General features: G+C 34.6%; 2 protein-coding genes, 1 long non-coding RNA gene and 1 other non-coding gene across 4 annotated transcripts; 3 read left to right on the plus strand and 1 right to left on the minus strand.

Moving 5' to 3' along the window:
* Nucleotides 1–27,478: 27,478 nt before the first annotated feature.
* Nucleotides 27,479–29,237, plus strand: LOC116112597 (zinc finger BED domain-containing protein RICESLEEPER 2-like). Its single transcript, XM_031398715.1, has 3 exons — nucleotides 27,479–27,679; nucleotides 27,785–29,104; nucleotides 29,199–29,237. Exons 1-3 carry the CDS (start codon nucleotides 27,479–27,481, stop codon nucleotides 29,235–29,237), a joined length of 1,560 nt encoding a protein of 519 aa, XP_031254575.1.
* Nucleotides 29,238–43,934: 14,697 nt separating this feature from the next.
* Nucleotides 43,935–44,041, plus strand: LOC116112616. Its single transcript, XR_004125276.1, has one exon. It is a non-coding gene; the product is annotated as a small nucleolar RNA R71 (small nucleolar RNA).
* A 13,110-nt stretch (nucleotides 44,042–57,151) lies between these two features.
* On the plus strand, nucleotides 57,152–59,440 carry LOC116112605 (growth-regulating factor 3-like). Its single transcript, XM_031398721.1, has 4 exons — nucleotides 57,152–57,525; nucleotides 57,617–57,808; nucleotides 57,989–58,328; nucleotides 58,971–59,440. Exons 1-4 carry the CDS (start codon nucleotides 57,318–57,320, stop codon nucleotides 59,398–59,400), a joined length of 1,170 nt encoding a protein of 389 aa, XP_031254581.1. The 5' UTR covers nucleotides 57,152–57,317; the 3' UTR covers nucleotides 59,401–59,440.
* Nucleotides 59,441–59,491: 51 nt separating this feature from the next.
* On the minus strand, nucleotides 59,492–60,168 carry LOC116112606. The gene is made up of 2 exons (XR_004125272.1): nucleotides 60,092–60,168; nucleotides 59,492–59,903 (listed from the first exon to the last, which is right to left on the minus strand). It is a non-coding gene; the product is annotated as an uncharacterized LOC116112606 (long non-coding RNA).
* Between the last annotated feature and the right edge of the window lie 11,921 nt (nucleotides 60,169–72,089).

Genomic DNA, 72,089 nt, shown 5'->3' on the forward strand with positions numbered 1-72,089 from the left:
AATGAAATAATTTGACCAAGAGCCAAAAACATTTCTCGTTTGAGCTGAGTTTTTATGGGTCGATTCAACAAATTCTATTTAGTCTGTCATCATAAACAATGAATAGTGATTGTTTGGCTGTTGGAAAACGGAAATTTTGATCTAGGATAATTAAATAGATTCATGTTTTCTTAAAATATCTACTTTTTGTCCTATGTTTATGAGAGTAATGATGTTAGAATCATAAATATAATAATTTTGTAAACGAGTTCAATCTTACAATATTTGGTGCCACTGCTATTTATAAATGCAACATGAAAAAACATAGCATTTTTTTTAATATTGTATTTAGATGTCTGTTTTGGCAATTAGTATTATTTATAAGTTAATTTCACAAAAGCATCTCAGTCATTTTCTTTGCCTTCCCCATCTCCATATAATTAGCCAAAACAAACAAAAGGAGCCAATCCAATTGAAAATCAAGTATTTTTGTCAATAAATAGAAGGATGCATTGTCATTATCTTGATGAGTTGCCCCAAATGAATGAATTTAAATGTGAACAGTCACTCATTTTACAGCTGTTTGATTCTATTTCTAACTTTCATTCACTGTTTATTTCTTTTGACAACCTGTTTCTGTGCTGGTAATGCTTGGCAACAACACCATAAAAGAGAATAAAAATAAACAATAAAAATATGAGTAACACTATATCAACAATAACCCTCTCTCACAACTCTGACGTAACAGTTCGCAATTGGTCAGTTTATAATTAATTAATGAGACCCGTACGAGACCTATGTGGGATCCGTTATGAACTAACCAATTATAAACTGTCTGTCACATCAGGATTGTTAATGTAATACTATTATAAAAATATATGCCGAATTGAATTTAGACCAAGGCCTGGCCGGCCACAAATAACGTGCACACTGAGAAGTCTCAAGTAAGACCAGGTCCATTTGACCTTATTGATTAAGGCCATGGAGTATCAATTAGTTTATTAATTTCTATGACTAATAGTACCATAGAATTTGAATGACTTGCCGCTTAAATAGAAAAAAACTTGAATAAAGTTATTACAAACGCATGTCAATTGTTCCTCATTAATTTCTGAAACCATATTAGTGGGACACATAGGGAATACCCATTTTCTATATTACTTTATGTACAAATTAATATAGTACAGGTATTATTTAAGTTCCATTTATACTCTTTGGAGGCTTCCAAATTTATTAAAAAATTAAATTCTAATTTATTTTAAAATTATCATTCTTCTAAGAGTGATTCTATTGGCCCCCTATAATTTATTTTAATAAACCCCACCTCTAAAGTTTGTAAGAGATTATAGATATTGATTTTCCTTTTTGGTATTTTTAATATACAAAATATTTTTGAAATCTAGAAGCTTAAACCCATGATCCCCGTCGCCCCACACTTATATATTTAGTTCTCAAATTCTTCCTCTAAACATGCTTAATTAATCACCATTCCCCTTTCCAACCAAACATCTTTTATATCTTAATTAATTTATTGAATCATGAAGATAAGATATTAAAAAAAAAAAAAAAAAAAAAAAAATTGGAGTATCACAACCAGAAAAAAATAATGTCATTCTTTTCTCTTCTCATATATTAATCTTTCATGGTTGTCAATTTAAAAGAACTCGATTTGATGACTGGGCCGGGCAACCATAAAAATATAGCCCAATAATCTGCCATATTGATACAAGTCTCCTAAAGAGAAGTAAGTGAACCAAAAATGGCCTATTTTGAGGTTGAGCAGAAATGGGCTGGGTTTGTGGGTAGCTAAACAATGAGCCCGTTCAGGCCCTTGGCAAGGACGAGTACAGCGACCAACTTCTTATTAGTTTTGTATCTTACTTTGACTAAGTGATTAATAAATCTACCCTCAATTCTAAACTACATCTCAAAGAATTATTTTTTAATAATCATAAAAAATAAAAAATATCCCAGTAAAATTAACAAAAAAAGGAAAAAAAAAAGATAGTTTATTTTGAAAAATCCATAATTTATTTATTCAAAAGTAATATAAATATTACAATGACATGTTTATAAAAGAAAAAATATAAATAAAATAAAAGAGATGAAAAATTAGATATTCGAGAGGAACCCAATTAGGCAAATAAATTAAGAAAATAACAAAAACTGAAGAACAAAGTTTTTTTTTTTTTTTTTTTGCCCGTTTTGTTAAATTTTACCATCAAAGGGCAGTTTCCAAATAAAATAGGTCTACAAAGAAATTTTTAAATTAAATACGATGTACTTAATTGTTGTGAGTAAAATGACCTAACCCTAACCAATAAAGTCCAACACAAAAACCCATGATAAATAGAAGAGTAACGATATTTTCCCAATGAAGGTTTGACCCAAAGACACTTCCCACTTGAAAAGTTTCAAACACCATTTTTTCTATAATAAAGCATCTCTTGGTGAAGTCTTGCCTAACAATGGTAAAGCTATGAAAAAGTATGATACTCTTTACTATTGAGTTTCAATTTTATAAAATTGCTTATTAAAAAAAAAAAATCCTAAATCTTTTTCTTTAAAATCCTAATTCACTAATTCTTTCTACAAAAACATCTCTCTCACCCACCGCGTAGGGCATCTCTAACCCACGCTATCTTGATGTAAAGAGGCCAAAATAGCATAAATGTTGCTCCAATGTAGCGCTATTCGCTGCACCAAATTGGCGTGGTACTATTCATTTAGTAAAAAAAAAAAATTTTGTATTTGAATTTAAGTTAATATGATTATTATTTATATAATAAGTTCTTAATAATGATATAATTCAAAAAATGATGAAAAATTAAAAACAAACTTTATTCAATGCAAATATTAAACTACAATAACTCAAAATAAAATTAACACTAATTTAAAAACACTAAAATTAAAAAAATACAACATAAACTAAAATAACAAATTAGTATCTGGTAGATTAGTTTCGGATCCTGTAAGATCATCAAATATTGAAAAAACAGACGCTCACGATGCTCTTCGAAATGCATTAATTGATCATTGTGGGAAGAACATACTAATTTAGCAAATTAAGTTACTATATATGGATTTTACTTTTGTTTGTTGTTTTTTTTTTTTTTTTTTTTGGTATCATTTTATATTATATGTAATGTTTTTTTTTAATATTAAATGTAATGTTTATTTGATTAAATAAATGCTTAATTTTATTAAATTAGTATAATTTTCAAAGTGATTATTATTTAATAAAAATATCATTCCTAATATTTAATTAATGTATAAAAAATAATGAGTGAAATAGATTAATTATTGGTTATTACAATTAAAAAAAAAAGAGACAATATTCTAAGGAATATTCTTTTTAGTGTAATATTTGGTGCAGTGGGTTGGACATCAATAGTGTTTTACACCAAAAATCACACCAATTTGGTGTAAAACTTGCACCAGTTTGGTGCAATGGGTTGGAGATGGTCTAACTGACGCCACCACACCCTCATGTTCATGGCAAGCCAATAGCAAGGCCACCAACGACACCAAAATTGCTCATGACCCTAGTTGTCAGTGCTGGCAGCCTTGCTCTAGAAGCCGGTCAGACAGCCAAGGCGTGGTTTGGCCGTGCGTGGCCAGGCCAGATCTAGTCTAGAAACGCACATGGTTAGGCCATCTTTGCAAGAGACAACTTGACCTTCGAATCGCATACGTCCTTTGCCTCTTTCTCCTTCACATCTGTTTGTTCGTTGCCAAGATAAAGGGTTTATTTTTGTATTTATTTTCATGGATTTTATGGGTTTGTTTTTGTATCTTTTTGTCTATTGTTTTGTTTATTATGAATTTATGTTCATGGAGTTGAGGTGGAGGAAAAAAATTGTTTTTGTTTTTGTATTATATTGATTAAAAACCCTAATTTTTTTTTTTCAAATTTTGAATAAATAATGAATTATGTCTATAATTATTCAAAGAAATGTGAATATGTATGGAAGCTAGTGTTAATGATTTATCTTAACACTATTTTACCCTTAACTAAAAAGAAGATGGGGGCTAATGACGAAAAATGTGGGGGCTAAAACTCATTTCTCTATTGAAAATAAGTCAAACTGGTGGTTTCGGCCGCCTAAGGCCCAAGCTCGAGAAGTTAGGGAAGGACGCTTGAAACCATTTATATAGGATAACTAAATGTTTGAACAACATCTTCCCACCTGAAGTTTGCCCTAATCACAATTTACTGCCCAAAAAGTTTGAACATGACAATTACCCACTTTCCGTGAAGATCTATTAGTAAAATTTGTTAAATGACACTGTAAAGAAAAAAGTACCCTTAACTATTTCAACAACCCGAGCTCGCGAGTATTGGGAAGCTCGAACTCAACTCAACTTGGTACACAACCGCTTGAGCTCTAGTCGAGCCCGAGCTACACGCGCCTAACACCCTTACTCTTCACAATTTCATTCGAATTCATGGAAGAGTTGATCAAGAGTTCAAGCTATATAATGATGACAAAGATTTACTCCTGCCATCTGAAGAAAGAGAGAATGTCAAGGAAGAGGCTGATGAAGAGTGTTACACAGACTTAGCACAAGAACATAATATGGATGAGGAACGGGATCATATTGCAATACTTCTTATTCATTGATAGAAACTATATTTGCCTTTGATATAATTTTATTACGAGCAAATGATTAGATATATTTTATTTCGTTATCATTTCTAGTTTTTAATTTATTATGTAAGTTCCAAACATTATTAAAATGAAATTATTTAAATTACAATTACAATTAGAATTTTTTTTTTTTTTTTTTTAATTTCATGTTATATATATTATTAAAATGAAATAACATTTTGTTTGTGTATGATATAAATTAAATATATCATATACCTTTTGGTAATTTTCATGAAATAAGTGTTTTTCTGAGAATACAACCAAATGATCAACTAGCTGAAAATAGCTTTTATGATTAACAACCAACAACTTATTAGTAAAAGCTCTACTTTCATAAACTCTTTTGGGAGAAGCCCAACCATATGGAAATGGGGACATGCCTTGTCGCTTTTCTTCCAAGCGTCTAAGAATTGTTGATATGTTTAGTATTTGGCTTTGTGACGTATTCTGCAAGGTTCTATGACATCTAGGGCGTTGAAAATCTTTTCTTGCATCTCTTGAAATTGACACCATTAAAGGTCTCAATTTTTGATACACCGGGCAATAACTTAGCGACAAAGCAGTTTCCTTTGTGTTTAGGATATTGGTCTTTCGATTGTAGTCCAGAAATTGCAATGGAAAGAAAATATGGTGAAGAAACCCTTAGCCCAAAGGAACAAAAAAGTGTTTTGTTTTTCTCTGGTGGAAAAACAAATCAGAAAGGAAAATTTTAATGGCTATTTAATAACCAACATGAGCTCTTTGTGGTTCTCAATATTTTTTATTAATGAATAAATTTGCTCCCAAGACCTCAATTTATAGGCGTACAATACATAGAATCGTTGTCTTTCATAATCGGTCAACAATTGGAATAAAATTGATCGTACGCTGATTTGATCAATCACGATCTCATAATGCACCCTCTCTTCCATTTAACTCGTTCACACGACAGACCAACAACGAAGAAGACCGTGTTGTTTATTTCAAATTGAATTTTAATTTGTTGATACAAAAATCTGCATCAAGTAGGGTGATCTGATCAACCTTCACGGGATCAGAACTGGTGTGTGCGTGATTACGGATAACCAGCGATGAACATGTGATGAATGTAAAAAAAGTAAATGAAAAAGTGACTTTTAAAGTGGTTTACTGGGATAAACTCTTGAGTTTATGTCCATTGTTCTTGTATTTGCTGTGAGAGCTTATAATATGAGTTCTATAAGAATTTTCTAACCCCTTTTCATCATTTGAAGGGATTTATAAACAATGTTTATACAAAGGAAAGAGCAAAAATAAAGGGATTACAATTGATTTGAAATGCAACTCTAATATTCTCGCGATTGGGTGTTGTGATTGCGCAAAGATTGCTGTTAATCTGATTCCTCCTGAGATATTTAGGATTTGGAGTTATCTGGGAATTGGTTGAACAATCGTACAGATTGTTCCCGACTAGCTTGTATTGGGTCGAGCTAGAGCTCGACGTGCTTATGTTGGGTAAGACAATCGTTGGAGTCAAGCTGGCTCCGAATCAAGCTACATCCTTGCGGTAGCCCAAGCTTGGTGGAAAAATCACACACAACATCTGCCCCTTAGTGTTTGATGCTCGTTTCGGGCTTCGAAGACTATTGCTTGATTTGATATCAAGCACGACATTATCAGTAGATCACCAGATACAGGTTCGATCGAGCTCCAAGGGTCGACCTCATGCCCGGTCTACGTACTTCACACTTGGATCTTTCATTTTCTATGATACCTGATAAACTTAGAATATGAAAAGTTACGATAGTTATTTAAATTCCATGCAGTCATGTTGTATTAAATGCGACAGCCTTCAGCAGTCACGTTTCATCGTGCATGGGCGACTACAACTTTCCACGCGTGGAGTCTAGCGACATGCAGCGACGGTTATCATTATAGCAATCTGACTGTTTGTTGCCCCTTGTGGATGGATGACACGTGGCCACATCCAAGGGTTGAGATTGCTTGACGAATGAAAGGTCGAGATTCACTATAGATCGATAGTTACGATTGAGCCCCACCCTTTCGTCTCCTATGCAGGCCATTATAAAAGCTAGCAAAGTCGTCAGAAACTCATTCAACTTATAAAAACTCTCTAACGTCTTTGTTCACTCTGTTGCCGCTTCATTATCATCATGGTGCTCTTTCCAGCGAGTTCTTCCACTTCTCTTATTCCGATAAGGCTTCTTTTCCCTCTCTTTATTTGTTTTTATGATTTTCGTGACCAAGGGTGGCCATTGTTGTGGCCACATTGAATTTTATAAGGCTTTAGTACGGTTTCTTTGTGTGTCTCCTATGGTCTTAGGTTTAAGGAGGGTTTATCGTGGTGGTCGTTGGAACCCTGGGTAGGTCACGTGCATTCGTCATGTGGCACGAGCTATCTTGGGTGCCTGAACTGAAATCAGGTGTGGATTGTCGCCGAGTTTTTTGAGCTCTAACACATGTTCGCTTCTGTTTCAGATACCCATCAGCGAGCTATAATTATGTCTTCTTCCAGTAGTCACACGATTGATCCCATGTTTGACTTTCCAGTGGGCTCGGCAGTCCTTAGGGGGTATAATCCCTGAGGTCTCTGAGGAAATCTTCGGGTAAAGCTCGGATCCCAACGTGGCAGGCTCGTTCGATCGCACCTCGTGTAGCTGGCTCATTGCAAGCGGTCTTTAGTTCATAGACTGCGGAGGGAACCACATCCTCGATAAACGTCAAGGACTTGAAGCGCATAAGAGAGGTTTATGTGTCGCAACTCAGTTTAATGGTTCCTAGGGATTCTTCTCGGAAGAATCTCCACCCAGGTGGGTGGCGACCTCTGAGACCTTCCTGAGATGTGGGGTATCTATTCCCCCTTATTATTTTATTGACAGCATTTTGAGACGGTTCGATATCATTCCTCTCTAGCTATCAACGAACTCATATATCATAATCATAGTTCTGAATATAGCATATGTGATTGCCGATTTGGGCAAGCCATCCGTCGAGAAACTCGTCAATCTGTATAGACTAAACAAAGGGCAAGACCAGACGTACTACCTTTCCAAGGCGAGGAAGGTACGTTTCAAAGTGTTGGTCGACGTCCCAAAGAAGGTCCAGCATTAGGACTCAATTTTTCTTTTATAAGGCCCAGGAGACCGGCGTTTTCGCTTCAAAAGCGAGTAAGACTTCGAACTTCCAGTGCCCGCGAAGGTCACTTTCAACCTTTATGTTTAAACTAACTGAGTTGCTTTGCTTTGCAGTTAACGTCAAACAAAACTATCTCCCATTTGCGAGCTTGGAGAGACTCCAGTGATTCAGCGACCCTCCCGTCAGAAAACATAACGTCAACAAGATCATCACGCTTTCTCACTTGAAAAGCATACAGCTTCTGTCGGGTTGACGCCAAGTTTCTCACCATTCTTGAAAAAGGTTAAGTTATCGTTTGCTCGTGCTTTTTTCTCCCACACGAATAGGTCGCTCACTGTTTGCTTCTCTTTCTTCTTGCAAAAATGTGGGTTGAGAAACCAAAGGGCCTTAAGAAGAAGGCGGCAGCTTTGGCGGTTGCCAAGAAGACATCGGCTACTTTGGCGACGAAGCAGCCTGCTTATATTGCTGACATGAAACGCGGTACGGGCGAGTTTGGGGAAGGCCTAAGTGCGAAGAAGCCCGCGACTACCTCGAAGGCAGTTGGTGGGAAAAGTGCACCCAAGCCCCAAAAGGGGCTAGTAAAGAAAACACTCGACCTGACCGGAGGCTCGGGGAAACCGAAGGCACCCGAGCATCACAACAGCTCGGGTAAGAAGAAATAGGTCGAGCCTCTTGGGGGCTCTTGTAAGCAAAAGGTTGTCGAGCAGCAGGTTGGCTCGGGCAAGGAGGTCACCATGTAGGTTGGCGGCCTAAAGAAATCAGTAGCCAAGGATTCAACCAAGAAAAAGTTCGCTCCTATGGGCGAGGCTGGCGCTGTTAGGGGGAGTAAGTCTAGCTCGTCCTAGCCGGGAGAGAAGAAAATGGATGAAGCAGCTCAAGCTACGGTTGATGCACTGATCAATCAACTTCTAGACCATATCAGCATTGGGGCCGTAGTGGCCAAGGATGGCATCACCCCGCAAACATTCGCAAGCGTTAGATTACCCCCACTCGGATGTTAGCCTTGGTGTGTAGTTATGCGGCGAAGGTACCATTAATTCGTTTCTCTTTTATTTTATTTGCATGCTATCATTACTTCTTGCTGACTTTCCATGTTATCTTTTTTAGGCTACCATGGCGAGTAGGCTTCTCTACAATGAGTGTTATCCCACCTTGGAATGCACTCATAAAGGGTGGCAACTGGCAGAGATAGTGAAACAGGACACTCTAGCCAGGGCCAAGGTCCTGGAGAAGGAGAAGGAAACCAAACAGGCTGAGCTCAAATAGCTCAGGGAGGAAATGGTAACCTTTGGGGTCAAAGAAAGAAATTCCTTAACAAGCTTCAAGCGAATGAGGTTGCGTAAGCTAAGGCTGAAGCCGAAGCAACCGAGGCTGTGAAGAATTTGGCACAGCAGCAAGGTGCCAATAACAAGCTAAATTTTGAGCTTTCCTCAACACAAAAAGTTGCCTCGGATTGGGAGGCCAAGTTCAAACAGACTTTGATCGACCTTGCTCAGGAGGCAGAAGGTCGACGAAAAGCTGAAGTTGAGGCCAAGCACTCAGGCTTCAAATTGAGGAGCTGAATGAGGCCATAGCTGCTCGAGCTTGGTAGACGTTAGTCTTCTTCGTACAAGCATTGTGGGAAGCCCACCCTTCAATCGACTTCTCTTTCCTTTTGCGAGCTTACTAGAAAGAGGTCGATAAGATGAAGATCGAGGCTCAGGGAATGGCCTATGTGTACTCAGAGACTCCGTGGATGACGTTGAAAGCCAAGAAGTGGTCGAGGTAGGTGAAAAGAATATTGAGCTCAAGCAAGAAGTTGAGGATACAACTCCCCTAGCTACACTTCCCCCAGGCGAGGCTCCCAACCTTGAAGAGACCGCTGCCATTCCTTCCGTTGAGGAACCGTCTTTTCCACTTGGCAGCAAGCTCCCTAGACTGGCCGAAGATGATCCCCCTGCTCCTCTGGCTACCTGAAAGATCAGTACATATTTTTCTTTTCCCTTTTTTTTGGTTAGATTGTAATTGGACTCATTTATGAATAAAAGATATTTTAGTATATCCTCATTGAACAAAATTTTTTATAATCCTATAGAGTTATTTCACTCTCCTAACTAGACTATAAAAAATCCGAATTTGCTCAAAGTTATGCGTAGCTCACTTCTTGAAGAGCTTTTTTGAATGTATGCAAGGAAATCTTATGCGACAAATAACTCTGATTTCGGATCATTGCCTATTTCGAGTTTTGGTCGTCGACATAAAGCCGATTTCGTTCGACGCGTTTTTCTTGAATTCTTTTTTTTTTTTTTTTTTAAAGTTTAACTTCGTCGATTCGAGTATTCTACTCTTATAGGGTCGAATTTTGGCGTGGCTTATCGAGATAAACTGCCCTTTTTCGGACTCTTGACTTTGAGTTCTTTGATCGCGTAGGTCGCGATTTTTTGAAGTAATGAATAATGAGTGTTAGACAAGTAAAAATAACAATGATGATCAAAGAAATATTTTTAATAATACCTTTTTTATTGATAAAGTTTTTTTTTTTTTTTTTTTTTTTTTTTCTGTGAACGACCTTACAATGAATGATGAAAAGAAAGACGTGGGCAGAACCCAAACTGCTTATTGGTAATACCTTTGCAAATGCTCGACGTTCCAGGCCTGTAGTATTACGTTGCCATTAAGGCGTTCCAGGTGGAAGGTTCTTGGCGCGACCTTTTCGAAGATCCTGAAAGAACCTTCCCACTTAGGCCTAAGTGCCCCCGAGTTCGAGTTTTGGGTACCCTGGACGATCTTCTTGAGAACTAGGTCACCCACTTCAAAGTCACTATTTTTTACTTTAGTGTTGAAGTATAGTTTGGCTCGCTGCTGATATGAGGCGAGCCTTAACTGAGATTTGACCCAATGCTTTTCAATTAGGTTTAGCTTCAGACGGAGAAGGTCTTTATTTATTTTTTCATTGAAAATTTCCCTTCGAAACGAACTAATCCCTACTTCAACCAAGGCCATTACTTCGCACCCGTATGAGAGAGAGAACGGGGTTTCTCCTGTCAAGCTCTTGGTCGTTGTTCTGTAAGACCATAAGGCCTCAAGCAATTCTTTGGCCCATCTTCCTTTCAAAGCGTCGAGCATCTTTTTAATGGTGTGCTTGATGACTTTGTTTACAGCATCTACTTGACCGTTGGCTTGAGGCTGATAAACGGCGGCGAAGCTCTTCTTGATGCTGAGCTATTCGCTAAAAGATCTGAAGTCTTCACTGTCGAACTATTTTCTATTGTCGGTTATTATAGTGTGGGGGATTCCAAACCGACAAATGATTTTTTGTAGACAAAATCCTTTAGCTTATTCGACATGATGGTAGCCAAGGGCTCAGCCTCTACCCATTTGGTGAAGTAGCCAACGACAACCACTGAAAACTTAATGCCCCCTTTTCCTTGAGGTAAGGGACCGATCAGGTTGATGCCCCAGATCATAAATGGCCAGGGGCTTGTTAGAGTAGTCAATTCTTGAGGTGGAGCTCACGGAGTATCTGCAAACCTCTAGCATCTATAACATCTGCACACATAGTCTGCTGCATCGTCGAAAAATATTGGCCATTAATACCCCTAGCGAAACGCTTTGTATGTTAGAGATCTGCCTCCTGCATGGTTCCCGCAAATTTCCTCATGGATCTCCCTCAGAACATAATCTGCGTCCTCACAGTCGATATATCACAGCAGCGGTACATTGAATTCGCATTTGTACAATTTATCATTGATGAGCGTGTATCGGCCTGCCTTTGCATGGAGTGTTCTAGCTTCAGTTCTCTCCTCTAACAGTGTACCATCCCTTAGATAGGCAGCGATTGCGTCCATCTAGCTGTATCTCCTACTCGTTGCTAAGACTAGTTCTTATGGAGTGAAGATGCTTGGTATCAAGAGGAATTTAACTGGAATGGAATTAGCATTCTCTTGCTTCATTGCGAAGGCTAAGCGGGCCAAAGCACCAGCTATCGAGTTCTTCTCCCTTGGGATCTGGAGAATTGTGAAGGATCTAAATTGCATGAGCTCGACTTCCACCAGCTGAAGGTAGGACAACATCCTATCTTTTTTCGTCTAGTATTCCTCAGGAATTTGTGGACTACGAGCTATGAATCACTACAAATTTTAATGGACTCTACCCCTATTTCCTTGGCGAGGCAGATCCCTACAAGCAACGCCTCGTACTCAATCTTGTTGTTAGAGGCAACGAACCCAAATCTTACTGCGGCTCTGATCGGGTTTCCCTCTAGAGTTTCAAGCAAAACCCCTGCTCCTGCCCCTTTCTCATTTGAGGAGCCATCCATATACAGAGTCCATTGCCATAGGTCATTGAGCTTTGGTTTCTGTTGCCTTACTTCTCCTGAGGTATTTGCCCCTGGCGGGCTTAGTTCACGTTCTGGATGATAAGAGAATTCTGATATGAAATCTGCCAAGGCTTGGTCTTTAATTGTTGTTCTTGGGATGTACTTGATATTGTACTGACTCATTTCCATTGTCTACTAGATCAACCTACCCGATGTCTCAAGCTTTTGCATTATTTTCTTTAGGAGAAAGTTGGTCAACACATGAATAGAGTGCACCTGGAAATAAGGCCGCAACTTCCTGGCAGCGATGACAAGGACGAAGGCAAGCTTCTCAATTTCAGGGTATCTTGTCTCCGCAGTGAGCAGCCTCTTGCTCACATAGTATACCGGCCATTACACTCCTCCCTCTTTGTGTACCAATGTCGCACTAACAGCAAACTTTGACATTGATAAGTATAATAGCAATGGCTTGCCTTGGACAAGCTTTAACAACAAAAGAGGTTGTCCCAGATGTTTCTTCAGCTCCTCTGTCCACTTGAAACATTTCCTCCCCTTCAAGGTCTCAAAGAATGGTAAGCATTTTTTTGTGGCTCGGGAAACAAACCCACTGAGTGCGGCCACACGCCCTGTGAAGCTTTGTACCTGCCTTATGCTAGCTAGGCTTTTCATATCGAGCAAAGCTTGAATCTTCCCTGGGTTGGCTTCGAAACCCCGTTGGTTTACGAGGAAGCCCAAAAATTTCCCTGAGCTCACTCTGAAAGCACATTTTAAGGGATTGAGCTTCATTCGATATCTTCTGAGGATGTCAAATATTTCCCCTAGATGCTTAATGTGACTTTCGACGACCTTTGATTTAATGAGCATGTCGTCAATGTATACCTCCATAGTCTTGCTGATTTGGTTGGCGAACATCTTGTTCACCAAGCACTGGTAGGTAGCCCTAGCATTCTTGAGGCCAAATAACATAACCCTATAACAATAAATTCCACAGTCAGTAATAAAGGAGGTATGCTCTTCATCAGGCTGGTACATCTGGATTTAGTTATATCCCGAGTACGCATCCATGAAGCTAAGTAGTGCATTTTCGGCTATCGTATCTACAAGTTGGTCGATCCGTGGTAGCGGAAAGATGACTTTTGGACATGCTTTATTTAGATCCGTGAAGTCAACACAAGTCCACCACTTGATGTTCGACTTCTTAACCAGGATTACGTTGGCCAGCCAATCTTGGTACTTCACTTCCCTGATGAAGTTGATGTTCAGGAGTTTGTCAACTTCATTCTTGAGCGCTCTACATCCATTGACCTTTTTTTCTGCCTTATCGGCCGAGCTTTCGAGTCAATGTTCAGCCTGTGACACATTACCTCGGGGCTGATCTCTACCATATCAACATGCACCTATGCAAAAGGATCAAGGTTTTTCTTGAAAAACCCTACTAAGTAGTCGGCCATGTCTTTGCTCAGGCTGCTACCGACTTTTAATACGTGAGTTGGATCTTTCTCGCTGACACATATTTCTCATAGTTCTTCCATCAGCCCTGTTGCGGGCTCTGCCCTATGGATGCGAGGATCAATGGTATCCTTGAGAGGCCTGGGATTTGGCTCAAATTCTGTGATAACCATTATCCTCGGGAGCGCCATTTTTGTGCTATATGTATGGCGCAGTTGTAATATTCTTGAGATTCCTTTCTGTAGCTCTTGATCGTCATGACTCCCCCGAGAGTCGAAAACCTAATTGCTTGGTAGTACACTGATGTGGTTGGGCAGTCTACCACTAGGAATTCGGCCATCACCATCCTAATCTTAGGCTTTGCCCCCAGAGTCATGGGGAGGTCGATCATCCCCTTGGGAACCAAGCTGTCCTTGGTAAATCCATAGAGCAGTAAAGGGCACGCCCTTATGTCTCTCTCTATGAACCTCATTCCTCAGAAAACTCCCAAGATACTGATGTTCGCTACACTCCCATTATCGACCATTACCCTCAGTACTCTGGCATTGCCAATTCTTACAGCGAGTATGATCACATCATGATTATGGTGAGGGGATTCTTCGCTTTCATTGACTATGAAACCCTACCACCTCGCTCTCTTGTTTGGGCCACTTCGATGACTTATATTCACATCTCATTATCCGGGGGATCGAATTTGTTCTAGCCTCACTAGCATATTGTTCGCGGGCGTGCCTTGAGTAGTTCACTATGTCGGGCCCCCTATAGATCATACCTACTAGGACCTCATTGTTGGCGTTTATCGAGGCTCGTTGGACCTAGTTCTAGACCTGATTGTTTTGCTCGTTAGCACATTCGCGAGCTGGTGCCTCCTTGATGAATTCCTTTAGGTGACCCCTTCGTATCAGGTCTTCGATGACATCTTTAAAGCCCGACACTCATTGGTGTTATGCCCAATGTCCTAGTGATATCGACAATATTTTGCGAATCTCTTTTGCTTGGAGACCCTCTCATCCTTTTTGGAGCGGGTAATCATTTTGCCTCACGAGAGACTTCATAGATGTGAGCTATGTCTTGCATGAGGGGGGTATATTTTACATACCGCGGGAAAGGTTGTCTGTTCCCTCGGCTATCAATTCTCTGTCTTTTTGGGACCTGTTGCAGTCCCTATCATTACAGTCTTGGCCCCCATGCTTATCTGATAGGTGATCTTGTCACTTGTCTGGGGCTACTCGGGTCGATCTTCTAGCCAATGCTACCAGTGAGCTTTCCACTCACTGGTATTTTGCAGCCATTTGATAAACTCATCCAGGCTTACGTGGTCTTCATTTTGGAGCTCTTTCAACAACTCCATGTTTGGCCTAATGCCAGCAATTAGCAAAGTTTGGATTAACTCTTCAAGTGCATCTACGACCTTTGCTTGCTCGTTTTGAAATCTCATTAAATACGAGGTTAGGGTTTCGTCTCTCTCTTGACGAATATTGCTCAAGTAGTTGAGTGGCATTGCAAATTATCTCCTCGCCTGGAGTTGCTGTAAGTACAACAAAGAGAACTGTTGCCAAGAACTGATGGAGTTCGCCTTGAGTCTTTTGTACCACCTCTTGGCATCTCTTACCAATGTGACCGCGAAGTAGCAGCATTTCGCTAGGTCACAGACCTGGTGTAACTCAATTAGGTCATTGAAATTGTCGAGGTGGTCTTTAGGGTCTCCTCTCCCATTGAACTTACTTTCTGATGTCCTGAATCCTTGTAGAAGTGGGGCCTGACGAACCTCCTATATGAAGGGGGAACTCACTATTTCTTCCACTACGCCGTTCTGGCAGGCCCTTAGATCATCAAGCATTTTTTGTACGCGATCCAGGTCTTCATTGCGGTTGCCCTGGCTGGTTCTGTTCAACCTTACTTTGAGTGAATGTGTTCTCAAGTATGTTGCTTGTGAAGCCCCTCAATTGTGCACATTGATACGCGAAGTTGAGTCATGATGGTTAGGTTGATAAGTGCTATCATGCTTATCAGTGCGTTGCTCGCGACGTCGGTTATAACCGAAACGTCGGTCATTGCAAGACTGACGCACATGGCTTGTCTCGCGAGCTTGTGAGGATCAAGCTTACTTTGGGCATGGGTTAAGACCGGTATGCTGACACTAGGGATATCGTCAAGCATCTTGGGGGTGGCCATTGCCTTCACCTTCACCTTCACCTAGTGGTTGTTTCCCTAGCCGCCTCCCGAGGTTAGTTGGCCCACAGGACTCATGCTCGTGGGCCGAGTGTCGGGGGTGTCGGTTGCCTCTTGGTGCCGATGAAATAGATTGGACACCTTTCGAATTCATACTTGTTGGGGTGGCATTGGTGAATCGTGGCTAGTCTAGATTCTTGGTGGTTGGTTGCTGATTTCTCAGCTCAGCCACGTTCTACTACACCACCTATGCAACCATAGTTCTAATCATTTCCACCAGCTGGTCGTTCTCGCGGTTTGATGTTCTTGCCCCCTAGTTATTCACGGCATGTTGGGATGGCGGCAATTGTGACCGACACCCAATGGCATCTTGTTGCACCTCCTGGTAGGTGGCTTCCATGTCGTCGTGGTTTCTGGTGATGGTTTTTGACCTTGTACGTACCATCATGGGCTTGAGTGGTTAGATTGCTGGGATTGTTTGCCGAAATTTTCTGAGATGTTGGCAGAGCCCTTTTTCTAGCGCCAAAAAGTTGATACAAAAATCTGCACCAACTAAGGTGACCTGATCAACCTTGATGAGATCAGAACTGGTGTGTGCGTGATTACAAATAACCAACGTGTTAGTGGTTGGTCTCTAGAAGGCAACGGAAAAAATCAAAAATTAAAACGGAAATCAATCACCTTTTACGCCAAGATCCAAGTATAGATCAAATTGCTTACATGTTAATGAACATAAAATATGTACAGTATAAATTAATCCAATCAAAGGATCAGGAGTACGTTACTAACATTTGGAGGCTCCTTCAATATCTCTGATTTGATCTCACTCCCGATTCAGAGTAGAATCGCACTCACGTCGTCCACATGAAGATAATCCGTAGAACCTACTGTTGTTTTGCTAGAACAACAAGGAGGCTTCAAGAATCAAAAGAAGAGAAAGAATTTTTCTCTTCACTAATATCAAAAACGTGAGAGAAGAAAGGAGGGTGGCTAGGGCTTTTCTACTATTCAATGAATGAATAAATTTTTGTATTATGTTTTAATTAATTTTCACTTATATAGTGTCACTTAATTAAAACCCTCATCCCAATAGGAATAGCCATGGATTCTCAAGTTAATCTATCCTTGAAACCTAGCACACCCTTTGTAGTATTTTAATTTTAATTAATTATTATTATTATTATTAAAATCAATTAATAATATATTAACATTTAATTATTAATAATAATCCATTTAAACACATGCGCACATATATTTAAATATAATCTCACTAATCTTAATTTTAATATTAAAATTAAATACAGGCAACAACCTCAATAAATTTAATTGCACTGTGAGATTACCAAAATAATCTTTCGTCCTAAAATACGAAAATAACCCTTTCACAAAAACCATTCTTAAATTATCATCTAAGTGTGTGACCCATAGGTTCCTTATCATATTGGCAACGAGTAGTATTGGAATTAACACCAATTAATCGTCTCACTATCACAAACCAAGATTGGCCCCTAGCAAGGCATCATGGCCACCCAATAGATTCGGATTTAGCGACACAGCTACTTATCAATGATATAGTTACCGTGCAATCAAATCCTTTCATCATCCGTTATCTCATCGAGGCTAAGGTACAAAAATAGTGTCAACCTCAGTTATCCTTGATATCTTTGTATTCAGTTACTAGACAATAACCGAATAAATAAATTGGATTGAGCAACAACTCAATCCCACTGTGGCCACAAATTTAGTGTCATTGTCATTTACCGAATTGCGCAGTGAAATAACTTCTCCCGTACCTGGGATCTATGAATCCTTTGTCAATCTACCATAGTCTTGATACACTTCTCGATGCAACCAATCACTATCGTATTGATAGCTCTGAATAGAACTATGTTGGGCTAGTGTCAAACTATATCAATCGGTGCACAAGGCGCTCCGGTAATCTCAAGTCTAAGGATCACATGCACCACCATTTGTTAAATGATTTTTTCCATAGATACTGGGGTTACCATCCATATGGAATCCTCTGGTGGGTTTGTCTAGTGAACTTGCCTACAACAAGCACCCATGCGTTGCACTAGGTTGTCGATAAACAACCTTGACAAATGCGTCAGTCACTACCTTTCGATAGGGTTGTTAAATGCTATGATAGTCTTACCGTATTATCTGTGTCCTTGATCAGAATAATACTAGGGATATGGATATTTCTAGAATGGCCACCATATGTGATCATAGGGTTCTCACTATCAAAATTTGAAACACTTGATACACTCGTCACGGTTCTACCATCCTAAGGACATATATCATTGCATATAACTATGATTTACACGATATAGAAGAATATGTCTTTTATTGATAAATAAAGATTTATTATAGAGTCAATTTTACAATAATTGATTGGCTCTAGGGCAACTACTCTAACAATCTCCCACTTGCACTATAGCCAATTATTCATGTATTTAATACCAAATGACCTCAAGTGTTTTTCATGATTATGCTGTGACAGAGGCTTCGTTAGTGGATCGAGTATGCACTTTATTGATCTATACATCTTTCCTCTCAACCATTTCTCTGATGAGATGAAAACATATGAGTATATGTCTGGACTTTTGGTGAGACTGTGGTTTTTTTGCTTGAGCAATTGCTCCATTGTTGTCACAATAGACATCTATCGGATCAACAATTATGGAAACCACACCAAGTTAGGTGACGAACTTCTTAATCCAGACTACCTCCTTGGCCGCATCGGATAATGCAATATACTCAGCCTCCATTGTAGAGTCCCCTATAGTGCTTTGCTTGGAGCTCTTCCAGCTCACTACACCCCCATTGAGACAAAATACAAACCCTGATTGCGATCGATAATCATCTTTATCTGTTTGGAAACTAGCATCATTGTATCCTCTTACAGTGAGCTCATCTTCCCCTCCATAAACCAAGAACATGTCATTAGTCCTCTTCAGGTACTTAAGGATGTTCTTGATAGCTATCTAGTTACACTCACCTGATCCGATTGATATCTAATACAAGTGTTTAACGCACATGAGACACCAATCCGAGTACATAACATGGCATAGATGATGGATCCAATTGCTGATGCATATGAGATCCTCTTCATTCTATCTCTCTCATCATGTGTTTTAGGACACATATCCTTAAAAAGATAGACACCAGGTGACATCGAAAGAAATCCCTTCTTTGATTCTTCTATACTGAATCTCTTCAGTATCTTGTCAATGTATGTACTCTGACTTAGGCCAAGCAACCTACATGATCTATCTCGGTAGATCTTTGTTCCGAGGATGTAGGTTGCTTCTCCTAAGTCTTTCATGGAGAAGCACTTGGATAACCAAGTCTTTACCGACTGCAAGTTTAGTATATCATTTCCGATCAGAAGTATATCGTCAACATACAACACTAGGAATGCTACTGTGCTCCCACTCACTTTCTTATAAACACAAGGCTCATCTTCCTTCTTTATAAAACCGAATTCTTTTACGGCTTCATCAAAACGAATGATCTAGCTCCTTGAAGCTTGATTGAGTCCATAAATGGATCTCTGCAACTTGCAAACCTTCTCAGCTTGCTCATTAAGAACGAAACTATCAGGTTGTGTCATATGCACATCCTCTTCAAGGTTTTCGTTAAGGAAAGCCGTTTTGACATCTATTTTCCAAATCTCATAATTATGATATGCAGCAATCGCAAGCATAATCCAGATGGATTTAATCATGGCAACCGGCGAAAAGGTTTCCTCATAGTCAATACCATGAATTTGCTTGAAACCTTTGGCAACTAGTCGTGCTTTATAAGTGTACACCTTGCCATCCATGTTAGTCTTCTTCTTGAAGACCCATTTACACCATATGGGTTTTACCCTTTAGGTGGTTTCACTAGAGACCAAACTATTTGGTTCTGGTACATGGAGTCAATCTCAGATTTCATGGCTTCAAGCCATTTAACGGAATCTGGATTCGATATAGCATCTTTGTAGGTTCTGGGTTCATCGTCTTGGTGGACAAGTGCATCACCATGTTGAGTAACAAGATAACTGTATCTCTCAGGCTCATGGCGCACTCTCCCAGATCTACATAGCTCATATGCTACTTGAGGTGGTTCACTTTGATCCACAAGTTGTGGAGTAATCTCCTCCTGATGTTCAACCATTGCTTGTGGCACATCTTTCTATCCTTCGTCTAGTATATCTTGTTGCTCTAGAACTTCATCGAGTTCTACTTTTCTCCCACTAGTACTTCTTAGAAAAAATTTCTTTTCTAGGAAGACACCAATACGAGCAACAAAAATTTTGCGCTTTTCTGGATGGTAGAAAAAGTATCCTTTGGTCTCTTTAGGATACCCCACAAATATAAATTTGTAGGATTTTGGGCCAGCTTGTTCGAAGTCAATTTCTTGACATAAGATTCGCAACCCCAAATCCTTAGATAAGACAAATTGGGCTTTCGCCCATTCCATAGTTCAAATGGAGTCTTGTCTACAGACTTTGACGTCACACGGTTCAAAATCTGAGTTGCAGTCTCTAGGGCATAACCCCAGAATGATGCAAGTAAATCACTAAAACTCATCATAGACCTAACCATGTCAAGTAAGGTCATATTCCTCCTTTCAGACACTCCATTGTGTTGGGGTGTATACGAAGGGGTGAGTTGTGATACTGTCCCACATTCCTTTAGGTATTTAGAAAGCCCCGAGCTTAAGTATTCACCTCCTCGATCCGACCGAAGAGCTTTAATACTTTTGCCTAACATATTTTGTACTTCATTCTTGAATTCTTTGAACTTATCAAAGACTTCATATTTATGTCTCATGAGGTAGACATAACCATATCTACTGAAATCATCAGTAAATGTGATGAAATAGGAATATCCACCTCTGGCTTCAACTGTTAGTGGACCACATACAGCACTATGGATGATGCCTAACAATTCAATAGCCCTTTCACTTTGTCCTGTGAAAGGTGACTTGGTCATCTTACCTAAAAGGCATGACTCAAATACCTCAAATGACTGGATGTCAAAAGGGTCCAAAACTCCATCCCTTTGAAGTTTTACAATGCAGGTCTAATTAACATGACCCAATCTATAATGCCAGAGGTATGTATGGTTTTGTTCGCTATGTGTAAAGGTTCTAAGTTTCAACGTTGAGAATATCCTTATTGTTCAAATCAAGAACATAAAATCTGTTATATAACCTTACAATTCCAAATAGAATACCATTCAAACTAAAAGACAACAATCCATTAGAAATCTTAAAACGATATCCTATATTATCCAAAGCAAATACTGAAATAATGTTTCTAGAAATCGCAGGTACAAAATAACAGTCTTTGAGTTCTAATAATAAGCCTGAAGGCAAAGACAAACAATAAGTCCTTACAGCTAATGTAGCCACATGTGCTCCATTTCCAACTCGTAGGTCCACTTCTCCCTTAGTGAGCAATCTACTCTGCCTTAGTCCCTGCACATCAGTACAAATGTGAGTACCACATCCTGTGTCAATGACCCAAGATGTTGAAGGAGAGAAGTTAATTAATCTTAATCATAAACATACCTGAAGTCGAAGCATCTGACTTCTTCTTGTTTGCGAGGAAAGCCTTGCAATGCTTCCTCCAGTGGAGAGGCTTGCCACAACAGAAGCAGACTACCTTCCCACCTTTCCCAACGCCACCCGCAGGCTTGAGAGTATCCTATCCTTTAGGCTTAGGCTTGGGATTGGCCTTGGCCTTTCCCTTGCCTTTACCCTTTCCTTTACTAGCAGCTACCAATAAAACAGGCTTGGACTTCTTCAAATCTAGCTCTACAGTCCTTAGCATGTTCAAAAGCTCTGACAAAGTTTTCACCATAATGTTCATATTGAAGTTCATTATGAACGGTGCATAAGATTCAGGCAAGGATTGCAAAATTAAATCCACTTGTAATTCTGCATCCAACTCAAACCCCGAAGTCTTAAGCCTATCCATGTGCTTGATCATTTTGAGCACATGAAGGCCAACTTGGGCTCCCTTGGTCAGGGCACTTCCAAACAATGCTTTTGACACCTTGTACCTCTCATGTCGAGCATTCCCTTCATAAAGCTCCTTGAGGTGTAGAATAATGGTAGCATCGTCCATATTCTCATGCTGCTTTTGCAACACTAGTGTCATCGATGCTAAAATCAAGCATTAAACGCCATCAGCATCATCAAGGAACTTTTGATAAGTATCCTTTACTTCCTGAGTGACATCAGGATCAGGCTCAGCCATGTATGGCTTATAAAGGATATACAATTTCTTTTCGGACTTAAGCATAATCCAAAGATTACGATACCAGTCCGAGAAATTGGATCCATCCAATCTGTTTTCTTTCTTGATTATCGGTCGCAGGTTCATAATGCTCATTTTTAAGTGAATCTATAATTTAGAAAAGTAAAGTCAGTATAATGTTTATTATTTCTTAATATGCTCTTTTATTAAAAACACTCTCACTATTTTCCTCAAGCCAATAGCCCTCACTATTAACTCGGGAAAACCCATTGGCTTTCCTAGTGGACTGAGATCCTATTTGGCCCATTTCGAACCTTCGATGTGGCGAACAAGCCAAAATAGGTTGATTAGGTAGGCCAACAAACTTAATCCACACCAGTTGATAGCTCCCACTACCAACCTCAAATGTTAAGTAAGCCAACAAGCCAATCACACAATCCAACGGCCTAGCCATTGTCCTCAAGTGTGGTTCCCAGTATCAATAGAGTGGACACTACATGTCGCCACGTACACTCAACATGTGTACTTCTCTACTATGCATATGACGTGTTTATCAGCCTTCACTGTGGCAAATAAGCAAAACTATCATTTTAAGTCAACCCATCACCATTAAGGAAAACTCCAATGAATTTTAACCTCTCACTGGTAGAAGTGTACCCTTCGCCATGGCGAACAAGGTTCTGACCAACAGTGGTTCGATTAAAACCATGGTGATGGAAGGCATACGTGACTTAATATATCTTATTTGAGAGTTTTTATTTAATGCCCCGGCGAAGTTCATGCACACATGATCGCTGCGGAGAAGTTTTTTTTTGTTGCGGCGACCGTGAACTTCCAGAAAACACAAATCGTTCTAGAGAGTTTTATGTCACGGCAAAGTTTTATTTTGCCGCGGCTAGGTCTACTTTTTCAGAATTTCGCCGCAGCGAAGGTTTATTTCATCGCGGCCAGATTAATTTTTTGCATCTCGCTGCGGCGAAGCATTATTTTGCTGCGGCTTCTACCGCAAAATAGTAAATCAGGCACAGTAACGTCTTTTGCAATTTTTCATATAATGACACGGATCCAAATCAAATCTAATGCTTAAACATTCGACCAGCATACCAACCAACCAATACACATTCAATCAACACATTATTTAAACAATTGATCAATTAAGATATTCAACATACAGAATTTTTCCAAATTTAAAAAAACACTTCAAATCATGCAATAACATGTTATCAAACAAATATACATGTTATCACACATCAATTAAACAATATAATCTAATCCCCGAGGCTCTGATACCACTGTAAGTAATTGATCTACCATACGCAGCGAAAAACAAAAATTCAATCGGTAAATCAATTACCTTTCTTTGCCCAGATCTGAGTATAGATTATACCGTTTACATGTTTATAAACAAAATCTGTATAAAGTAAATCCATTCAAGGATTAGAATACTTACGTACGTTTGGAGGCTCCTTTGAATATCTCTGATTTCGGACATGAATACTGTTCACGGTTCCTGTTTACCGTACTATTCACGATACTGTTTACGGTTCCTGTTTACCATCTACTGTTCATGGTACTGTTTACTATTACTGTTCATGGTTACTTGTTCACGGTCTACTATCACGGTTACTGTTCATGACTACTGTTTAGGGTCACTATTCACAGTCTACTGTTCACGTGATTTTTCGTCAATCGATCCAAAGTAGGAGCGCACTCACAGAAGTCCACACGAAGATATTCCGAAGAACCCTTGATTATTTTGCTAAAACAATCAAGGGCTTCAAGAATCAAGAAAGAAGAACAAGAAAAGTTCGCGAACGTTAGTTGTTCGTTCGATTACTGTTCGATAATGTTCGCGAACATTTGTTCGCGAACAGTTCGATAATATGTTCGTTCGATTATGTTCGCGAACAATCGTTCGATTGTTCGTTCGTTTATGTTCGAAAAATATGTTATGCATTATTATAATTAAATTTTGTTTTTCATTTTTATATTATGTTTGATTTAGTTTGGATGAATTTTTTTTAATCAATAATAAAATATTATGGTACTTTTGTTTTTCTTATATATATAATATGTTTGGATTTTTTTCAAAATGTCATCAATAATTAAATATATAAGTATATAGCATTTTAATTAAAAAGTAATAAATTTGTTTTTCTTATATATATAATATGTTTGGATTTTTTTCAAAATGTCATCAATAATTAAATATATAAGTATATAGCATTTTAATTAAAAAGTAATAAATTTGTTTTTCTTATATATATAATATGTTTGGATTTTTTTTTCCAAATGTTATCAATAATTAAATATATAAGTATATAGCATTTTAATTAAAAAGTAATAAATTATTATGATACATAGCATGACAAATTTAATAACATAATAGATTGTACAATCAAGTGATATATAATATAGTAAATCCAATAACATAATAGTTTCATATTTTTTTAAATGTAATCAATAATTAAATATTATAAGATAGCATTTCAATTAATAAATAATAAATATAGTATGGTAAATTGATAAACATAACATATTGTATAATTAAGTGATGTATAGTATAACAAATTTAATAATATAATAGCTTAATTAAACCTAAATTAATCACACATTTGTATTGATCATTTATTACAATAAATCCTCATATCACTATGAATTTATAGGCGTTGATACAAAATATATATATATAGACAGTAATGATAATATAACAAATTAATCACATATATGTATTGATCATATATTACAATAGACTTTTATTCCACTATAAATTTTTGGGTATTGATACAAAATATATATGTAAACATTTAAAACATTTATGATAATTTATGTAATGATAATAAATATATGATAACCTATAATTTCGATAATTTCATAACATATTTAATAAATTTAACCTATGTTAATATATGTATGATAATAATTTTGTATATATATAATTACACATTATATATAACAAATTAATCACACATATGTATTGATCATATATTATAATAGACCCTCATTTCACTATAAATTTATGGGTGTTAATATAAAATATATATGTAAACATTTAAAACATTTACGATAATTTATTTAATGACAATAAATATATGATAACCTATGATTTTGGTAATTTTATAGCATATTAAACATATTTAATTTATGATTAATATATGTATGATAATAATTTTGTACATACACAATTATACATTTTATATATATATATGCTTAGAGGTTTGATTCCTATTTGGATAAGTCCTATACGAAGATAATTATAACTCTTTTTGTATTTTTTAACCATTTCTTTAGATAATAATTGAGTTATTTGAGTAGAATTGTTTATCTTAAGAGTTTTTTCTTCTGTTTTAATAATGTATTTTAATTTGTTTAAAGGGTTAACTCTATTAAGCCTTGATAATTTTCCTTCTTTGTAAACATCAGATACATAAATTTTGGGAATGTTCCATTTATCAAAATGTTTTTGTAAATCTTGAGGTCTTATGACCTGTTTATCTTTTTGTGTACAAGCATGACTTGTTTTAATTATGTTGTCATTTTGATTTATACAAATCTCTTCTTGATGAACAATCTATTCATCTCTAATATTAGAACTGGAAGTAGACATTAATCTAGAAAAGTTTTCCATTTTGTGAATCACTTATTTCTTTCCCTATAGTGGTTGATCTAAGGGACTTACAACGGTTAGATCCTACAGCCCTACACAACCCAAAAAGACTCGGTACTCAAAATAATTAATAAACAAAATTTTAACAATCCTAAATCACTGCCTCCTCCCTGGCTCTGAATCTCTAATACCAGAGGGAACAATCATATATATATATATATATATTTTTTTTTTTTTTTTTTTTTTATTTTTTTTGAAAATCCAAAGTTCAAAGTTGAAACCCACTTTTTCCCAGCCCAAATTTTCAAAATCCAAAGTCTAATCTAAACCCACAATTTCCTAGCCCAAATTTTTAAAAATCCAAAGTCCAAATCCACATTTTTCCTTACCCGGCCCAAAGTCCAAAATCCAAATCCCTAATTCACCTTTTTCCTTTCCCTAATTCTGATTTGCGATAGCCTCAAGACTCAAGACTCAAGACTCAAGGGTCAAGAGTCAAGCCCTCACTCAGACACTCACAATCCCACATCACAGATTCGCAGTTCACACTTCAGTCTTCACAGCTCAAATTTTTTCTGCAGTTTTCTGCTTGGTCAACGACAACCCCAGTGCCTCAACAGTCAACACTCAGCAGTTCGGCTCTTGAGAAAAGTCCATATTCAAAGAAGCTGCAGTTTTAATTTTCTCGTAAGTTATTTTTCTGTTTTCTGTTTTCATGAATCGCTGTTTGGCTCTTGGGGAAAGTCCATATTCGTTTAATTTTGCTCATTTTACTCTGGGACAAACAGATCCATATATTTTTCAAATAACATATTTGTCTGAAAATTTTCATACAGCTTTTTGCTAATATTTGTTTGAAAAGCTTTATTGGGCTAATAAAAGAAGCAAAAAACCATGTAAATATGCTAGATTGCAAGTTTCTAGTGCTAAGAGCCTAAGACCTCCCCTCTAAGCCTAGGCAAAACCTGCTCGTATTTTTCAATAATAGCTAACCTGCAGTTGACATAACATGAGTGTTTCCAAATATGTCTATTGTTTTCTTTCAATATGAGTTACAAACGACTCAAGTATAATAGTTGTATAAGCAATTACAGATTTTCCTTATTTTCATCGTTGATATTAATTTTGTTTCTATGAGTTGTAGACTAATTAAAGTTAAAAGAAAACCCCTTTTATAGTTTCTGTTGCAATACCAACAAACCTACTACAAATAATTTATGTTGCTAAACTGTAACATAGGGAGTTCCTTTTACAGATGCTAGATATACCTGCATGTTCAAACATAAAATAATCACATCAAAATTCCAAAACAGGATTGTTAAACAAAAAGGAGATTCAGAGGCAAAAGAAATCAACGCAACACTGTGGCATCTAGATCAAGCCGAGAAGGCCGAAAGAAGGGTGTTTTGCTTGTGCATTTTCAACATCCATTGCTTCTGGAAGGTATTAAATTTTATTTCGAAATCATTTTACAATTCTTGTGTTATCATCAGCTTCAGTGTTGTAAATCATTTCAATTTGTGAATTCTTTCTCTCATGATATAAATATCAGTGAAATAATTGAAGACTTCGAAGCCCCAACCACAAGGGAATCAAATACAATTAGTTCTACCTTGGTTACTCAAGCAACAAGTCAAGAACAAGAGGAGACCCAAGGGGGTGATGTTAACGCATTTGGAAGGAAGAAGAGGGCAAAGACATCGACGGTGCGGAATGATTTCAAAGAGGTGTTACAACTGCCCGACAGAAAGCTAAAGACATAATGCATTCATTGTAAGATAATCTATGTGCTACCGAAAACGAGGCCCACTACTCAACTTAAACGACATTCAGAGGAATGTCTTAGGAAAAGGCTTAATGAAAGGCAAGATAGTGGTGGACAACAATTTTTCCAGCCAAGTTCAAGTTGTGGTGAGTCACAACCCCCTGTTCTTTGGGATGGCAAATTTGATATGGCGAGGATGAGGGAAAGAGCTGCGCAATGGGTCATGATGCATGAGCATCCTTTTACCATTGTGGAGGAAGAAGGTTTCAATCTAATGCAAAAAAGCGGGATGCCTGAGTGGGAAAAAATATCGCGCACAACAAATAAAAAAGATTGTGTGTCTGTGTTTGAGATTGAGAAGAAGAAGTTAATGAATGTTTTGAAGAATGTCAACAAGATAAGCTTGACGATGGATTTGTGGAAGTCAAGCAACTAGAATATAGAATATATGGTTATAACTAGACATTTTATTGATGGTAACTGGAGGTTGCAGAAAAGGGTATTGAGCTTTGTACATATTGATCCTCCTCACACGGGTGTTCAAATTGCTGATTCGGTGTATAAATGTCTAAAGGAATGGGGTATTGAAAACAAGGAGTTCACTATCTCTGTCGATAATGCTTCTAGTAATGATGTAGAAATCAAAACATTAAGAGAGAATTTTTCAGTAACCAGGCGGTTGGTTTGTGGAGGGAAGCTATTCCATGTGCGTTGTTGTGCACATATCTTGAATCTTTTGGTTCAAGATGGCCTTTCTAAGATTAAGGATATTGTTAAAAAAATCCATGACAGTGTGTGGTACATCAAGCAATCGGAGAGCAGGGTCCAAATTTTCTCACAGATTGTGCAACAACTACAGTTGCCTAGTCGAAAGTTGATTTTAGATTGTAAAACAAGATGGAATTCGACGTATGAGATGATGGTAATTGCACTACAATTTAAAAATGTGTTTCCGAGATTCAAAGACAGGGACTCTGGGTTTATTTATTCTCCTAGTGATGAGGATTGGGAGAAAGTTCAGAAGGTATGTGATATTTTGGGAGTTTTTAGTACGGTGACCAATTTAATCTCTGGGAGTGATTACCCTACTTCTAATATATTTTTAAATGAGGTTTTTCGGATCAAAAAAATGCTTGATAAAAAGGCAATAGATGAAAATGAATTTATTCGAGTTATGGTGAAAAAGATGAAGGAGAAGTTTGATAAATATTGGGGTGAATGTAATTTGTTGATGTCGATTGCCGCTGTCTTGGATCTGAGATATAAAATGAGGGTGATTGAAGTTTCTTTCCCTAGACTGTATCCCGAGTCTGAAGCACGAGCAAATATCACCAAACTACGGGATGCATTGTATGAGTTGTACAAGGAATATGTAGAGGAATTCCACTCTTCCAACAATGAAGAAAATGTTGGAATGAGCATGTCTACTCAGATGAATGTAGGAACCGAAGCTCATACTTATGGGGAATTTGATTTAGAGCATTATCTTATTGAGGATGAAGATATTCATTCAGAAAAGTCAGAGCTGGATTGTTATTTGGAGGAGTCACGTTATGTTTGTCAACCAGGTACAAACACATTTGATGCACTAGTGTGGTGGAGGGCGAACATCATGAAGCATAAGATTTTATCTAGGATGACTCGTGATATACTAGTCATTCCTATAACCACGGTGGCTTCGGAGGCGACTTTTAATGCTGGTGGCAGAGTTATTGACCCTTATCGATCATCATTGTCTCCGACAACTGTAGAAGTGCTACTTTGTGGTGGAGATTGGTGTCGCAATCTCCATGGAATAAAGAAAAAGAGCAAAGTAAGATTTATGTTTTTAAGTTATATAAGTATTTAATTATTTTAATGGTTTGATATTTATTCTAACTTAATTTTTTTTTCTTTTTGTATTTTAGACAGAGGAGAAATTGGAGATTGATCTTTCCATCAATTGAATCAAGTATATTGATATATGATTATGTTTTTAAGTGTAGCCATATTTAAAATCAGTCTATTATTACTAATGATTTTCAATTTTTTTTCTTTGTAGGTTCACACTATATACTATATCGTGGCATGTTCACTCCTTGGAATCCTTTTGGTTGTGCTGTAATGTCTATGCAAATTGCAAATTTCTTTTGTTTGTGCAATGTTTGTTCAAATGCCAAATTATTAGAACATGTTTGGATGGATCATTTGAAGCCATAACATTGGCCTTTTAGTGGTTACTGTGATAGTTTTCCTCAACATTGCGCACGCACCTATTACAGAAACTGATAGTGGTTCCTTTTAATCATGGAAACATAATCCAATTTGTTATGCTTTACTTTCCAAGAGTAAATTATGCACACTTTGTGAAACTTATTTTTGTATTGGCTTCTAAATGTTCTGCGGTGTTCAATTGCTTCTGTTTCTTCTCTGGATTAGTCGCATATCTTAATTCTTCTAAAGATACCATTCCACATTATCTGTATATCATCCCACTTTTAAGTTGATGATGATGTTTCTTCTCTGGATCAGTCGCAAATCTATCCAGTCTCTTTACAGTTTGTTTAAATTCTATGTAATGGTACTAATATGACTGTTTTCTTTCATTACAAAAATACATGAAGAAAAAAAAGTTTCATTGTATTGTGATTTATCCATGGTTTTTATTTTTAGTTGTGGTGATCTGTTAATTCTAATTAATCTATTGGTGGAGCAGTTTGGAAAATATTTAATTTAATAGATAGAGATTGGGGTACTTTATAGCAGTTAATGAAGTATGAAGTAGTTATGCATTTTCATATATATCGTTTGCCATAAGTCTAAAATCAGGGACAGTAATTATCATGATCTGTTCAAATTTTTTATTAATTCAGAATTTGTGTTATGTTAATCTTATTTTGATTGCTATAATACTTCTATAGACTATACATAATAACTCTCTATCTATATTTATTTAGCATATAAATATAGATAGAGAGGTGGTTTATTTTCAAATGTTGAATTAAATGGGTATGAATTATAAATTGTTGCATATTTGTTTTTTAGAGAATGAATTGGAAAGTTGGTGTATATTTTTTATTCGAACAGGTGTTTACAAGTTATCGAACGAGTTATTCGAACATGTGTTTACAAATTATCGAACGAGTTATTCGAACAGGTATTTACGAGTTAGTCGTACGAACACGAACGAGTTACGAACGAACATGAACGAGCTTTTTGTTAATCGAACGAATACGAACACACATTCTATGTTCGTTCGAACACGAACACGAATAATCGAACGTGCTTATCGAACAATTTTCGAACGGGCCTATTCGTTCATGTTCGGTTCGATTGCAGGCCTAGTGCAACAATTAAAACCCTATTCCACTTAGGAATAGCCATGGGCTCCAACCCTAGTCTACCCTTGCAACCAAACACACCCTTTATGGTATTTTAATTAATTAATTATTATTATAATTAAAATCAATTAATATATAATAATATATTAACATTCAATTAATAATAATAATTCATTTAAATATATACAGAGGTATATTTAAATATAATCTCACTAATTTAATTTTAATATTAAAATTAAATACAAGCAACAACCTCGGCAAATTTAATTGCACTGTAAAATTACCAAAATACCCTTTTGTCCTAAAAGACGAAAATACCCTTCTCACAAAATTGATTCTTAAATTATCTTCTAAGTGTGTGACCCATAGACTCCTTATCATATCAGCAGTGAGTAGTATCACGATTAACACCAATTAATCGTCTCACTACACACAGACCAAGATTGGCCCCTAGCAAGGCATCATGGCCACCTGATAGATTCGGATTCAGCGAAACCGCAGCCTATCAATGGTATGGTTACCATGCAATCAAATCATTTCATCAATTGTTATCCCATCGAGACTGAGGTACAGAAATAGTGTCAACCTCAGATATCCTCGACATGTTTGTATTCAGTTACTGGACCAATGACAAGAATATTAAATTGGATTGAGCATCAACTCAATCCCACTGTGGCCACAGATTTAGTGTCATTGCCATTTACTGAATTACCTAGTGAGATAACTTATCCCGTACCCAAAAGTGATGAACCCTTTATCGATCCACCATAGTCTCGATACACTTCTCAATGTAGCCAATCACAATCGTATTGATAGCTCTGAATAGAACTACGTTGGGCTAGTGTCAAACTACACCAATTGGTGCACAAGGCGTTTTGGTGATCTCAAGTCTAAGGATCACATGCACCACCATCAACGCAAGTAATACTAAATCAACCTTAGCAACGGCATCAAAAACTTGATGCAACTAAATCAACCTTAGCAAGTGCACTAGTTGTGTTCAAGTAATAAAGTGATGAGTTTGAGTATCGTCCCACAGAGATCAAAGCAAATATTTGTAATTACCTAAAACTACCTACACGTTATTTGAGAAAACGAAATCTTAGAGTGTAAAAGTAACGGATTAAAAATAACTAAATTAAACAAATAAATAATGTGATGAACTTGGCAATATTAATGAAGTTAGGATATAGATTTCCCCCTAATTATGCTTGGCAACTACTCTTAATACCCGTTTGTGCTATGAATTGGTAGGATTCTTCTAAGGCCAATTATCCTTATTCAGGCATAATATTCAACTTAATACAGATCCCTGTTCGGTTACTCTTAAATTAAGAAGCATAAATTCATCAATCCCTTACGACTAATTCGCCCTATTCGGTTATGAATTAGATGGACCACAAATTAATCCTAGAATCTCTATTCGATTACTTCTAGTTTTAATATGTTGTGCAATGTTATTCCCATAAAACAATTATGAATATGAATTAAACAATAAACCATAACTTCTCTATTCGAAACATCATCAATGTAATTGAATCAATCCAACATTCATAAAGCATTAAACCTAAACTCTTGCACAAATTCATAAACATAAATCTGGTATTAAGAATAAAAATTGTTCAAAACATAATTAAGGTTCTATCACCCCTAACAAAAGAGATTTACTCCATCCTAAGAACAAAGAAATAAAAAAGAGAAGAAAGAAAACATATTTAGACTTGAAAATAAACAAAAATCAAACTCTTAAATCTGATCTTGAGTCTTCAAGCCCCAAGAATGCGTCTTCTCCTCTCAAAAATATGCAAAATTCGTCTCTTAACAACTAATCTCAATTATACTTAAATACCCAAAAGAGTCCTAAGTGAAAAAGGAAAGAAAAACTAACAAAAACGTCCTAACAGTTTCCGCCACAACCCAGGCCGTGGCCAACAGCCTAGGACATGGTGCTTTCCGGTCTCTTTGTTTTATCTTTGTTCCACCACCATGGCCATGGTGAACTACCAAGGCATGGCCATAGGCTTTAAGAATGTTAGGTAATCTCAACTTCTTCAAGCTTTAAGTGCTAATTTCACTCCAATACTCCAATCTACTCAATCAAGGTAGTTTGTTTTTTGTTAGAGATATAAATGGTTACCTATTGATGCTATCACGGAACTAAAAATATTAAAATCTGAAATATTAGAAACGAATTGCAGTAAAACTAAAATTAAGAATTCAATGAGAGAAAACGGCTAAGACTTCAGGCTCATCAATAACTTCTCTGCACCCCTCAATTTACTATGGTCAATGAATTTATTTAAGCAATGTGACAATAGGATTTCCTAGGTTAACCAATATTCTTTCTCAAGCAATATTAATTCTACTTCTATCTCACAACCTAGATATCTCTATATAGATTTAATGAAATAGATGAGCATTAAGCTTTATGAAATCCTCTAGCTTTCAGCACAAGTTAATCCTGCCTATAAATATTGCATGTATCAATTCATATATCTCTATATCCAATCAATCAATGGCCTATATTACTAGAGCACTCATGTTATATCTCCTCTTGGTCTCAATCACACAAAACAATTCTATTAGAAATTGATCAGGTTCCTAATAGCATTAAGCACATAATATAAGCTCATAATTAGAAAAATAATTCACTAACCTAGAGTAGAAGATTGATCACAGATCCATAAATAGAATAACCCTAGTCCCAGCCTGAGAAAATTAGTTCATAATAAAATAAATAAGAGTAGAATCCAAGAAATAAATCATATTGAAAAAGTAAAGACAAACTCTGTGATGAATTTTGTTCTTGATTCTCCTTTTTCTTTTGTTACACAATAATCTCTCCAAGAATAGGAAAAAAATCGGCCTCCCAAGAAGTAATCTTAATCACCCTTAAAAACCCAAAAGAGTCCTAAGTGAAAAAGGAAAGAAAAACTAATAAAAACCCTAAAAGTGTCCGACATGGTCAAATGTATGTCACCACAGCCTAGGCTATGGTGCTTCATGTCCGTGTTATTTTATCCTCATTCCACCACCATGGTCGTGGTGAACCACCAAGGCAAGGCCATGGCCTTCAAACTTGTCATCTAATCTCAATTTCTTCAAGCTTTCAATCCCAACTTCATTCCAATGCTCCAATCTACTCAATTAACGCCTGAAAATTACAGAAATTCTCCAAATCAATAGCTGACCATTCACATCTCAAACTTAACAAAAACTAACATCAAAACAAAGAAAACAAATGAGAAATTAACTAGAAGGCTATAAAAACAAACCTAAAAACACTAAATTTATGCAACATATCAACTCCCCCAAACTTAGTCCTTTGCTCGTTTCCGAGTAAAGAAAAATATTAGAAAAACAAACTCAACAATCATCAAGGATTCACAGCACTTCCAAAATCAAGGAAAGAAGGCAAACATGCTTTAAATAATTCTCATGCATCCAAACATACAACCCAGCTAATTGTGCAACTCTAATCTTTCCCCAACCCAGTCGTGCCTCACTTAGACTTTATACTTAACCCCTACTTATTTTTCTCTTTTTTTTTTTTTTTCATAGGCTTCTTTAGATTGTCGCATCACCTTTTTACGCGAATGCACACATTTGTGATGAATGCTCCTGGTTACTCAGCAATGTCACAACACATAAAGTGCTTTGCATACTTATAATTCAGGCTACGGTTTGACGCAAAAGTAAACATGGGGCTCATGAATACTCCTGGTTACTAAGCAGCTCGAAACAGCAGAGTAGTTCATTCAAAAATAAACAAAAAAGCATAGTTAATTTATTTCAAGACTGTATATATAGTTTTTTTTTTAGTGTAAGGAGTGAAGACAAGGCTCAGCTAGTACACAACACAGTCAAGTAATAAACCAGAATTTGCACAACCATCTTGAATTGCATACTCTTCAGTATTCCTAAATATATGAGCATGTTTGAATCCTCTCTATGACTTGATACTACCACTACTCCAAGTGATTACAAAGTTCATCACAAAAAGCATTTTTTTTTCTTTGGGGATATCACAAAGTTTTGTTCAGGATTGTATGAAAAGCACAAGCATAATAACCACCATGCAACAAAAACAAACACAAAATAAAAACCAAAAACACACAAATAAAATAAACACTTCCTAAAAATAGACACACCAAACCAAAGAAATAGACCATCAATAATGCAACACAAATCAAACTGCCCACTCCCCCAAACTTAAAGAATGCAATGTCCTTAGTGCATGAAAAACAAAGAGAAGAAAAAGAAAAAACTGAAAATGAGAGACAGAAACTTCCCTGAAATTTGAGAGGACAAAACAACTAGGAATTTGGCTTCAAGAATGAGCAGGCGATCATTGACACTAGGGACGCTAGTCTCTAGGTGTTTTTTTTTTTTTTTGGAAGCCATGGCTGTGGTAAGTGACAAGGGGTTACCCGTGGTGAAGGCTGGACTCTGCAAGCTTTTCATCCGTCAACATGGCCACGGTTGTGTAAAGTGTCACAGAGTACCCTGTGTTATATTCTGCTCAAAATTGTCTTCCTCTTCTATCACTTAAGCTTCCCCCAAATGTGTTCCTTGTTCCGACGATAACACAAAAAAAATAAAAAACAATCAAACAAAAATAAAATAATTGTAGAAGAGAGAAAAAAAAAAATTTAGTTCTAATTTATAGTCGTTAGCTTGACTTTCTACGCTTGCTTATTCTGGTTCATTCAGTGCCATGGAGATCTTATCTTTTTTCCATCCTCCATCTTCATAATGCTTGAGACGTTGTCCATTCACCTTGAGCATGCCTTTCTCCTCATGGGAAATCTCAATGGCACCAGAAGGAAACACTTGGGTGATCGTAAAAGGTCTTGACCATCTAAACCTTAACTTACTTGGAAAAAGTCTAAGTCTAGAATAATAGAGCAACACCCTTTCCCCTTTGACAAACTCTCTTTTCATGATATGTTTGTCATGCCATTTTTTTGTTCTCTCTTTATAGATCTTCGCATTCTCATAAGCATGACTCCGAAATTCATCCATCTTATTCAATTGCAGCAACCTGTTTTCACCTACAACTTGCATATCAAAGTTAAGACATTTTGTAGCCCAATATGCACGATGCTCAAGTTCAACAGGGAGATGGCATGCTTTCCCAGAAACTAGTCTATCTAGGGACATACCAATGGGGGTTTTAAAAGCTGTTCTATGTACCCACAATGCATCATCCAACCGCAAAGACCAATCTTTTCTAGAGGTAACGGTCTTTTCTAAAATTCGTTTTACTTCCCTATTAGATAGCTCTACTTGGCCACTAGTTTGTGGGTGATAAGGAGTGGCAACCTTATGTGTGATCCCATATTGTTTCAAAAGATTATTAAATTGATGTTAGAGTAGGTGCCCTAGAGCTAATCAATTATTGTAGAATTGACTCTTTGTAATAATGTTCATTGATCAATAAAAGGCATTTTATTCTATATCGCGTAAATCATCATTGTATGTATTGATATATGTCCTTAGAATGGTAGAACCGTGACAAGGGTATCATATATGCTCATAGGGTGGCCATTCTAGAAACGTCTGTAGCCCCAGTATTATTCTGAAGTAAGGGCATAGATAATACGGTAAGGCTATCATATTGTTGAACGACCATGTCGAAAGGCAGTGACTGATCTCACTTGTCAAGGTTGTTTGGTGACAACCTGGTGCAACACATGGGTGCTTGCTGTAGACAAGTTCACTAGACTGACCCACCAGAAGATTCCATATGGAGGGTAACCCCAGTGTCTATGGAACAAATTCTCTAACGAATGGTGGTGCATGTGATCCTTAGACTTGAGATCACCGGAGCGCCTTGTGCACCGATTGGTGTAGTTTGACACTAGTCCAATGCAGTTCTATTCAAAGCTATCAATACAGTAGTGATTGGCTACATCAAAGAGTGTATCAAGACTATGGTGGATCGACAGAGGATTCATCACTCCCCGGTACGGGGGAAGTTATCTCATAGCGTAATTTAGTAAATGGTAATGACACTAAAACTGTGGTCATAGTGGGATTGAGTTGTTGCTCTATCCAGTTTATAATTCTGATCATTGGTCCAATAACTGAATACATACATATCGAGAGTAACTGAGGTTGACACTATTTCTATGCTTCGATCTCGTTGAGATAAGGATGATGAAAGATTGAATTGTACGATAACCATATCGTTGATAGGTAGCTGCTTCGATGAATCCGAATCTATCGGGTGGTCATGATGCCTTGCTAGGGGTCAATCTTGATCTGTGTGTAGTGAGACGATTAATTGGTGTTAATCGCGATACTACACACTATCGGTATGATAAGGAGCCTATGGGTCACACACATAGAAGATAATTTAAGAAACAGATTATAAGAAGGGTGTTTTCATCTTTTTAGGCAAAATGGTATAATTTAAGAAACAGATTATAAGAAGGGTGTTTTCATCTTTTTAGGCAAAATGGTATTTTGGTTATCTCACAGTGCAATTAAATTTGCTGAGGTTGTAGCGTTTATTTAATTTCATATAAAAATTAAATAAGTGAGATTACGTTTAAATATGTATTCGCATATGTTTAAATAAATTATCATTTTTATTATTATTATCATTATTATATATTAATTTAATTTAATTGAGATAATGATAATTAAAAATAAAATATCTAAATGGGGCTTTTTGGATACAAGGGGTGTTTGGGTTGGAGCCCAAGCCTATTCCATGATGGAATAGGGCAAACTGTGCACTATATAAGTGCAACACTTTGTGAATTAATTAAGATTTTCATTCAATCATTGAGACTAAAATTCTAGCCCTCTTTTTCTCTCTTCCACGCCAATTTGCCTTTTGGGTTGAATCAAATATTATTTGATTTGTTCTTGGTTCTTAAGGCTAAAGAGGATCTAGCAAATCTCTCTTTAGTTCCTTGGGGTTATCTTCGTGTGGACTATATTGGTTCGATCCTACTCTTGGGTCGGTAGCGAAACCCGTTCAGAGACAAGTTGGAGGAGCCTCCAAACGTGTGTATGATTTCTTAACTCTAGACTGAATTTTATGCAGATTCTAATATAATGTATAAACTGTAAATTTGTGCCCTGATCTTCGTTCTAAGGAACGATCCATGTTGTAAATCATTTTTGTTTTTCCGCTACCATGTATGATCGTTTTCTAACAATTGTTTATTGCAAAAATGTGTCCCACCATCACTAATAAATGCCCTAGGGGTGCCAAATCTAGTAAAAATATGTTTCTTTAAAAAAATTAACAACCACCCTAGCATCATTTGTTCTAAATGCCTCAGCGTCCACCCACTTAGAAACATAGTTGACTGCCACAAGGATGTATTTATTAGAAAATGAATTAGGAAAAGGTTCCCTAAGGTCTATCCCCCAAACATCAAATAATTCACATTCAATAATATTGTTCAAGGGCATCTCATGTTTCCTAGCTATATTCCCTGTTCTTTGGCACCTATCACAAGACGCTACATAAGCATAAGCATCTTTAAACAACGTAGGCCAGTAAAAACTTGCTTGTAGTACCTTTACAGCTGTCTTGGTTGGCCCAAAGTGGCCACCTACCTCTCTGTCATGGCAGTTATGTAAAATGGATGTCATCTCCTCCTCAGGCACGCATCGTCAAATACTTTGATATGCACAAACTTTGAACAAATATGGTTCTTCCCACAAATAATGTTTAGCATCAGACAAAAATCTCTTTCGTTGGTGAAAAGTAAGATTTAGAGGAAGAACACCTGTGACAATATAATTTGCATACTGTGCATACCATGGAATATATGCATTTAAAATGGCAAATAATTCTTCATCAGGAAACTCTTCTCTTATTGGTATTTCATCTCCTTTTTCAGGATGTGTGTCCTCTATCCCAGACAGATGGTCAGCAACCACATTCTTTACACCCTTCTTATCCCTAATTTCTAGGTCAAATTCTTGTAACAACAAAATCCATCTAATTAACCTAGGTTTGGCATCTTTCTTAGCAAGTAAATATCTCAAGGCTGAATGGTCAATGTAGACAATTACTTTACTCAAAACAAGGTATGAATGAAATTTGTCAAATGCAAATACTACCGCTAGGAGTTCCTTTTTAGTGGTTGCATAATTCGGTTGAGTCACATTTAAGATCCAACTAGCATAGTATATAGTTTGGAATACCTCGTTTTTTCTCTGACCGAGGATAGCACCAATAGCTACATCACTAGCATCACACATCAGTTCAAATGGCAAACTCCAATAGGGTGCCACCATAATTGGTCTTGTGACAAGCTTCTCCTTCAGAGTGAGGAAGGCATGCAAACATTCAACATTAAAATCAAAAGGAGTATATTTAATTAATAAATTAGATAGAGGCTTTGAAATTTTAGAAAAATCTTTAATAAATCGTCTGTAAAATCCTGTGTGTCCAAGGAAACTCCGCACGGCCTTCACTGATATAAGTGGGGCTAATTTTTCAATCACTTCCACATTTGCTCTATCCACTTCAATCCCCTTTTGGGAGATTTTATGACCCAAAACTATTACTTCTTGTACCATAAAATGACACTTCTCCCAATTTAAAACTAGGTTAATGTCTTCACATCTTCGCAAAACCAAAGCCAAATTATTCAAACATGCATCAAAAGAGGAACCAAAAACTGAAAAATCATCCATAAAAATTTCCAAAAATTCCTCTACCATATCATGAAAAATGGACATCATGCATCTTTGAAAATTGGCAGGTGCATTGCATAAACCAAAAGGCATCTTCCTATATGCAAATGTCCCATAAGGACAAGTGAGAGTGGTTTTCTCTTGATCCTCTGGAGCTATAGCTATTTGGTTATACCCAGAATAGCCATCAAGAAAACAATAAAACTCATGTCCAACAAGTCTCTCTAACATCTTATCAATAAAGGGTAAAGGGAAGTGGTCTTTCCTAGTGGCATCATTTAATTTTCTATAATCTATGCACACTCTCCAACCTGCGACTGTCCTAGTAGGTATCAATTCATTATTTTCATTTTTCACCACAATCATACCTCTTTTTTTCGGTACTACTTGAATAGGACTTACCCATGAACTATTTGAGATAAGATAGATAATACCTGCGTCGAGTAGTTTAATCACCTATTTCTTTACCACTTCTTGCATGCTTGGGTTGAGTCTCCTTTGAGGTTGAACTGTTGGCTTGTAGCTATCTTCCATAAGAATTTTGTGCAAGCAAATCGAAGGACTTATTCCCTTTATGTCAGCTATTGTCCAGCCAAATGCTCATTTATGCTCCTTCAACACCCTTAATAATTTCTCTTCCATCAAACCTGTCAAAGAAGATGAAATAAGAACATGTAAAGAAGAAGACTCATCAAGAAATACATATTTTAAATGAGTGGGTAAGGGTTTCAGTTCAAGATTTGGTGGCTCTTTAGTTGAGGGCTTTGTTCGAGACAATGTTGGCATTTCCAATGTTTCAAATTTTTGTCGCACAGCCCTTTTATAAGGTGGATTTGCCTCCAAACTTGCTACAATCTCAATTAAGTGCTTATTCTCCCCTCCATCTTCTTTTGAATCAACCAAGCAAGCTTCCAATGGTTCTTCATACCTGTTATCTTGAAAATACTCACGAACCAAAGGATCAAAAGCATTGATTTTAAAACACTTGTTATCTTCTAAAGGGTGTTTCTTAGTTTTAGAAACATCAAATGTTACTTTATCATCTCCTACCCTAAGAATTAACTCACCTCTTTGCACATCAATCAATGCCTTACCTGTGGCTAAAAATGTCGTCTGTAATGACTGCTTTCTACTAGTATACTTTAGAACATATACAATAAAAACATATATACTTAGCATATGAAAAATAGTTGGGCCCAAATTTTTCTTTACTTATAAAATATAATTCTTTACATATACCAAAATAACAAGTACAAAGACTTTAGCAACGGTGGACAGTAATGCCAATTCTCTCCACTTGTCGACTTCTTTCTGACCGCTGCTCACCTATTTCCTGCAAACTATGGAAAAACAACGGGGTGAGCACAAAAATGCTCAGTAAGTAAATCTCTTATCTCTTCTCCTTCTTTGGTACTTTCCTTACTTAATTTTCTTCTTCTTTCTTTCATTCCTAGTTCTTTCTCTTTTCTTTCTCTGTTTCTAATTCTTACTGTTCTTTCTTTCTTCCTAATCTCGCTGTTCATTCCTTCTCTCTGTTCTTTCTTTCTATTTTTTTTTTCTATTCTTTCTAACCATGATGGAATTCATGGTAATATACATGAATGATATGCATATGCAATAATGCATAAAAATGCATTTTTCTTTCTTCTTTCTATTTCTTTCCTTTTCTTTCTATTCTTTTCTTTTCTTTCTTGTCCTGCTTGCTCAAGCTTCTCTTTTCTTTCTTGTTCTTGTTCTTTCTTATTCCTTCTTTTCTTGTTCTTATTCTTTCTTATTCTTATTCTTATTCTTTCTCTTCTTATTCTTATTCTTTCTTAGTCTTTCTTTTCTTATTCTTATTCTTTCTTATTCTTTGCCGATCAGACTCGATTGATGCATGGATTCGGAACCTTGGCCGTGTGAGTGAGTACAGTCCTCATCTACATGCACTCTTGCAGACCGTACAAATTCTTTTTTTTTTTCTTAGGCCACTCAATTAAGGTGGCGTGCATGTAGGAATTCTTCTTGGTACAACCCTAATCCACATACACTCTTGCGGGTCGTACAATTCTTCTTCTTCTTATGCCACTCAATTAAAGCGGCGTGTATGTGGGAATTTCTTCTTAGTACTCACGGTTCCCCATCACAACAATCTATTCTTCTCTCTTCTTTAACATTTTTTCCTTCTTTAATTCTTTAGTGCTTTTTCCTTCTTTCTCTTTATTCTTAGAGTGTTTTATTCTTAAAATTCTTTATTCTTTCTTAAGTACTACATATATACAAATATATGCATATGGATGGCTCATGCTTAGAATTCTTACTTAAATGCACTCATGAAATGCAAATATGCAATGTTGCATAAAATTAAGGTTTCTACTAATACTAATACATCTCTTAGACAATTCATCAAACAATAAATGTACATATAAAAACTCTACTTTAATTATAATTCTATTTGTTTCTTAAACCATCCAAAATGAGAGTAAAACTCTCTTGTATCATCACAATCCCTACACAGTAAAACACTCCCAAAACTTTCTTAAACTCCTCCAATTTCAACCAAACTTCAATCTATCATCATACAATCAAAAATACTTCTCATACTCAAATATATCCAACAACAAGCATAAATAATCACCAAGCTCATCTCAATTTCTCAATAGTCATAACATATACATGCTTAAAGAAACCTCTACTCAATTGATTTCTTAAACTTTAACTTGAGTTGGATTTACTTACCTTATACTTGAGTAGTCTCCACTAAAGCTCTCTACTCTTGTTGGACTCAAATTTCCCCCTTAACCCTAAGCATAAACTTAATAAGAATTCAACTTCTACACAAGTAAATATTATATATAGAGCAAGAATTCTTACCTCTTGTTGCCTATGATCAAAACCTTGTCAAAATCCACTCAAAAGCCCTCAAAAATCCTTGGAAAATTGAGTGAAAAGTTGAGAGAAAATGGGGAAGGAAAGTGGCGGTGGAAGAAGAGAAATAAGGGGGTTTGTAAGACTAAACCCTTAATATCTTATTTTATAAACATGTTTTCCCATTTTGCCCTTACACTTTCTTATAAATTCCATCTGTGTCCCTTAGTCAATTACCATAATGCCCTCATTTTTATTACATTCTCCATTAAATTCTATCTCTTTTCACTCCCCACAATTTCAACTAATTTTGAGTGAAAATACCATTTTACCCTTAATACAAGTTTAAGGCATTTTCTTCACATTCTCTCAAAATAACTTTTAACAAAAATCAACTAAGGGCTATAAAAACATAAATTAAATTACATACCTCCGTGTGGGCGTTACATCGTCCTAGAATGAGAGGTATCTCAACATCTTCTTCCATATCCAACACAAGAAAATCTACAGGAAAAATAAACTTATCTACCTTGACAAGCACGTCCTCCACAATACCTCTTGGATATTTAATTGACATGTCAGTCAGCTGTAGAGATACTGTGGTGGCCCTTGGTTCCCCAAGTCCCAATTTCCTAAAAACAGATATAAGGCATTAGATTAATGCCAGCATCTAAATCACATAAAGCTTTGGAAAATAAAAGTGAACCAATACTGCAAGGTATTGTAAAACTCCCTGGATCTTTTAATTTTGGTGGCAATTTATTTTGTAAAATTGTTGAACATTCTTCAGTGAGTTTTACTGTTTCTTGCTCTTTCAGTTTTCTCTTGTTGGAAAGGATCTCCTTCAAGAACTTTGCATAGCTAGGCATCTGAAGAAGAGCATCGGCAAATGGAATATTAATGTGCAATTTCTTAAAAATATCTAAAAATTTTGAAAATTGTTGATCAACTTTCTACTTCTTCAATGCAAGAGGGAAAGGAGGTTGAATCACTATCTTCTTAGGTTCAAACAACTTGTCAGTAATGTTATCTGGTTTCACTTTCGGTGCTTTCTCTATCTCTTGCTCTCTATGCCCAATTTCCTTGCCACTTTTTAGTGTAATTGCCTTCACATGCTCTTTTGGATTCTTCTCTATGTCACTAGGCAACATTCCTTGAGCTCTTCCTGATATCAAATTTGCCAACTACCCCATCTGAGTCTCCAAATTTTTTATCAAAGCTTCTTGATTCTGAAATCTTGTTTCATTGGAGCTTACAAACTTCGTCACTAGTTCCTCCAAATTGGGCTTCTTTACTTGAGGAAAACCCAGAGGTGGTGGTTTAACTGCATTTTGATTGCTCCATGAAAAATTCGGGTGATTCCGCCAATCGGGGTTGTAAGTACTAGAGTAGGGATTATTCTGTTGTTGCCTATGAAAATTACTAACATAATTAGCACTTTCAGTAGAATTAGCAAAAGTGTTACCTACTTGACATTCATTGCTAAAATGGTCTCCTCCATATAGATCACAACTCATGCTTTTCACTTGCATGATTGGGGCACTCATATTATCAATCTTTTTGTTCAATGCTTCCAATTGAGCAGAAATTGTTGTGATTGCATCCACTCCATATAATCCTGCTGCCTTCCTTTTTGGCACTTTATCAGACTGCCATTAGTAACTGTTTGAAGCCATCTCATCCAATAATTCATACGCTGCTTCTAGTGTCTTCTTCATTATAGTGCCTCCTGAAGCTGCATCAATCATAGAACGGTTAGTAGGAATTAAACCATTATAAAAAGTTTGTACCTGTAACCAAATTGGTAATCCATGATGCAGGCATTTCCTCAACAACTCTCTGTAACTCTTCCAGGCTTCATATAACGACTCTCCATCTACCTACATAAAATTAGTGATATCATTACGCATCCTTGCAGTTTTAGAGGGAGGAAAATATTTAGCTAAAAAGCGCAGAGCCAATGCATCCCAAGTTGTAATAGAATCTGCAGGCAAAGAATTTAGCCAATTCTTGGCTTTATCTCTCAAAGAAAAAGGGAACATTCTCAATCTAATTGCATCGTCTGTGACACCATTCTGCTTGAATGTATCACATATCTCCAGGAACTTTCCAATGTGAGCATTTGGATCCTCGTGGGCTAAACCAGTGAATTGGCAGGCTGACTGAATCATCTGAATAATCGTAGATTTAATTTCAAAGTTATTTGCAGCAATGGCTGGCCTCCTAATGCCAAAAGCAATGCCACTCAATGACGGCATCGCATAATCCATTAAAGAATGTGGGGCTACACCTTCTGCAAGATTCTCCAAAAGTGGAGGATTCACTTGATTATTATTATTGTAGTTTGTCATGTTCCTTGCTTGCCTTCTTCTCAATGCTCGTATTGTTCTCTCAATTTCTGGATCAAAAGGTTCAAGAATCTCTAATTTTCGTCTAGTGTGTATCATACACTAGAAAATCTGAAAACAAGAGAACTTGAAAAAAAAAATTATATATATATAAAAAAAATGGAACAAGATCTAAAGTAAAGCTAAACTAATGATTTCAATATTGCCTAACTGCAATCCCCGGCAACGGCACCAAAAACTTGTTGTGTTGTTTGCGGCAACTACTAGCAAATGTGCTAGTCTCAAGTAATATAGTGTAACAAAATACAAGTTATCGTACCCAAGGGATTGCGTAAAGAAGTACTAAAATATTAATTAGTCTTAACTTTATCTAGATAATCAAAACTTAGAATAGTGATCTTTAAAACTAAAAATATTAAAACCTGAAATATTAGAAATGAATTGCAGTAAAACTAAAATTAAGAATTCAATGAGAGAAAACGGCTAAGACTTCAGGCTCATCTATAACTTCTCTACACCCCTCAATTTACTATGGTCAATGAATTTATTTAAGTAATGTGACAACATGATTTCCTAGGTTAACCAATATTCTTTCTAAAGCAATATTAATTCTACTTCTATCTCACAACCTAGTTATCTCTATATAGATTTAATGAAATAGACGAGCATTAAGCTTTATGAAATCCTCTAGCTTTCAGCACAAGTTAATCCTGCTTATGAATATTAATATATATCAATTCATATATATCTATATCCAATCAATCTATGGCCTATATTACTAGAGCACTCATGTTATCTCCTCTCGATCTCAATCACACAAAACAATTCTATCAGAAATTGATCAGGTTCCTAATAGCATTAAGCACATAATATAAGCTCATCATTAGAAAAATAATTCACTAACCATAGAGTAGAAGATTGATCACAGATCCATAAATAGACTAACCCTAGTCCCAGCCTAAGAAAATTAGTTCATAATAAAATAAATAAGAGTAGAATCCAAGAAATAAATCATATTGAAAAAGTAAAGACAAACTCTATGATGAATTTTGTTCTTGATTCTCCTTTTTCTTTTGTTACACAATAATCTCTTGCCAAGAATAGGCAAAATTCGGCCTCCCAAGAAGTAATCTTAATCACCCTTAAATACCTAAAAGAGTCCTAAGTGAACAAGAAAAAAAAAACTAATAAAAACCCTAAAAGTGTCCGACACGGCCAAATGTACGTCACCACAGCCTAGGCCATGGCGCTTCCTGTCCTCGTTATTTTATTCTCATTCCACCACCATGGTCATGGTGAACCACCAAGGCAAGGCCATGGCCTTCAAACTTGTCATCTAATCTCAATTTCTTCAAGCTTTAAATCCCAATTTCATTCCAATGCTCTAATCTACTAAATTAACGCCTGAAAATTACAAAAATTCTCCAAATCAATAGCTAACCATTCACATCTCAAACTTAACAAAAACTAACATAAAAACAAAGAAAACAAATGAGAAATTAACTAGAAGGCTATAAAAACAAACCTAAAAACACTAAATTTATGCAACTTATCAACCACCGCCCGTTAGAGGATTTATTCCATAGACACTAGAGTTACCATCCATATGGAATCCCCTGGTGGATCTATCTAGTGAACTTGCCTCTAGCAAGCACCCATGCGTTACACCAGGTTGTCGACAAATAACCTTGACAAGTGAGATCAGTCACTGTCTTTCGACAGGGTTGTTCAACACTATGATAGCCTTACCGTATTATTTGTGTCTTTGGTCAAAATAATACTGGGGCTACGGATGTTTCTATAATGGCCACGTATATGATCATAGGGTTCTCACTATCAAGATTTAAAACACTTGATACCCTCGTCACGGTTATACCATCCTAAGGACATATATCATTACATACACGATATAAAAGAATATGCCTTTTATTGATAAATAAACATTTATTACAAAGTCAATTTTACAATAATTGATTGACTCTAGGGCACCTACTCTAACATACATTACCAACGTTTGGAGGCTCCTTCAATATCTCTGATTTGATCTCACTCCTGATTCAAAGTAGAATCGCACTCACATCGTCCACACGAAGATAATCCTAGAACCCACCATTCGTTAAAGGATTTGTTCCATAGACACTAGGGTTACCATCCATATGGAATCCTCTTATGGGTCTGTCCAATGAACTTGCCTCCAGCAAGCACTCATGTGTTGCACTAGGTTATTGGCAAACAACCTTAACAAGTGAGATCAGTCACTACCTTTCGACATGGTCATTCAACGCTATGATAATCTTACCGTATTATCTGTGTCCTTGATCAGAATAATACTAGGGCTATGGACGTTTCTAGAATGGCCACCAATGTGATCATAGGGTTCCCACTATCAAAGATTTGAAACACTTGATACCCCCATCACGGTTATACCATCCTAAGGACATATATCATTACATATAACTATAATTTACACGATATAGAAGAATATGTCTTTTATTGATAAATAAACATTTATTATAGAGTCAATTTTACAATAATTGATTGACTCTAAAGCACCTACTCTAACATAGCGATGAACAAGTGATGAATGTAAAAAAAGTAAATGACAAACTTTTAAAGTTGTTCGACGAGATAAAATCTTTAGCCTACGTCCACTGTTCTTGTATTTGCTGTGGGGGCTTACAATATGAGTTATATGAGAATTTTCTAACCCCTTTTTCATCATTTGAGGGGGTTTATATACAATGTTTATACAAAGAAAAGAGCGAAAACAAAGGGATTACAATTGATTTGAAATGTAACTCCGATATTCTCACGATTGGGCACTGTGATTTCGTAAAGATTGTTGTTAATCTGATACCTCTTGAGATATCTGGGATCTAGAGTTATTTGGGAATTGATTGAACGATCGCACGGATTGTTCACGACTAGTTTATGCTAGGTTGAGCTAGAGCTCGACAAGTTTAAGTTGGATAGATAATCGTTGGAGTCGAGATGGCTCCGAATCAAGCTACATTCTCGCGATAACTCGAGCTTGATGGAAAAATCAAACACAACATAATTCTTGTCCAAAATTAAATTCTCTTATTCTTCTTGTGGGATTTTGCATTTTTAGGAGTACACTTATTCTCGTTAGTTTTCCATGGTTGATATATTATTTATTAACTAAATCCATTTTTTTTATCAATAAAAATGAATTCATTTAGAGTGATACTATTTAACCTTGTCTTTTATATATTAAAACTCCTATTATAAAATACTTCATATATCACAAATTATTAAAACTCCAATGCTATTAAGGTACCCAGTCAGATTACTCTACCCGCCATTTCGCTTGTTTTATTATTTTTGAAAAAGTTAAGTGGGGTTATTATTTATCAAATCAAATTTAAAAATTAATAAAAATACCCCTTAAATTTGTTAATTTAGTTAAATATCCCTTACAATAAAAAGTATAAAAATTGATAAAAACACATTCACTCATCCACATTTGTTAGATTTCAACTACTACCACCAGAAGGTGGTTAGAATCTGCTGTAATAGCACATAACTGGCTGGATCTGGCCTGTCGTGAGTTGATATGGCTTTTTTTGGTCAGATCTACGTTGGATCTAGTCAAAAAATGTCAGATTTGACCAATGTGATTAAAGATCTTGTCGTCAATGGCTAGATCTTTAGTCGTAGATCTTTCTTTTTTTCATGGATCTGATCGAAAAAGGCTTGTACTACCAGTCAAATCTAGCCAATAGTACGTCATTACGCTAGATTCTAACCATCTTCTGACGATGATGGTCAGAATTTGATAAATGTGAGTGAATGGAGGTATTTTTGTTAATTTAAAAAAGAAATTGTTAAGGATGTTTAGTTAAATTAACAAATTTAGTGAGTTTAAAAATAGTTGAATTGAATTTTTAGAATAAGAAAATAAATATGTATTTTTGATATAAAACAAACAACCCACTTCCCAATCAAAACTTAGAAGAAATTTACCTAATAAAAAAAAAAAAAAAGTTTTAATGAAACAAAGAGATGAAAGAGATGATGAGGAGATGAGCCATTGGCCTCGAGCAGAGTGAAAAAGTCACGTGAAGGCACGTGATGGTAAACCCGTGCCGGCGTGCCATATTTTATCCTACAGAAGATGTTAAAAAACGCTTGGGACCCACGTGAGCAGCTGTCTCTTCTGACACTTTTGTCAGTGACGTATTAACATGTGATTACTTTCTTTTCTTTTCCTTTCCTTAAATTTAAAATAATATTTTATATTTATTTTTAAAATATTTCATTTGAGTGAAGACGAATTAGATGACGTGGACAACTATTCCCCAGTTAAGATCCGTACGAGAGGAGATGATCCAGGATGTTTTTTTGGTTCCTTAGTTGGGGTGTCTGTTACTGTTACTCTCGCGTGACCCTTTTGTATTTACAATTTTGCCCTTATTTTTTCTTTCTTTCTTTCTATTAATTTACCCTGACATTTCGTATTAATAGTGGCAGGCCCCTTATGAATAAATAAATAAAATCATTTGATTTATAGATATATGAATGATGAAATCATTTAATTTCGTAAGTTATGATATGAAATTGACGATGTTTTTTGGGTAACCTAATTATAATGAATTAAAGGCTCCTTAATTTAAAAGCCATTGAAAATTGAAATATATCTCACCGGGACTAAACTAATAGATCACCCAATCCTTTCATATTTTTTTCCTGAAATAGCGGCATATGGTTCCAAGTATTCATAACCACCAACTTGTAATTCTTAATACTCATTCGTGTTTTTCCATAACTCGTAATTTTATAACTAGTAAATTGATCATGTATTAATGTTCATCATCCCTACATGAAAAATTTAGCATTTATCTCCTCAAATTGTGGAAGCATACATAGGCGCAGAGCCTCAGAATTTATTTTGGGAGGATAAATTATAATCTTTAACGAATGACAGGATTAGAATTAAAATAGAGTTAAAGATATTAATTCCTTTGAGTTTTCAGAAATTTGACATTAGTAGAATGTTCTAGTTATTAAAACATGCACTATTATAAGTTTATAAATTTTTACCGAATTGTTCTCCTTCCATTTATTATAAACTCAAAATGTTTAGAATTTATATATAAATGTGTCATTTTCACCCCTTGAGATTTATGAAATAACGGTAATCCCCTATCGTTTAGTCTTATGTATTAAAATAATAAAATTCCTTGAGACATTAGTAAACCGTTAGTGAGCTATTAAAACACACACTATTAAGCGTTTATAAACTTTTATTGAATTGTTCTCTTGTCGTTTATTTTAATACATAAGACTTAATTGTAAGAGGATTTATGTTATTTTAAAATTCTTAAGAGATGAAAATGATACATTTATGTATAAATTCTAAAGGTTTTTGTTCCACACAGCTCCCCCAAGTATACATACCAAGTATATGTACCTTAAAAAGACAGAATGTAATAGGTAAAAATTAAAAAGGATGGTGTGTTTGAGGTTAGAATTATTAAAAAGTGTAAGATTTGGTTATGAATTTATGTTGTAATTATTATTAATCTAAGAATAATACTACACCAATAATCATCTCTCGTAATTTTTTTCTTATAGTCTTGATGTATAGTTCGTAATTAGTTAATTTATAACGGATCTCACATAAATTTTGTATGAATCTCATTAATTAATTATAAACTGATCAATTATAAAATATCAAAGTCAAAGTTATGAAAAAAAAAATTGATTAGAAATATTTATTGGTGTAATATTTCTCTTCGAGAATATACACGAAGGGGAAGCCGTGTAAGATTTGGGTACAGAGTGTATGACAAATTTGGGGTGCAAATTAATATTACAATAACTAGTATTGATGGAAATAGAAATGGGGTTGGTAATGTGGTACTTGGTCACGTCAGTTCCATCAATATCTTCAGAATGCACCCCATCTGTCTCCATCTGCCAGTTGTTTCTCACATTCTTTTTTTCTTTTACTCTTGTGCTTCCTCCCATTGCCACGCACCATGGCGATATTTTCTTTTATCTTCGTTGGTTTTAAATTTTACGTTTTTTTTTTTTTTTTTTGAAAGGAATATAATAATTGAGATATCTTAGGCTTCATTTGGTTGGTTTTTGAGAATACTATTATTAATATTTTTAAAAAGTTAAATAATAAAATATCCAAAAACTGTAGCTCTGTTTGGTTCATAATTTTGTGTTTTTAGGAAAAGTTTTTCGAAAAAAGTTGAATTGGATGGGTATTACGATGTAGGATTTACAAATTAAAAAATACCTCCTATATTTATTTTTTTACAAAACACCCCCTATAATAAAATATTAAAAGTTAACAAAAACACCCCCAATCCACCCTCAAATACGAACAGTCGGCCACCACCGCCGGAGGGTGGCTGAAGTCGCCGTATCGGTACATGACCGACTGGATCTTACCGGTCGTGCACCGATATGGCCTTTTTCGGTCAGATCCACGGTGGATCTGGCCGGCAAAGGCCAGATCTACGGCTAGATCTGGCCGTATTTGCTTGTCAACAACGACCAACAAACGGTCGTTGTGATGGTCAATGACGACTGTTTGTTGGCCGCCGTTACCGACTAGTTACGGCTAGATCTTTGGCCTTAGATCTGGCCGGAAAAGGCTAGATCGGTGCACTACCGGCCAGATTCAGCCGGTAGTGCGCCATCCTACCTGATTTCGCCATTTTCAGGCAGTGGTAGCCGGAATATGGTAAATGTGGATTGTTGGGGTGTTTTTGCAATTTAAAAAAAAATATTTATGGGTATTTAATTAAATTAACAAATTTAAGGGGTTTAAAAAAAGTTGAATAATATTGTGAGTTTTAGGGTATTTTACTGTTTAACTTTTTTTGGAATACTAAAAGTAATATTTTTCCAAAAACCAGCCAAACGAAGCCATAATATTATCCAATATTATTCAACTTTTTTTAAACCTCCTAAATTTGTTAATTTAATTAATACCCTAAATATTTTTTTCAAAATTGTAAAAACACCCATAAACCCACATTATACCAGATTTCGACCACTGCTGCTGGAAGTTGGCCGGAATCTGATATAATGGCGCACTACCGGCTGAATCTGGCCGGTAGTGCGCCGATCTAGCCTTTTTTGGCCAGATCCATGGTGGATCTGGCCTGAAAAGGCCAGATCTAAGGCCAAAGATCTGGTCGTTGACGGCCAGATCTTTGGCCGTAACCAGACATCAACGACGACCAACATATGGTCGTCGTTGACCATCAACGACGGCCGTATCTTTGGCTGTCGTTGACGAGAAAATGCGACCAAATCTGGCCGTAGATCTGGCCTTTGTCGGCCATATCGACGCACGACCGGCAAGATCCAGTTGATCATGCATCGATACGGTGACTCCGGCCACCCTCTGACGGTGGTGGCTGGCTGTGATTATTCAATGGGTGGGTTGGGGGTGTTTTTGTTAACTTTTAAAGTTTTATTATAGGGATGTTTAGTAAATAAACAAACATAAGGGGTGTTTTATTAATTTTTAAATCTTACATCGTAATACCCACCCAATTCAACTTTTTTTTAACTTTTTTTAAAAAACGTTTCTAAAAAATACAAAAAAAAGTGAACCAAACAGAGCATTACTTATTACATGGAACATGTCTCAAGTTTAATGGTAAAGTGGTGTTATATATTAAAAAAAAAAAAAAAAAAATACTAATGATACAGCAATCGCTAGCTTTCTTATGTCATGTGTTTAATACAAGTATAACATATATTTTATTTTATTAAAAATGGACATGTAAGGCAATCAGAGCTAGCATATATAACGTATAAGGAAATTATTTTATTATCACATCATTTATTTATATTAATTTATCATTTATTGAGTTGACTTTTAACAAACTCATTTATTTATTTTGTGCTGCATGATGAATATGTACAAAGAATTAACTAATTAATTGATTCATGTTTTAAATAATTATGAATAATACTAAATGTACAAATTCTGTTTATAACCTCATATTTTAAGTAAATTTATTATAAAATTTTAATGATTAATTTAATTAATATTTAGATTTATTGATTAGCTTTCATATTTTAATAAATAAATACCACTAATTTTAATATATACTACGTATAATGATTAATAAATAATAAATAGGAAAATATTTGTAAAATTTAATAAATACTTTAGAAATAAAGGTTTGAATTGTAATTAGCTCTCATTTTCCAAATTGAGCATTATTATTCGGGAATAATAAAATTATAGCGAATGATATAAATATTTAATTATTTATAATAAAACAAAATAGTTTGAGTATTGAAAAATGGTTTGAGTTATTATTTAGATGTTCAATAGGCTCCAAAAAGCACACACTTAATACTAAAAAATCCCACATGTATCGATATAAATAAAATATTTAAAAAGCAATTTAATTTAATTTCAAATATTAAAAAGATTTAATTAGCCTTGTAAGTGAAATATAATCTTACTTTCAGACTTTCAGTGCTATATAGTATATAGTATGGGTGGGTATCCTTGTAATTAACAAGAGATTTATGTGCATTTAGGTAAAGATAGTTTTGACAATTGAGTATTTAATATTTCTTTTTTAAAAAAGACAAAAAGACAAAAGCATTAATAAGTCAAGAATATCTCGGAAGTTATAAACAATGGATTTGTAGGGACAAATAACAAAAGTACATATGAACACAAAAGCTTTCTTATGTAAATGCAGTTATCCACCTTAACCAATCTCTCAAAGTCTTAGATTTGTTGGTCGAATAAGAGTTTTAGTGATCATCTTTATTAGTGTATGAGAGAACTTAAATTCAGGATTCCTAATGGGATGATCACAATTTCATCTTTCAAGTTTGGTCTAAGTAACATAGTCTTGTATAATTTATTAGTAAGTTTTGCTATTTCAACTTCCATCTAAGAATAATTCCATCCCTATAGTTGGGTAATGAGTAATGACAGTATGATAGGAACCAAAATGTTACTAATTTTTTTTCAAGTCTAAAATTCACTTAAGCCAAATCTTAGGGACAAAATTTTGTTTTCCCTTTTTGTAGCTCACAAAGTAGCTTGAGCCGAGCCCGAACTCCAGACAAATATTTTTAAAAAGTAATATTACTCACCCCAAATATTTATCCTGAATTTTACATCCTAAATAATGTGTAAATACGTGAGTATTATTGTATCATTCAATGCTTCGTCACTTTATTTACAAGTTCAGTACCACATATAATGACACATTAAGATATAAAATTGGGATAAATTTTGAGAAAATTAATATTATTGATTTTTAAATGCATGAATTAAATTGTAACGTTATATTACCATCAACTTTATGCTACCATGCATGTTAACACGGAATTTCTTGACACACACTATAAACATGCATATTAAAATAATTAAAAAGTATTTTTTTTTTTTTTTAAAATCTTAGTAGTATATTTATTTATAAATAGATACATTTTTAGTTTATTTATATTATCTAAATTATATAATTTGTATAAAATTTAACTTATCTCATTGAATCTAGTATATTATTATTTAACATGATATGGTGTCTAAGTTAATCAACTAACTTAAAATCATAAGCTTATAATTAAGTATAAAATTGAAATTATACATTTTTTATAATAATGGTTGTATAAGATAATATTGTTCTCTCAAAACTTTCCTCAAATTTGATATAGCTTAAGTGCATAACTGTGAGAATAATGAATGAATTTATTAAAGTGATATGGTATCAATTTACAAGATACAAAGATGTAAAATAAATAACACGAAAATTTTACTTAAACTAATTTAAACCTTTGGAATCCTATATTAAGTCTTTTAAATGATATAAATATTTTATGTAATGAAACACATGGAGAGAGAGATTAATGTTTAAATATGTCATTATTTAAGTACAATTTTTTGGGTTTAACAAATTATCATAGGTTCCTTCACTAAATTTATTTTAATGATACATATTATAAGAACAACTTTAAGAGAAGTTGGTGTGTAACAATGAATTATGTTAAAGTGGGTTCAAATCATATTGTATTCGTGTTCAGATATAAGAACGCATAAATTAGTTAGTTAAAACATTACTATTTAAAAAAAAGAAAAAAAAAAGTGATGTTATAAGCTATTTTGATATTTCACCTAAACCCAAACGAATTATGTTAATTGAATTATGATCCATAGATATTTAAGTTATCAACTTTTATGAAACATAAAAGAGAGAGTATTAATATTTATTGAAAATATGTTAAGAATGGATCCCAATGAGAGAAAATTAATTCTCTCATCTGGAAATTTTGACAATCGGGGAGTGCAGTGTGATTTGTCGTGAAGTCCTCTCAGAAACTGCACAGACAAATGATAATAAATCTGAATTTGAAACTGCACTGTCGCTTCACTCTCTGCATTATCTTCTGCAATGAATCAATTCATATTTAATTTAATTAAAAAGATTTAAAGAAAAGAGTGAGTGGCCCCCTAATATTATAATAAATTAGTGTTATTCAGAGATCATTTATAAAGAGTAAGTCAAGCATGACCCATGTTGTTGCTTCTCTCTCAAATGCTATTTTCAAGGCAGAGGCACAGAAAGACTGCAGGTTTATTTTATTTTATTTATATAATCTCTACTAATCTTCCATCTTTTTTTCTTTTTTCTTTTTAATTATTATAATTAATTTGTTTAAGGGTTATCTTTTTTTCTCTCAACTGTCTTGTCTGACTGTTTTTTTCTCAAGTACCCTAAGCTCTCCCACTGGCCATAAACAAACTTTGCAGTGTTTTATGTCAGAGTAATAATCTCCCATTATATTTCTCTTTCTCCACTCTGGCTGTCAGTGGTATACTGGTATCTGCCCATTTTAAAAAAGAACCTACAGGAAACTCATGTAGAAAGCTTTTTCCAAACTTTCCCTTCACAGTTCACATTCATTATACCCAGTCATTAACCAAAACCAAAACCAAAACCAACAAAACTTACATAATATTTGATTCTCTCTCCCCCCATGGAATTGCATCTGAAGCAATGGAGAGACCACCAGCATGAGTCANTTCAGTACCACATATAATGACACATTAAGATATAAAATTGGGATAAATTTTGAGAAAATTAATATTATTGATTTTTAAATGCATGAATTAAATTATATCGTTATTTCACCGTCAACTTTATGCTACCATGCATGTTAACACGGAATTTCTTGACACACACTATAAACATGCATATTAAAATAATTAAAAAGTATTTTTTTTTTTTTTTAAAATCTTAGTAGTATATTTATTTATAAATAGATACATTTTTAGTTTATTTATATTATCTAAATTATATAATTTGTATAAAATTTAACTTGTCTCATTGAATCTAGTATATTATTATTTAACATGATATGGTGTCTAAGTTAATCAACTAACTTAAAATCATAAGCTTATAATTAAGTATAAAATTGAAATTATACATTTTTTATAATAATGGTTGTATAAGATAATATTGTTCTCTCAAAACTTTCCTCAAATTTGATATAGCTTAAGTGCATAACTATGAGAATAATGAATGAATTTATTAAAGTGATATGGTATCAATTTACAAGATACAAAGATGTAAAATAAATAACACGAAAATTTTACTTAAACTAATTTAAACCTTTGGAATCCTATATTAAGTCTTTTAAATGATATAAATATTTTATGTAATGAAACACATGGAGAGAGAGATTAATGTTTAAATATGTCATTATTTAAGTACAATTTTTTGGGTTTAACAAATTATCATAGGTTCCTTCACTAAATTTATTTTAATGATACATATTATAAGAACAACTTTAAGAGAAGTTGGTGTGTAACAATGAATTATGTTAAAGTGGGTTCAAATCATATTGTATTCGTGTTCAGATATAAGAACGCATAAATTAGTTAGTTAAAACATTACTATTTAAAAAAAAGAAAAAAAAAAGTGATGTTATAAGCTATTTTGATATTTCACCTAAACCCAAACGAATTATGTTAATTGAATTATGATCCATAGATATTTAAGTTATCAACTTTTATGAAACATAAAAGAGAGAGTATTAATATTTATTGAAAATATGTTAAGAATGGATCCCAATGAGAGAAAATTAATTCTCTCATCTGGAAATTTTGACAATCGGGGAGTGCAGTGTGATTTGTCGTGAAGTCCTCTCAGAAACTGCACAGACAAATGATAATAAATCTGAATTTGAAACTGCACTGTCGCTTCACTCTCTGCATTATCTTCTGCAATGAATCAATTCATATTTAATTTAATTAAAAAGATTTAAAGAAAAGAGTGAGTGGCCCCCTAATATTATAATAAATTAGTGTTATTCAGAGATCATTTATAAAGAGTAAGTCAAGCATGACCCATGTTGTTGCTTCTCTCTCAAATGCTATTTTCAAGGCAGAGGCACAGAAAGACTGCAGGTTTATTTTATTTTATTTATATAATCTCTACTAATCTTCCATCTTTTTTTCTTTTTTCTTTTTAATTATTATAATTAATTTGTTTAAGGGTTATCTTTTTTTCTCTCAACTGTCTTGTCTGACTGTTTTTTTCTCAAGTACCCTAAGCTCTCCCACTGGCCATAAACAAACTTTGCAGTGTTTTATGTCAGAGTAATAATCTCCCATTATATTTCTCTTTCTCCACTCTGGCTGTCAGTGGTATACTGGTATCTGCCCATTTTAAAAAAGAACCTACAGGAAACTCATGTAGAAAGCTTTTTCCAAACTTTCCCTTCACAGTTCACATTCATTATACCCAGTCATTAACCAAAACCAAAACCAAAACCAACAAAACTTACATAATATTTGATTCTCTCTCCCCCCATGGAATTGCATCTGAAGCAATGGAGAGACCACCAGCATGAGTCAGAACAACAACAACAACCTTCTGCAAAGATACCAAAACTCTTTCTTGAGTTACCCCATGAACCTCAACAACATCACTCATCTGCTCTTCCTTTGTTTGCACCCGAACCCACCAGTAAAGTCAGCAACTTGTCATCATTTCCAGATTCCACCACTAGATTTCCCAGTATGATTTTGATTTTTGATTTTGTTCCTTTACAAATAACCCTTCTTTGCTTTAAGTTGGTGTAAATGAGTTATTTTGTTTTGGATGTCAGAGATGGGAAGTTACTTTAGCTTGACTCAATGGCAGGAGCTTGAGTTGCAGGCTTTGATCTACAGATACATGTTAGCTGGTGCTGCTGTTCCTCCGGAACTTCTTCACCCAATCAAGAAAAGCCTTCTTCAAACTCCTTATTTTCTTCATCACCCTCTTCAACATCATTGTCCTCCTTATCACCCAGCTGCTTGTGAGTTCTGTTAGTAACATCTCATTTCATGTACTTGATGAATCAATATGACTTCATTTAACGATTAATCAGTTGCTGCAATTCTCATTTCGTGTTCTTGATGAATCAATATGACATCATTTAACTATTAATCAGTTGCTGCAATATTTTTAAGATTCACATGTTATTATGTGTGATCAGTGTTGCAATCAGGGTACTGGGGAAGGGGCGCGATGGATCCAGAGCCGGGGCGGTGCAGGAGGACAGACGGCAAGAAATGGAGGTGCTCAAGGGACGTGGTGGCTGGCCATAAGTATTGCGAGCGCCACATGCACCGCGGCCGCAACCGTTCAAGAAAGCCTGTGGAAATCCCCACGCCCACCACCACTACTACTTGTACGGTTGGTGTTGCTGGTGCAGTTGGGACTCTCAAAACCACCACAACAATTTCTGCTTCTCCACTCGGCCTGGTGGCTAATGGGCCTAATTTTGGTCTTTCAAGACCTTCACCTTCTGTTGATCTTCTTCATTTCAATCAAAGGTAAATCTTGATCCATGCTTTGCTTCCCAGATCTTAGTATGAATGTTATGCTAGGACTACATAAAATAGCTTAGTTAAAATCATATTTTTGTGGAAGGGAAAAATAATTTTTTTTTTTTCAAAACTAATTTGATATAAAATTTAAATAAATTTTTTTGTTTTGAAAATAAGAGATAACAAAAATTTTGTGAAACTAGTTTTAGTAGAAATAGATTAAAATTTTTTTAAAAATAGTTTTTCAATACAATCTTGTAAAATAAAAAATGCAGAAAAATGTTTATCGTTTTTCCAGTTTTATAGTTCTTAATCTAAAATCAATTTTTGAGTATTATATGAAACATATAAGCCTCAAAAATTGAAATGGTATAAAAATTATGTTCAAATCATAAATCAATCTGAAAATTTTATATGTAACTTTAATGTTACAAAAGAATGTATCTTTGGTTGGTTTTTAAAGAATCTTTTCATGGAGAGCAGAAATTATAGACTGACAGATTCTTGGTAGGACCCAAGAGAAAGAGAACATATTTCATATCCGGAACTGGAAGAGCCTTAGATTTTGTACAAACCGACCCCAACCACTTCTTTTATTAAAATATGATCATTTCTTTTCCTTATTTTTTCTCTCTTGTCCCTTTGTAGTGATTCGACATTCAAACCTGATAACAAGGATCTCTTTCAACACCACAATGAGGTTAATAACAGTAGATCAGATGGCCACATTTTAAGGCATTTTTTTGATGATTGGCCGAGATCACTTGAAGAACCCAACAGTGCTTCAAGCAATGCCAGCACTTGCCTCTCCATTTCAATGCCTGAAAATTCATCATCAGATGTCTCCTTGAAACTGTCAACCGGCAATGGAGAAGAAACAGATCACCAACACCAACGTGGTGGAAGAGTGGAATCCCAACTGAATTGGGCCACAGGATGGACCACAAATCAGGTGGCTTCAATGGGAGGCCCACTGGCAGAGGCTCTGCGATCCGCCACATCTAATTCTTCACCAACAAGCGTTCTTCATCAGTTGCCCAGGAGCTCTACCTCTGAGGCTAGTTTCGTTAGCACCTGAATTTAATTGTTTTTTTAACTAAAATAATCTGGTTTGAATTTTCTTTTTGATGATCTCTCTAGCATAAATAGTGTGCACGGGTGTTATTTAATTTCTTAGTTAAAAATTCGCCTTTTATTCTAGTAGATGAAGACACAGATTTAGATATAGAAATTATAAATACAGTACAATCTCTGCTGTATGTCCAAGAAACACTTAGCACATACATAATTTAGCTAGCAAGAAACATTTACACAACTCCCAACTTGGATGTATGCTTTGCTTTACCTTGGGCTCATCTTTTACTTTTACGTTGCCAGACTGCCACTGTAATTTGGCGTAGACTCTTTCACTACATTTTTTGATTCTCTTACATCATCACGTGTTAGATATCAACTGGCAGATTCCAATTCATTCTCTACTTGAGCAGGTTCCAATTCATTATCTACTAGTGCATATACAACAACTGTTCTACTCGGTGCATATACCAAGAAGGAACGAGGCCGGTCATCATACCACCCTTCCTGCACAAGCACCATTGATCATAAAAAGTAAAAAGAAACAGATGATTTAAAAATAGAATAATACTACATTATATGGTAAAAGATGATTGGGTGAAAGTTTAATTTTAATTTAAAATCAACCAAATCATATTTTGCCATAGAAATGTTGTATGTACTATGTAGTATCCTCCCCAAGTGAAATTTCTTACTGAGCTGAAGTACTCGGCATTATGGTCAAGCCTGTTAAAGCCTCCAAATAACTGATCATCTGAATCCAAGACAACCTGGAAAGAAGAAAACAAATATAATTTAAATTACAACATTACATAGAATAATGACAATAAATTTAACCATTCTAAGAATATATACAGTATGAAGTTTTAGTTTAAAGATTACTTTTGTTTGATATAGAGTACTTAATAAAATACAAAATGTGGGGCTATTATAAAAGCATAAATTCAAGAAGCCTAGAATTTGCGCATGGTAGTTCATGAAATTTAACTTGATTAAAATACTATTGAACCGATTATTGAATACATTTCATTGATTTACTCATCCACATTTATTAGATTCTACTACGACCACTAGAAGATGGTCAGATCTATCGTAATAGCACATAACTGGTTGGATCTAGCTCGTCGTACGTCGTATGACCTTTTCTAGTCAGATTTGGTGGATCTGATCGAAAAACCAGATTTGATCAAATGTGATCAAAGATCTTGTCGTCAATGGCTAGATCTTTAGTCGTAGATCTTGCTTTTTCCTATGGATTTGGTCAGAAAAGACTAGATCGAGACAGTATTGGTCAAATCCAGTCGATAGTATACAATTATGCTAGATTCCAATCACCTTTTGACGATGATGGCAGAATCTGACAAATGTGAATGAATGAGGGGTTTTATTATTTCTAAAAAATTTGTTGAGTGTTTAATTAAATTAATAAATTTAAAGAGTTTAAAAATAGTCAAATTAAATTTTTAGAATAAAAATAAATATGTATTTTTTATATAACAGGCATGAATAATAAACAAATAACCACCTTCCCAATTAAACTTAAGAAATATACATAATAAATAAATAAATAAAGTTTTAATGAAACAAGAGATGAAGAGATGATGAGGAATGAGCCATTGGCCTCGAGCAGAGTGAAAAAGTCACGTGAAGTCACGGGAAGGCACGTGATGGTAAACGCGTGCCGGCGTGCCATATTTTATCCTACAGAAGATGTTAAAAAACGGTTGGGACCCCGTGGCAGCTGTCTCTTCTGACCTTTTGTCAGTGACGTATTAACATATGATTACTTTCTTTTTTCCTTCCTTAAATTTAAATAATATTTATATTTATTTTTAAAATATTTCATTTGAGTGAAGACGAATTATGACGTGAACAACTTCCCCACTTAAGATCCGTACGAGAGCAGATGATCCAGGATGTTTTTTTTGGTTCCTATTTTGGAGTGTCTGTTACTGTTACTCTCGCATGACCCCTATGTATTTACAATTTTGCCCTTATTTTTTTTTCTTTCTTTCTTTCTATTAATTTACCCTGACATTTCGTATTAATAGTGACAGGCCCTTATGAATAAATAAATAAAATCATTTGATTTATAGATATATGAATGATGAAATCATTTAATTTCGTAAGTTACGAATGAAATTGACAATGTTTTTTGGGTAACCTAATTATAATGAATTAAAGGCTCCTTAATTTAAAAGCCATTGAAAATTGAAATATATCTCACCGGGACTAAACTAATAGATCACTCAATCCTTTCATATTTTTCCTGAAATAGCGGCATATGTTCCAAATATTCATAACCACCACTTGCAATTCTGAATACTCATCGTGTTTTTTCCATAACTCTTAATTTATAACTAGTAATTGATCATGTAGTAATGTTCATCATCCCTACATGAAAAATTTAGCATTTATCTCCTCAAATTGTGAAGCATACATAAGCGCAGAGCCTCATAATTTATTTTGAGAGGATAAATTATAATCTTAATGAATGACTGGATTAGAATTAAAATAGAGTTAAAGATATTAATTCCTTCGAGTTTCAGAAATTTGATATTAGTAATGTTCTAGCTATTAAAACATGCACTATTATAAGTTTATAATTTTTTACGGAATTGTTCTCCTTTCATTTATCATAAACTCAAAATGTTTAGAATTTTCATAAATGTATCATTTTCACCCCTTGAGATTTTTGAAATAACGGTAATCCCCATCGTTTAGTCTTATGTATAAAATAATAAAATTCCTCGCGACATTAGTAAACCGTTGGAGCTATTAAACAATACACTATTAAGTGTTATAAACTTTTACTGAATTGTTCTCTTGTCGTTTATTTTAATACGTAAGACTTAATTGTAAGAGGATTTATGCTATTTTAAAATTCTTAAGAGATGAAACTGTACATTTATGTATAAATTCTAAAGGTTTTTGTTCCACACAGCTCCCCCAAGTATACATACCAAATATGTACCTTAAAAAGATAGAATGTGATATTTAAAAATTAAAAAGGATGTTGTGTGTTGACGTTAGAATATTAAAAAGTGTAAGATTTGGTTAATTTATGTTGTTACCATTATTAATTGGATAATACTACACTAACAGTCTTCTCTCATAATTTTTTCTCACAATCTTGACGTGTAGCTCGAATTAGTTAATTTAAAACAGATCTCACATGATTTTACATAAATCTCACTAATTAATTATAATTATCATATTAAAATTGTGAAAGAAATGGGTTGTTGGTGTAATATTTACCTTTGAGTATATATAGGAAGAGAGCCGTGTAGATTTGGGTATGACAAATTTAGGATGCAAATAATATACAATAACTAGTATTGATGGAATAGAAATGGGGTTGTAAGGTGGTACTTGTTCACGTTAGTTCCATCAATATCTTCAGAATGCACCCCATCTGTCTCCACTGCCAGTTGTTTCTCACATTCTTTTTTTCTTTTACTCTGTGCTTCCTCCCATTGCCACGCACCATGGCGATATTTTCTTTTATCTTCGTTGGTTTTAAATTTTACGTATTTTTAATTTTTTTGAAAGGGATATAATAACAGAGATATCTTAATTATTACATGGAACAGCCTCAAGTTTAATGGTAAAGTGGTGTTATATATAAAAAAAAAAAAACTATGACAGCAATCGCTAGCTTTCTTATGTCATGTGTTTAATACATATAACATATATTTATTTTATTAAAAAGGGACTTGTAAGGCAATGAGAGCTAGCATATATACCATATAAGGAAATTATTTTATTATCACATCATTTATTATATTAATTTATCATTATTGAGTTGATTTTTTTACAAACTCATTATTTATTCTTTGTTGTATGATGAATATGTACAAAGAATTGGAGTAACTATTATTGATTCATGTTTTAAATAATTATGAATAATACTAAATGAACAAACTCTGTTTATAAACTCATATTTTCAGTAAATTTATTATAAAATTTTAATAATTAATTTAATTAATATTTAGATTTATTGATTAGCTTCATATTTTATAAATAAATACCACTAATTTTAATATATACTACATATAATGATTAATAAATAGGAAATATTTGTAAAATTAATAAATACTTTAGAAATAAAGGTTTGAATTGTAATTAGCTCTCATTTCCAAATTGGCAAAATTATTCGGGAATAATAAAATTATAGCGAATGATATAAATATTTAATTATTTATATAAACAAAATAGTTTGAGTATTGAAAAATAGTTTGAGTATTATTTAGATGTTCATAGGCACCAAAAAGCACACACTTAATACTAAAAATCCCACATTATCAGTAAAATAAAATATTAAAAGCAATTTAATTTAATTTCAAATATTAAAAAGATTTAATTAGCTTTGTAAGTGAAATTAATCTTACTTTCAGTGCTATTTAGTATGTAGTATGATTGGGCATACTTGTAATTAACAAGAATTTATGTGCATTTAGGTAAAGATAGTTTTGACAATTGATTTTAATTTCTTTTTTAAAAAAGACAAAAAGACAAAGCATTAATAAGTCAAGATATCTCGGAAGTTATAAACAATGAATTTGTAGGGACAATAACAAATAACAAAAGTACACATGAACACAAAGCTTTCTATGTGTAATGCAGTTACCCACCTAACCAATCTCTCAAAGTGTCAGTGATTGTCTAAGCTTATAAGCAGTTAAATTACTATAAACTCTAAAATTAAGCTAATTTATTTGTTTATAACTTTTTTAAACTTATAAACCAAAAAAAAAAAAAGTTGGAGGGAGGTATTTTTTTTTTTTTTTTTTTTTTATGTGCTTATAAGCACTCTGCTTATAAGCTAGTTTAACCAATATATTACCACATTATCCTTGTTTAATTTAAAATTTCATAGTATACCTTGTTTAATATAGTTCCCTTTTTAGTCAGTTTATAATAAAATGTACTTATAACCACATTTTACCAACAACGTCAACTATTTATCAATCACTTATAAGTATTTTAACCAAACACGTAATTACTAAAATTTCAAATGCTTATAAGCTAATTTTCATAAGCTCAGACAAACAACGCATTAGATTTGTTGGTCGAAAAGAGTTTTAATGACCATCTTTATTAGTATATAAGAGAACTTGAATTCAGGATTCCTAGTGGGATGATTACAATTTCATCTCTCAAGTTGGTCTAGTAACGCAGTCTTGTATAATTTCTTAGTAAGTTTTGCTATTCAACTTCATCTAAGAAATATTCCATCCTATAGTTGGGTAATGAGTAATGACGGTATATAGGAACCAAAATGTTACACCAAAATGTTACTAATTTTTTTTTTTTTTAAGTCTATAATTCACTTAAGCCAAACCTTAGGTACAAATTTTGTTTCCCCTATTTGTAGCTCACAAGTAGCTTGAGCCGAGCCCGAACTCTAGACAAATATTTTAAAAAATAATGGATGCTTTTGGTTTATTATTTTGGATATGATTTTGGGAATACTATTGGATAGTTGAATAGGGGAGTATTACGAGTAAAATTTAATTTTTTAAAAAAATCCCCTAGGTTTTCTAATTTAACTAAACATCCAATATATAATTTTTTATAAAATGACAAAAACATCCCCACCACCTACAGTGCCAGATTCGGCCACCACCGCCAGAATCTGGTCGAAAAATTACATTACGACATAAACCGTCAGATCTGTGTTGTAACGTGTCGATATGGCCTTTTTCGTCCAAGTCCACCACGGATCTGGCCAAAAAGGCTAATCGAAGCCAGATGTGGCCGTCGACGGCCAAAGATATAGCCGTCGTTGTCGGTCACGATGGCCAGATTTCGTCGTCGTTGACCGTCAACACAGCCATTTCTTGGTCGTCGCTGATGACCAGATCGGTGACTTACCGCCGTGGTGTATGCCTTTTCCGGTTGTATTGTAGGCCGTTGTAACAGATCTGGCTACCACCAACGGTGGTTACCGGAACTATCAAGTATGGTTTAGGGGGTGTTTTTTACTTTAAACTTTTTTCTGGGGTATTTAATGAAATTAATAAACTTAAGGGGTCTAAAGAATTAAAAAAATACAATAATATTTCTCAAATAATGTGTCAAACAATTTTGGGGAATAAATTGGGAAATGGATAATATATGAACCAAACACACCAATATTACTCACCCAAAATTTATCCTGAATTTTACATCCTAAATAATGTGTAAATACATGACTATTATCATATCATTCAATACTTCGTCGCTTTATTTACAAGTCAGTGCCACATATAATGACACATTAAGATATAAATTGGGATAAATTTTGAGAAAATTATATTATTGATTTTTAAATGCATATTAAATTATATCGTTATTCACCGTCAACTTTATGCTACCATGCATGTTAACACGAATTTCTTGACACACACATAAACATGCATATTAAATAATTAAAAAGTAATTTTTTTTTTTAAATCTTAGTAGTATATTTATTATAAATAGATACTTTTTAGTTTATTTATATTATCTAAATTAATAATTTGTATAAAATTTAACTTGTCTCATTGAATCTAGTATATTATTATTTAACATGTTATGGTGTCTAGTTAATCAACTAACTGAAGTCAAACTTTATATTAAGTAAAATTGAAATTATACATTTTTTAATTTTTATAATATGGGTGTATAAGATAATATTGTCCTTCAAAACTTTCCTCAAATTTGATATAGCTTAAGTGCATAACTATGAGAATAATGAATGAATTTATTAAAGTGATTGGTATCAATTTACAAGATACAAGAGTAATAAATAACACGAAAATTTTACTTAAACTAATTTAAACCTTTGGAATCCTATATTAAGTCCTTTAAATGATTAAATATTATTTAATGAAACACATGGAGAGAGAGATTAATGTTAAATATGTCATATTTAAGTACATTTTTTGGGTTTAACAAATTATCATAGGTTCCTTCACTAATTATTTTAATGATACATATTATAAACAACTTTAGAGAAGATCGTGTCTACAATGAATTATGTTAAAGTGGGTTCAAATCATATTGTATTGTATTATATTAATGCACAAGTTAGTTAGTTAAGACTCCCATTTAAAAAAAAAAAAAAAAAAAAAAAAAAGGGTGATTTTATAAGCTATTTTGATATTTCACCTAAACCCAAACGATTGTTAATTGAATTATGATCATAGATATTTAATTTATCAACTTTTATGAAACATAAAGGAGAAGTATTAAATTTATTGAAAATATGTTAAAATGATCCCAGAAGAAAATTAATTCTCTCATCTGGAAATTTTGACAATCGGGGAGTGCAGTGTGATTTGTCGGAAGTCCTCTCAGAAACTGCACAACAATGATAATAAATCTGAATTTGAAACTGCACTGTCGGTTCACTCTCTGCTTATCTTCTGCAATGAATCAATTCATATTTAATTTAATTAAAAAGATTTAAGAAAAGAGTGAGTGGCCCCCTATATTATAATAAATTGGTGTTATTCAGAGATCATTTATAAAGAGTAAGTCAAGCATGACCCATTGTTGTGCTTCTCTCTCAAATGCTATTTTCAGGCAGAGGCACGAAAGACTGCAGGTTATTTTTATTTTATTTATAATCTCTACTATCTTCCATCTTTTTTTCTTTTTTCTTTTTAATATTATAATTAATTTGTTAAGGGTTATCTTTTTTTCTCTCAACTGTCTGTCTGACTGTTTTTTTTCTCAAGTACCCTAAGCTCTCCCTGGCCATAAAACACTTTGCAGTGTTTTATGTCAAGTAATAATCTCCCATTATATTCTCTTTCTCCACTCTGGCTGTCGTGGTATACTGGTATCTGCCCATTTTAAAAGAACCTACAGGAAACTCATGTAGAAAGCTTTTTCCAAACTTTCCCTTCACAGTTCACATTCATTATACCCAGTCATTAACCAAAACCAAACCAAACCAACAAAACTTACATAATATTTGATTCTCTCTCCCCCCATGGAATGCATCTGAAGCAATGGAGAGACCACCAGCATGAGTCAGAACACACAACACCCTTCTGCAAAGATACCAAAACTCTTTTTGATTTACCCCATGAGCCTCACACCTCACTCATCTGCTCTTCCTTTGTTTCACCTGAACCCACCAGTAAAGTCGCAACTTGTCATCATTTCCAGATTCCACCACTAGATTTCCCAGTATGATTTTGATTTTGATTTTGTTCCTTTACAAATAACCCTTCTTTGCTTTAGTTGTGTAAATGAGTTATTTGTTTTGGATGTCAGAGATGGGAAGTTACTTTAGCTGACTCAATGGCAGGAGCTTGAGTTGCAGGCTTTGATCTACAGATACATGTTAGCTGGTGCTGCTGTTCCTCCGGAACTTCTTCACCCATCAAGAAGCCTCTTCAAATTCCTTATTTTCTTCATCACCCTCTTCAACATCATTATCCTCCTTATCACCAGCTGCTTGTGAGTTCTGTTAGTAACATCTCATTTCATGTACTTGATGAATCAATATGACTTCATTTAACGATTAATCATTTGCTGCAATTCTCATTTCGTGTTCTTGATGAATAAATATGACAACCTTTAAAAGAGAAAAATAATTTTTCTCTTCACTAATATCAAAAACGTGAGAGAAGAAAAAAGGGTGGCTAGGGTTTTTTCTTTTATTCAATGAATGAATAAATTGTTGTATTAGGTTTTAATTAAGTTTCACTTATATAGTGTCACTTAATTAAAACCCTAATCCCAATAGGAATAGCCATGGATTCTCAAGTTAATCCATCCTTGCAACCAAGCACACCCTTTGTGGTATTTTAATTTTAATTAATTATTATTATAATTAAAATCAATTAATAATATATTAACATTTAATTATTAATAATAATCCATTTAAATACATGGGCACATATATTTAAATATAATCTCACTAATCTTAATTTTAATATTAAAATTAAATATAGACAACAACCTTAGCAAATTTAATTGCACTGTGAGATTACCAAAATAGCATTTCGTCCTGAAAGATGAAAATACCCTTTTTACAAAAACAGTTCTTAAATTATCATCTAAGTGTGTGACCCATAGGCTCCCTATCATATCAGCAGCGAGTAGTATCGCGATTAACACCAATTAATCGTCTCACTACTCATAGACCAAGATTGGCCCCTAGCAAGGCATCTTGGCCACTCGATAGATTCGGATTTAGCGAAACAACTACTTATCAACGATATGGTTACCGTGCAACCAAATCATTTCATCATCTGTTATCTCATCGAGGCTGAGGTACAGAAATAGTGTCAACCTCAATTATCCTCGATATCTTTGTATTCAGTTACTGGACAATGATTGAATAAATAAATTGGATTGAGCAGCAACTCAATCCCACTATGGCCACAAATTTAGTGTCATTGTCTTTTACTAAATTGCGCTGTGAAATAACTTCTCCTGTACCCGGGAGTGATGAATCCTTTGTCGATCCACCATAATTTTGATACACCTCTCGATGTAGCAATCACTACCGTATTGATAGCTCTGAATAAAACTATGTTGGGCTAGTGTCAAACTACACCAATCGGTGCACAAGGCACTCTAGTGATCTCAAGTCTAAGGATCACATGCACCACCATTCGTTAGAGGATTTATTCCATAGACACTAGGGTTACCATCCATATAGAATCTTCTTGTGGGTCTGTCCAGTGAACTTGCCTCCAGTAAGCACCCATGCATTGTACCAGGTTATTGACAAACAACCTTGACAAGTGAGATCAGTCACTACCTTTCGACATTGTTGTTCAACGCTATGATAGTCTTACCGTATTATCTGTGTCCTTGATCAGAATAATACTAGGGCTATGGGCATTTCTAGAATGGCCACCATATGTGATCATAGGGTTCCCACTATCAAGATTTGAAACACTTGATACCCTCGTCACGGTTCTACCATCCTAAGGACATATATCATTACATATAACTATGATTTACACGATATAGAAGAATATGTCCTTTATTGATAAATAAACATTTATTACAGAGTCAATTTTACAATAATTGATTGACTCTAAAGCACCTACTCTAACATAGCGATGAACAAGTGATGAATGTAAAAAAAGTAAATGACAATGAGACTTTTAAAGTGGTTCGGCGAGATAAACTCTTGAGCCTACGTCCACTGTTCTTGTATTTGCTGTGGGAGCTTACAATATGAGTTCAATGAGAATTTTCTAACCCCTTTTTCATCATTTGAGGGGGTTTATATACAATGTTTATACAAAGGAAAAGCGAAAATAAAAGGGTTACAATTGATTTGAAATGCAACTCCGATATTCTCACGATTGGGCACTGTGATTACGCAAAGATTGTTGTTAATCTGATTCCTCCCGAGATATCTGGGATCTGGAGTTATTTGGGAATTGCTTAAACAATCGCATGGATTGTTCACGACTAGCTTGTGCTGGGTCGAGCTAGCTCGACAAGTTTATGCTGGACAGACAATCTCAACAAGTTTACGCTGGACAAACAATCGTTGGAGTCGAGCTGGTTCCGAATCAAGCTACATTCTCACGGTAGCCCGAGCTTGGTAGAAAAATCACACACAACATAATTCTTGTCCAAAATTAAATTCTCTTATTCTTCCTTGTGAGATTTTGCATTTTTAGGAGTACACTTATTCTCGTTAGTTTTCCATGGTTGATATATTATTTATTAACTAGATCCATTTTTTTTATCAATAAAAATGAATTCATTTAGAGTGGTACTATTTAACCTTGTCTTTTATATATTAAAACTCCTATTATAAAATATTTCATATATCACAAATTATTAAAACTCCAATGCTATTAAAGTACCCAGTCAGATTACTCTACCCGCCATTTCGCCTTGTTTTATTAGTTCGAGTAGGATTTTTGAAAAAGTAACCCGTCATTTCGCTTTGTTTTATTATTTCGAATAGAATTTTTAAAAAAATTAAGTAGAGGTGTTATTTATAAAATAAGATTTAAGAATTAATAAAAATATCCCTTAAATTTATTAATTTAGCTAAACATTCTTTATAATAAAAAGTTTAAAAATTAATAAAAACACCTTCACTCATCCACATTTATTAGATTCTAACTACGACCACTAGAAGATGGTCAGAATCTATCGTAATAGCACATAACTGGTTGGATCTAGCTCGTCGTACGTCGATATGACCTTTTCTAGTCAGATTCATGGTGGATCTGATCGAAAAAGACCAGATTTGATCAAATGTGATCAAAGATCTTGTCGTCAATGGCTAGATCTTTAGTCGTAGATCTTGCTTTTTCCTATGGATTTGGTCAGAAAAGACTAGATCGAGACAGTATTGGTCAAATCCAGTCGATAGTATACAATTATGCTAGATTCCAATCACCTTTTGACGATGATGGTCAGAATCTGACAAATGTGAATGAATGAGGGTGTTTTTATTAATTTCTAAAAAAAATTTGTTAAGAGTGTTTAATTAAATTAATAAATTTAAAGAGTTTAAAAATAGTCAAATTAAATTTTTAGAATAAGAAAATAAATATGTATTTTTTATATAACAGGGCATGAATAATAAAACAAATAACCCACTTCCCAATTAAAACTTAAAGAAATATACATAATAAATAAATAAATAAAGTTTTAATGAAACAAAGAGATGAAAGAGATGATGAGGAGATGAGCCATTGGCCTCGAGCAGAGTGAAAAAGTCACGTGAAGTCACGTGAAGGCACGTGATGGTAAACGCGTGCCGGCGTGCCATATTTTATCCTACAGAAGATGTTAAAAAACGGTTGGGACCCACGTGAGCAGCTGTCTCTTCTGACACTTTTGTCAGTGACGTATTAACATATGATTACTTTCTTTTTTTTCCTTTCCTTAAATTTAAAATAATATTTTATATTTATTTTTAAAATATTTCATTTGAGTGAAGACGAATTAGATGACGTGAACAACTATTCCCCACTTAAGATCCGTACGAGAGCAGATGATCCAGGATGTTTTTTTTGGTTCCTTAGTTGGAGTGTCTGTTACTGTTACTCTCGCATGACCCCTATGTATTTACAATTTTGCCCTTATCTTTTTTCTTTCTTTCTTTCTATTAATTTACCCTGACATTTCGTATTAATAGTGACAGGCCCTTATGAATAAATAAATAAAATCATTTGATTTATAGATATATGAATGATGAAATCATTTAATTTCGTAAGTTACGATATGAAATTGACAATGTTTTTTGGGTAACCTAATTATAATGAATTAAAGGCTCCTTAATTTAAAAGCCATTGAAAATTGAAATATATCTCACCGGGACTAAACTAATAGATCACTCAATCCTTTCATATTTTTCCTGAAATAGCGGCATATGGTTCCAAATATTCATAACCACCAACTTGCAATTCTGAATACTCATTCGTGTTTTTCCATAACTCTTAATTTTATAACTAGTAAATTGATCATGTAGTAATGTTCATCATCCCTACATGAAAAATTTAGCATTTATCTCCTCAAATTGTGGAAGCATACATAAGCGCAGAGCCTCATAATTTATTTTGAGAGGATAAATTATAATCTTTAATGAATGACTGGATTAGAATTAAAATAGAGTTAAAGATATTAATTCCTTCGAGTTTTCAGAAATTTGATATTAGTAGAATGTTCTAGCTATTAAAACATGCACTATTATAAGTTTATAATTTTTTACGGAATTGTTCTCCT

Source organism: Pistacia vera, unplaced genomic scaffold (genome assembly GCF_008641045.1).
Source record: "Pistacia vera cultivar Batoury unplaced genomic scaffold, PisVer_v2 Contig664, whole genome shotgun sequence".
NCBI classification, from domain to species: Eukaryota; Viridiplantae; Streptophyta; class Magnoliopsida; order Sapindales; family Anacardiaceae; genus Pistacia; species Pistacia vera.

What these genes read in the sequence shown, in the direction of transcription:
- LOC116112597 (XM_031398715.1), top strand. Translation starts at nt 27,479, where the DNA reads ATGGCGAGGATGAGGGAAAGAGCTGCGCAATGGGTCATGATGCATGAG. An exon ending in TAATGAATGTTTTGAAGAAT is followed by an intron (nt 27,680 to 27,784) that starts GTCAACAAGATA and finishes TGGAGGTTGCAG; the next exon opens with AAAAGGGTATTGAGCTTTGT. An exon ending in GAATAAAGAAAAAGAGCAAA is followed by an intron (nt 29,105 to 29,198) that starts GTAAGATTTATG and finishes TTTGTATTTTAG; the next exon opens with ACAGAGGAGAAATTGGAGAT.
- LOC116112605 (XM_031398721.1), top strand. Translation starts at nt 57,318, where the DNA reads ATGGAATTGCATCTGAAGCAATGGAGAGACCACCAGCATGAGTCAGAA. An exon ending in TTCCACCACTAGATTTCCCA is followed by an intron (nt 57,526 to 57,616) that starts GTATGATTTTGA and finishes TTTGGATGTCAG; the next exon opens with AGATGGGAAGTTACTTTAGC. An exon ending in TCCTTATCACCCAGCTGCTT is followed by an intron (nt 57,809 to 57,988) that starts GTGAGTTCTGTT and finishes ATGTGTGATCAG; the next exon opens with TGTTGCAATCAGGGTACTGG.